The sequence below is a fragment of the Dreissena polymorpha genome, chromosome 6 (assembly GCF_020536995.1).
Source record: "Dreissena polymorpha isolate Duluth1 chromosome 6, UMN_Dpol_1.0, whole genome shotgun sequence".
Lineage (NCBI taxonomy): Eukaryota > Metazoa > Mollusca > Bivalvia > Myida > Dreissenidae > Dreissena > Dreissena polymorpha.
The window spans coordinates 22,476,542-22,548,630 of record NC_068360.1 but is presented as its reverse complement, the minus strand read 5'-3'; the positions used below and the strand labels follow the sequence as shown (position 1 = coordinate 22,548,630).

At 35.0% G+C, this 72,089-nt stretch overlaps 1 protein-coding gene and 2 long non-coding RNA genes across 3 annotated transcripts; 2 read left to right on the top strand and 1 right to left on the bottom strand.

The window, feature by feature from the left end:
- The first annotated feature begins 20,818 nt into the window (after window positions 1-20,818).
- LOC127835506 (ctenidin-1-like) lies at window positions 20,819-21,278 on the top strand. The gene is made up of 2 exons (XM_052361947.1): window positions 20,819-20,873; window positions 20,992-21,278. Exons 1-2 carry the CDS (start codon window positions 20,819-20,821, stop codon window positions 21,276-21,278), a joined length of 342 nt encoding a protein of 113 aa, XP_052217907.1.
- Window positions 21,279-21,443: 165 nt separating this feature from the next.
- Window positions 21,444-21,699, top strand: LOC127834755 (uncharacterized). Its single transcript, XR_008028111.1, has 2 exons — window positions 21,444-21,493; window positions 21,622-21,699. It is a non-coding gene; the product is annotated as an uncharacterized LOC127834755 (long non-coding RNA).
- A 25,732-nt stretch (window positions 21,700-47,431) lies between these two features.
- Window positions 47,432-49,085, bottom strand: LOC127835419 (uncharacterized). Its single transcript, XR_008028517.1, has 2 exons — window positions 47,798-49,085; window positions 47,432-47,661 (listed from the first exon to the last, which is right to left on the bottom strand). It is a non-coding gene; the product is annotated as an uncharacterized LOC127835419 (long non-coding RNA).
- Between the last annotated feature and the right edge of the window lie 23,004 nt (window positions 49,086-72,089).

Here is a 72,089-nt window from a genome sequence, read left to right as displayed (position 1 = left end):
ATACATGGTGGTTATATGGAAGATCAACGCTCGCTTTGTTCCTTTCCCCCTTCTGTCTGACTTGTCCGACCGTCCGCCCATGTGTTGTCCGTAAATTTTGCCGAAAAAAACTTTCCTTAGATTTCTTATAAATGACTTAAGAAAGATGGACAACACTTGGTACAAGTCAACGAGCAGATCGTTGAATCTACTTAATAACAAACTGTACAATTGTTCAATGGTAATAATTTAAACATCAAGCGTAAATATGATATTCTCATGAAACTTGGTTACATTACAAGCAAGATATATAGAGAATAACAGGTTACTGTCCCATCGTTTTGTAATATATCAGGCGAGGCTTAGAATAATATAACGGCGAGGCTTGCCGAGCCGTTATTTTATTCGTGCCGAGCCTGATATATTATAAAACGATGGGACAGTAACCTGTTTTTCTGTTTATCATACCACATGTTCCTAAGAATCTGCAAAACAAACCATTTGTTATATTTAAAATGTACAGTAACCGCTGATTTACTGATCCGGCTTTTACACGTTGACATACATGTAGCAACGGCGTTCGAAAAGACGACACTAATAATCGCTTATTTTAAACGTCGTATAGAGAAAACAGTTGCTTGCACTACGAATGGGAAGAGTACAACCGCTTTAATTATAAACGCCTTGAATTGGAGATAAGGAATGGACTGCAGCGACAAACTTAATCGAAGAACACACTTCACCGAATAGTTTGGAGACGCCAATTTGGAGATGTAGACAGAGGTCCAGATAAGATGCGTTTTTGCGTAAAATACGCATGAAAAAAATAAAATACGCATGGCTTAAAATTTTGTTGAGTAAAAAAACTCCTGGCTAAATTCGGATTACGTATCGTGTGCAATTTCAATGCGTATTAGCCGTTTATACATGAAAATAAGTTCATGTAATCATAACTGGTTCCCGTCATTGTGTCCACACCAGTAAAAACGTAGTGACATCACCATCTATGTACATAATGTGGTTCCCGACCTAATTTACTCCTCAGTCAGAACGGTATCATTTCATTTTGGCCCACGATAAAGGCTGATGTTGACACAACGGACTCTCCGCTGCATTGTTGAAAATCGATATACGCTAATGGTGAAAACATTTGACATCACATTCGAAAAAAAAACCAAATCGCCCAACTTCAAGCATATAAGTTTTGCTATCAGTTCATCTCTTGTGTGGCACTATGGAAACACCTTTTTCCTTCAAGCACTTTTTAAATGGCAGCCGTAATACACATATATAATTAACAAGTTTTACGGATACCACCCGCTTACCATTCAGATAATTTGACTAAGCACATGTTTAAACTGTTAGATATATTAAAATCCGGTTTGCAATCAATATATCCACTAGAGTCATTATGTAATGCGAAAACTTGCTGCTTGTTTGTTTTTCATATGACCGTCACGATCTGTGCCGCCCTGACCGGCAGTCCCTGTCCCGAAAGCGCTTTTCTTTTTGTGACATGTTCAGCAGCGTCTGCATGTTTTGTGTTTTATTTTTCATGTAAATAAAACAAAAATTAATGGCGAGCCAGTTATAAATGGTCGATCTCTATTAAGTCGACATCGTCATTAGTAACACCAGAAAAAAGTGTACGCCCTATTATTGACAGTATATTAAATAAAACAAAAGTTATTGCTTTATTGTGTACAAAACTGCTTGTAATAGCAAGTTAACACTACAAGTACAATTTATTATTAATTGCGGTCCTTTGAACATAAATACTCCTTAAAATTATCGGATTATGATTTTTACTCATCAATTAAAAAATTCATGAGTGAAATACCCCTCGGCTGAAAAAATTATCTGGAGCTCTGGATGTAGACTTATTTTGAAACTGACATTTTGATGATGGTGTCAATATTTACATAAGCGTGTTAAATCGTTGGTTTAAATAGTTGATGATTAGCATACAGTTAACATTTGTCTTGACTTTCTGTGCAACACTTGCGAGTGCAATGACTATATCGATATTTAAGATGTATTGTCTCATTGATGACGTAATTTAACTTCTGTAGTGCGGGCTGTGGTGATTTTTAAAAAATAAACGTTTTTGTGATTTATGACTTAAAAGTAGAATAAAATATGTACGTTCTTGGTATCAAATTGTTTGTTATGTTGAACCTGATTCATGTTGGTAGAAATTGTTGACTTAATTGCAAATCCCACGTAACTCAGAACATTGACTGATAAAATAACTTCCTGTTGACCATGATATAAAAAAATATATCAGGCAACGTTATATCAGGCGGATATCAATGCGGTGGTATGATAAAGTCATATATAACCTGCCGTTATTACGCATCGATGTTTTATAACTCTAAAACCGCCCTGTATTGAAGAGTGTGACAATTTTGCGGTAAATCCATGATTTATTCGGACATTTTTATTTCGGAAGGCAAACTTAATTTTAAACCGAATACTGGCTTACATGTGTAATGCATATCCCATTTGCATTAAAGAAAGATTTCGCGGGTGGAATACCATCCGATATTTAATATGCATTTAATAATGAACAAGAGGAAAACGCACGACATCTGATATGCCAAATGTTCATTTAATCCATTCATGCCTAGCGTCCTGAAAAAAGGACATTGCAAACAGCGTAGACCCAGATGAGACGCCGCATAATGCGGCGTCTCATTTGGGTCTGCGCTGTTTGCTTAAAGAAATTTCTGTAAGAAATATTCTAAATATAGAAATAAACATACCAGACACCACTACTTTTGGAAATGAATTGATCCAATTTAGAAGGGTGGGAGAGTCCACTGGGCATAAATGGGTTAAGATCAATAAATACTCAAAATCAACGGATATTTTATACAATAAAGTTAAACCATAAACAATCAGTGTTCCTTATAGCAATAGCCAAAATTTCAACTCTCGATGTGGTCTGGTAACAATGATTAAACGAGAAACAAAATACTCGTGTTTTGTTTAGACAATATAATCCATTTGATTTGCCGCGACGATATCCGGACATATACAAGCGAACTCGCGATTTGCTTCGGGCAGCGTCGGAAGTATGACGTAGTTATCATGAATAATCATTATGTTATTAATAAGAAAAGCTCAAACGAGGACGATCTGCTTTAAGCGATTCAGCAAGAAAACGAAAACAGAAAAAGAGCTTGCAAAGATGAAAGTGTATGTGTGGAAGTACATAATTGAATCCGATCCTGACCTTAGATCATGCGGAAAACGAAACAAGATGACATCGTGGAACGATTTTTAGATGCTAAAATTTGCAAAGTGTTTGTATTTTAACGTGTTTACACCAATCCTACTTGTTTTTGGGTCTTCCTTTTGTTATTAAGCTTCGTATTGCACCTTTTGTTGTTGGAAGTGCATATATAGCATGATAGTATTGGGCAGTGTTGATGGACCCATTTATGCCTAGTGGACTCTCCCATCCTTCTAAATTGGATCAATTTATTTCCAAAATTAGTGATGTCTAGTATATTTTATTTCTATATTTAGAATATTTCTTGCAGAAATACCTTTAAGCAAACAGCGTAGACCCTGATGAGACGCCGCATCATGCGGCGTCTCATCTGGGTCTACGCTGTTTGCCAAGGTCTTTTTTCTAGAAGCTAGGCATAAATGGGTTAATTTGTTATCAAACGTAACGATTACTTATTATCAAAGTGAATTCAAAGTGAATTGAGGAAATTAATCCCTTATATAGCTTTCATAAGAAAACGTGCTCGTAATAGTTGATTCATCTTCTTATCATCAGAAGACGTCTCATCTGGGTCTGCGCTGTTTGCCAATGCCTTTTTTCTAGACGCTAGGCATAAATGGGTTATGAGTTTAAGACTTTCCTGTCGCTGTTTCTATTTCTTCGTACGCTGTGTCCGTTATATCTTTCAAAACATTCATCAAAATGTGTCAATTAAATGGATTTAGAGAGTGTCAACAAATAAAACAACTCTGGATTGTGTTACCGTGTGTCTGATATAATTAGGGTTTACATATATATTCAAGTAACATTCGATAGAAAACCAGCTTATTCAAACGAAATATCGGAAAATATCTAAAAAATATTATTTATTTTTATTTATTTTCAACATATATCTTAATTACATCATGATTGTACATATTAACAGATATATATTGGTAGTTATACGATTAACTTAAAAGGAGAAAATAAGAAGACGACATGAATAAACAAAACTAAAAGAGACGTATCCTAAGAAAGAAGGCTATAGGCAAGATTCTTTAAGGAGGTTATTCCAAATAGATCCGTGTTTTATTGTGTTGATCAAGTTTGTCTTTTTCAAAAGAAATTTGCTTCTCTAATATAATGCGCATTACTATGTTTTTTTGCTCTTTTAGTTGGAGTCCGGATATTTTACTGAAATCTTGAATAGTATGCATCAGTGCTGAGAACGAATGTGGTGTTCCATCTGTCAGATACGTTGTATCATCTGCGAAAAGTGTTTGTTTGATTTCTTGTTCTTTTATTTTTATTCCATTTATAACTGCATTTTTTCAATACAGTAGGACAATATATATCCAAAGATCTTAACAGTTAAATTTAAATAACCGTATTTAATACTCGATTATAGTCTAACAACTCTATGATAGCATGTGCTATAAATCATAGAAGTTTATTGAGTTCATGACATTATATTTAGGTATCAACTTGTTCTTCTTAGCCTTGGTCTACATATCAAGTTACGTTTGATTTATGAACATGTTCACAATGAATTATATTTACGCCACGACAGTATTATTAATATACGTTCTTTATATCTCTTATTCAAACTCTATACCCGTCCGTTTATTTATGTCCAATAAATTAATATAGTTAAGTGTACCCCGCCTACATATTTGAAGTTAATTATACAAAATGGCCAGCATATATGTCAGCCAGTGGTGGATGTACATGTATATCATGTTTCCATTTGTCGAACTAACACATTCGCACATAGTGGCTGATTTCTGCCGTAACGTGCTGGCATGTTGGTAGGTTGCAAAGTCCAAATAATACACAGCATTGGAAAGACACATATACCGACAGATACGAAACGTTGAAGGTAATTGCTTGTTCTTTTATTTTTGTTTAAGCGCCATTCAATCACGCACTCAATAAAGCACAATAAAGTAATAGCGCCAATTAGAACATGTGCACCAGCCTGAACAAACGACATACACACACGTGCAAGATCCCCTGTGCCCCACGAATGCAGAATGTTTTTTGAAAGGCTTATAATTATGTCGCGTTCTGAGAAAACTGGGCATAATGCATGTGCGTAAAGCGTCGTCCCAGATTAGCCTGTGCAATCCGCACAGGCTAATCAGGGACAACAGTTTCCGCCTAACTTCGATTTTTGCTAAGAAGAGACTTCATTTAAACGAAAAATGTCATAAAAGCGGAAAATGTTTGCACAGGCTAATCTGGGACGACACTTTTCGCACATGCATTATGCCCAGTTCACTCAGAACACGACTCGATAGATCAACAGGCATGGGCACTATTACTGAATAAGTTGAGGCCGTGTTGCGCTTTACAAAACAGGCACGTTCGTGTGTAAAATTCCTTTCTTTTTACACACGAGAAATGGTATACAATGTATCAGTAATAAAAATTAGTATCAACCAAAGTAACCAACTTATCCGATCGTTTTAAACAAAAACCCATCCAACTTGTAATCTTTGTCGATATGTTTTGATTCATAAAAAAACATGTTATCTTAAATCACCAAAATATTTACCTTAACACTTTTACTAAATGATTTATTGGAAATCTATAACCATAAGCTGATAAAAAATATATATTAGGCTGACATTTGATACGATTATGTCCTATCATAATATTAAACCGACAAAGGTTCAACTATCATTATTGAATATCCTTATTGATATATCTGGGTTTGTGCAGCGTTTATATAAAGGTCGTCAAGACTCAATTATGCTTTTCGTTTATGAAATTATAGACCAAAACGCTCACATTGTTGATCACTACGTAAAGATAACACTTTATGCATCATTACAATGAAAGACACGTTCCCAAATGATGGATGGTGTCCGAATAGCGATCGGGGGGTCACGGGTTCGATCCCTACTGTGGGAGCGTTCTTTAGATCTTCCCCATAGACACCAAGTACTGGTTATCGTAATAGGAAACGGACTCGACAGCGTTTTAAATAAGCCGTTGACTTTCTATGCATTCGATCTAAAACAAGACTATTGCCATGCCAAGCAATATATGTCCCCTACCTGCTCCACCATTGTCAGAAATTTTTTTTTGTATTTGTTGCCATAGCAACCAGAATTTTTGACGTAGGAACAAAATTAAATGACGTACATAATGTCCATATTCCCATCTATCCATGTTTCAAGTTTCATGAAAAGTATGAAGAACTTTTAAAGTTATCGCAGGATAGAGAAAAGTGTGACGGACTGACAGACAGACAGACAGACATACAGACAGACAGACAGACAGACAGGCAGACACACAGACAGACACACAGACAGACACACAGACAGACACACAGAGCGCAAACCATAAGTCCCCTCCGGTGAAACCGATAGGGGCAATAAGTAGGTTTAAACTTAAGTACTCTCGTTACAAATGTACTGATTATTTATACTTAAAAATATAAAGATTCATTAACCGTCATTGTATGTGATGCTCTGTCGGTAGTGAATACCAAATTATTAGTCAGAAATATTGTCAGGATCAATTGTGCTGAAAAAACGTTTTAAACGTATGTTAATATCCTTAAAAAATAACATATTAAATGACACATAAAAAAGGTGTTGATGACAACAACATGTTTAATATATGTCATATAAATTGTAAACGAACATGCTTCCTACGCTGTCAATGAGATAAAAAAATATGTAAGGGTCTGATACGCAATGATCGCTGAAAAAAAGGAAGAACGTTTATTTTGTCCCTCACTGTTCACATAAAAACAAAATCAGACAAACCGACATAACAACATGCATAATTCCAATGATATGTGCTTAGTTTAGCAACTTGCTAAGTATATGTCAGCTTACAAAGTATGCATGCTATTTGGTTCGACTTATCCAAGGTATTTGATTATTTATGTGATTTGTGTTTTCGTGATTAATTGAGTCGCGTTATGACAAAACTGGGCATAATGCATGTGCGTAGTGTCGTCCCCGATTAGCCTGTGCAGTCCGCACAGGCTAATCGGGGACGACACTTTCCGCTTTTATGACATTTTTCGTTAAAATGAAGTCGCTTCTTAGCAAAAATCCAATTTAGGCGGAAAGTGTCGTTTGATTAGCCTGTGCGGACTGCACAGGCTAATCTGGGACGACACTTTACGCAAATGCATTATGCACAGTTTTCTCAGAACACGACTCAATTGTGTTGTTGTGCAATTTAGCAGATACTTGCCCACCTTTGCATACACTGTAAATAAGATCTACATATAATACAAGCAATCATACATCAGAACTTTACATGATTTGGAAATTATACTCTGTCATTCACTTAAGTTAAATGCCACAAAACTAATCTGATTGAATGTTTTGTACTATATTATATAGTTTCATCAATGTATCACAATTGAAAGCAAAAACTCTTCAATAACGAAGGTTTTTTGTTCTTAAACTTTCTTTTATTGTCGCAAAAGAGGTGTTTGCACTAATTTATCACACTTAATCATTCAAGTGTTAAGTAAACAAATTATGTTGCGTTAATGTACGAGCCATTGCCCTCCCACACAACACAACACGTGCTATAAATGAGCCTCGCTCTGTGAAAAGGGGTTTAATGCATGTGCGTAAAATGTCGTCCCAGATTAGCCTCTTAAGTCCGCACAGGCTAATCAGGGACGAAACTTTCCGCTTTTATGATATTTTTAGTTAAGAAAAGTGACTTCTTAGCACAACTCCAGTTTAGGCGGAAAGTGTCGTCTCTGATAAGCGTGTTCAGACTGCACAGTCTAATCTGGGGCAATACTTTACGCACATGCATTAAACCCCCTTTTCACAGAGCACGGCCCAAATCTATAACACACAACGGCACTAATACAAGAAACCGCTTTGAAACGGTCAATAAAAAACATTCATGGAGTTAAACCGCAAATATAAACATGTACATCTAAGCACGACATACATATAAACATATAACTATAATAATCCGTCTGTTTAATCTATAATTGCTTCAATCAACCAACAGGTATTGATTAATGAAACGTTGTTTATTTGTTCAGGATTCGCTGAGTATCATATTGAATATGTTAAATCGTACAACGTAATTCACCAATTATTTATCTTATGTTCTTCAATAGACAATTATTTTGTAGATTTCATGTTTGTTGACATTTGTTTTCTGCGCTTTTACATATTCTATGTAACCACATGTAATGTTGACGATGCACATTGTTGAAGTCAAATAAAACGTATGTCTGTCGTTCTGTATGCCTACGTAATACAAATATTCTCGTTTAAAGCACCACCGGTGCCTTTAATAATAGTTCATGAAATGTAAATTTTTTTTTACTGAATTACGTGTATTTAAATAGTGGATGTTCAATGCATAACATATTTAGTGGTTAAATTGTATTATAATATGTTATCCCCGGAACTATAATTCAAATATAAATATAAAAAATATATATATATTATTGATAAATCGGTGGTTAAAATAACATCAATAGGCGAAAATGTGTGTTCTACGGCAAAGAATGAACCTTCAATAAACAATACATAGTTACCATTTTAATAACAGTGTGTTAATGCCCGTTTATACATGGTGATCTGTAAAACGCAATATTGTATCATCTAAGGTTTGAAGCTGTGGTAGAAATATGGAAAGAAGTGCATATTGGTCATGTATATGATGCTATATCATGAAAATTGGAACTGACTGCCCATATGTATGTGTATCAAATTCTTCCTCTGTTTATCCTTCCATCTGTATTTAAGTCCACAAAAACAGAAATAATTTGTTCAGTACATACTATTTGATTATTATTAGGTGATATTTCTTGTACTTATAAAGGCAGTAACTCAATGTGGCTGTACACCCAGAACGCACGGAAACATAGGTCGAAGACCTAAGCACGCACTATGTTTGGATGATGTGAATCGGGTTGTTCAGTTTATCATGAACACGTCCGAAGAAATCGGTCTGCCATACCAAGCAGCACCAAGGGGAAGTGAAAACATTTCAATCGTTAACCTTCCCGCAAGCATTACAAAACTTCAATTTCATGCGCAATATATTGCTGCTTGCGAAGAGCGAAGTGTATGGCGCCTTAAAAGCTCCTTTTTCAAAAGCATCTTCCGCACATTCGAATTGCCAAACCGAAAGAGGACGTTTGTGTCACGTGCGAGCGACTTCGCAGGTATATGGTCGACGCTGTAACAGAAGAGAAGTTACACGCACTGAGCCTAATGGAGAACCACATCACTGACGCGCGCAAGGTTGTTACATTAATTACAACTTAATTGATTGTTAGCCTCCTATAAATTTAAGTAATAATTAAATTAAATATTCCAATATTTTGCATGTTAAGTTAAAATGCCAGTGAAACCCCGAAAACCAAAGCGGTAATTGGAATTGATAATTTATTCATGTTCATATTTTTACAGGAAAGAAATGTTTACCTAGACTGCGTGGAGCTTGCGTAACTGGAACTCGTTAATAGACGAACACTTCAATTCGCTACCTAGCATACAATATGCAGCAGCTATTAAATAAAAAAAGTGTACGCAAATATTTATTTACACTTATTTCATTAGGACAAACTACCACAAATAGAATGTGTACTTCCGCTACAGGAAATGTCTGTACTTCCGAATGTCGTCTGCAACCCCCGGCGTAGTCATGGTGGAGACATGTAGCGAAAATCTCCTTTTGTTTGCTGAAGAACGAATGATTTCGCTTCACAAACACCGACCGCCCAGTGCCGATACTTGCCGCTTGATTATCTGCAGCAAGGCGCGACTACTTGCGTGACAACGTGCGCTCTATATTGTCAGCTCGGATGGCGAAGGCTTTTCATGTAGACAGCTTGTGGCATTTGTATTGTTGCGAAAGTGTTTCATTTAACCAGTAATGGTAAATATATGATGTATCCTGCACGTGTGTTTGTTTCACAAAAAGATAGAATGAGTAGGCGATTATTTAAATTGAAAATCAATATAGATAACGATATTCAATTTTGTGAAGAAAATCATAAATAAATATTAACACAATATGTGGCATAACCAAACAGTAACACATTAACGTCATCGGTATCAAAATGAAAAAAAAAATAAAAATAACCAATCAATGATTACGGACATTACAAAAATAAAAGATATCCGTAGTGAATTAGAAAAAAAAATCGTACAACATGACGTCAAAATTACGTCGTAATGACGCTCGTCTCAGCTTTACGTAGATTCACGAAAATGGAAATAATTAAAGGCTATATGAAGAAAATTACTAGTATGACGTTTATGCATATTGCGAACCGGAAAAGAACGTACATACCGAAAATGCAAAAAAGTAAAAATCGATTATTTTCAATAAGGCCGGTTTTCTCATGGCGCAATTACTTTTTTTCTTTTATACATAATAATAAAATATGACATTTCTGCAATGGAAGAACAGCAGTGAAAATTTAAATTTATACTTAAAACACAATATAACATGAAAAATTTAACAAATTATGTACATGTAGATCTATTATTGAAAAATTATACGCACCTGCAGTGCTCACTATAACCAAATGCTTTTATATATTCCAAAAGACGTATTTTGTTGTTTATTTATCGCAACACAATTGGAAAGCTTAGTCTTAAGTTATGTCTTCAAGTGATCGATTACAGTAATATACTTGTCTACGTATTTGTAAGCAACTGTGATTAATTTAAAAGTTAAAAATGTTAAGCAATGTTTTTGAGACACCGGACTTCGCTTTTGGATACGTTGATAGATATTGATTGAAAGTTAAGGCTACTATGTTTTTATTTGACCTATTATTTACAGAGGGTACTTTGAAGTCAAAATTTAATAGTTTTTAGAGCCATCAGTCACCGACTTCTAAAGTGAAGACGCATATTTATCGGCCTTTATCTCCGCACAAAAGTGTGCATATGTTTAACAATAATTTTCGTACTGACGTGTGCATTCCAAAACAGGAAATTTGCTTGTTGTTGTGTCACGTCTCTCATGTCATCATCACAAACCATCGCTTTCAAACAACGGACACCTTCATTATATATGCTGTTTGGCTTTGATAATAAAAGCCATAATCAAATAAGCATTATATACATTTTTATCACATGCCATACCCTGTATCCCATGTAATATAACCATTACATATTTTTTTATTACACATGTGTCATACAACATTTTAAAGCGTTTTCATTGGCTTAGTTTTCGTTTATTGACCAATCGCATTTTGATATTTTGCTGAAATGACGTTGCAACATCAAATGACGTCACGAGATGTAAACAACATTCGGGATTTATCATTATGTTTGCGTCAATATTTATTTAATTTGCTCATTTAAAAGCATGTGATAAAAAAGATCTGACACTCGTTGTCATATCATTCCATATTTTATTAAACTCGTCTAGGAAATTCGTGAGTAAGGTCGCCAAAGGCTCGCTTACTAACAAAATTCCTGAACTCGTTTAATAAAATATGGTATGATATGACAACTCGTACCAGATCCTATATGTATGACGTTGAAGTAATGTTTTACAAGTAATAGGAAAATAATGTGATTAGACGAAATATGTATAGGTTATTATATGGAAGAAGTGTGCCTTTAGTGGTTATTGGCACACTTGGTTAGTTATTTGCACGAGGGCTTTAGCTCCATATAATGACCTGTTAATTGCATATGTTCATCACGTGTATACATATGTCGACTCGTGTATATCGAAATTAATAATAAATATCGTGCATATCGAAATTAATATCGTAATAAAAACATAATTTAATATAAACGACATGCTTACCTCAATGGCAACTTTAAATCAATATTTATAACAATGAAATTGAAACGAGTTGCACTTACATTTTTTTATTATTCCATCTCTTTATTGAAACATATTTTAAACCACACTATTTTATTGTATTTCTATCGAAGTTTACAATAATGCACGATACACACGCAATGCGTAATATGTTTTGCGTTTGTTCGATGCTTTAAACAAATATTTTACTGTTGAAAAACAACACGTCCAACATGTCCTTAAAATCCAAATAGTTTAACTCAAACTAGTGTGTTTCGTCAGAGAAATTACGTCATACAACATACGTCATAAATTGCGCTGAAAAATAAAAGTACGGAAAGCCGGTTTTGAGAAAAAAAGCGATTCCAAAACCCGTTCAGACGCCATTTTGTTTTAACGCTCTGGTTGCCTATTACGTAACGCCAACGCGTGCCAACGATCCGCCGTTACTGGATAACAGGTGCGAGATAACCGGAAGTTTGCAAATAATCGATTATGGCACAATGTGACAATAACCGGTTATTTTCACACTTGCTCAATACCGAGATTTTCACGAGTTATTCGCGAAAAAACGGCAATTTTTGTTACTAAATATACTAACATATGCAATAAGATATATTTAAGATACGATTAACGATCAGTTATGTGCAGCCAATGATGGCGTTTGTTACTAAGCGGGTATTTGTTGCGTTCAGTGTAAGGACATGTTATTACTTATAAATGTAAGCAAAATTCCATATTTGAAATACTGACGAAACATAAAAATATAATTGAAATGAGAACCTACATGCTGCCTACCAACTGCAGGAAAAACTAACAACAATAAAGTATGCTTTGGGACAATAATGATAATTATCTTTTGAAAAAAGAACGGCTTCAATGGTCAATTAAATTATTTCATCGACGAACTGGTTAAACGGTTTATAAGATGCTCCAATGATGTAGACTTTTTTTATACCTAGGAATACCTTCACTGTAATACATTCAATGAAAGTATGGACCATACACGCTTTATTAATATACTCTTCAAAAAACAATAGTGCTGTCTACAGTTAAGTATGTTATATGATACCTTTGCAAGGATAACTTTGCAGGACACATAGATATGACGTTAATAAAACATGGTGCTAAAATGGGAATTCGCTTAAAATAAATATTTTAATAGAATGTAATTGTCCATTTATTTTCCACTCATTCCTTTTTTCAGGTGAACAATACTTATGCTTAATTTATGTGTATAATATGATCTATCAAGAACGTATTTTCATAGATATGGACGGTGGTCGGCTATCGCAGAAATACATGTATAACACATCGAAAATCCGGTTTTTACCCGGCACAAATATGTCTGGTCTGGTCTATAACATGCATCAACCATATTAGTTCTTGCTTCGAACTTTGTTCAGCCAAATATGATATACTATGCTTGCCTTGAACAACTTCTACACAGCACAACCTACAAGATAATATAGCGTTAATGTGTTGCTTTATTAGGCAGTCTGAAGGGAAGTTCACAGATTCTCGTATGTTTGAACAAATCTCATTATTATATTTACTTATCAATCTATCTACGAGTATAAACAATTTTAATAGGCAAGAAAAATAGTCTAATAAAAATGCCGTCATCGGGATTCGAACCGGGCTCCTCTGAAAGCGAAAGTCACCGATGTACCACTGCTCCACGCATACTGTCAAACATAGAAGCGAAACATGACCGTTCTCAATTATACTCGATGTATTCTCCAATTCTCCAAATTATCGAGAATAGGCGTATATTATTTTACCGTTTTTGGATGGTGATTATCTGTTTATGAGCCAATAGTTAACCCATTTTTTAATAGATAATGTTATTTCGCTTGTTTAAACATAATGCATACATTTTTGGAATATTGTATTTTTTTGACAATCGTCATTTCACCAAACTATGAGCAAGTCTCTTTAACATCATCATTGGGTTCACAAATAACGTTAGTCGGACAAAATTGAATATCAACTAAATATAGTTAGACTTAATATGCAATTCCTTTTTGTTGATACAGTGACCATTTAAATAATGTGATATTAACCGGTAGAATAAATATAATGATTCCGGCTTAGAAATGGGTCAATATAACATGCTACCAATAAATATTACATCAAATTTAACCCATTTATGCCTAGCGTCTAGAAAAAAGGCCTTGGCAAACAACGTAGACCCAGATGAGATGCCACATGATGCGGCGTCTCATCAGGGTCTGCGCTGTTTGCTTAAAGGAATTTAAATAAGAAATATTCTAAATATAGAAATAAGCATACTAGACATCCCTAATTTTGGAAATAAATTGATCCAATAAAGAAGAATGGGAGAGTCCACTAGGCATAAATGGGGTACGAGTGTACTAGTCAATATGTGTTTACTATTAAACATCATAATGAATAACACATAGGTGAGTATAAGTGGCGAATACTTTTAATACTCGGTATGTTATATAATTGCATAAAACATATATTGTTTTCTGATTTAAAGATACGAGAATATAACTCATAACTTCAGTAGTTGTATACATATTTTATAACAATTTATACTTTTCATAATGCTATAAGATTAATGCAAGTACACCATATACAACGTGATAACAACGATGCATGTTAGCATAAATGTCAAATTGCAATGTACTTGAGGATGAATATCATTTTTTAGAATGTTCCTTATATGATGATATTAGGAAATTGTTTATAAATAAATATTACTGGAAAAGACTAAACATGATAGAGTTTATTGAATTATTGCAATTAGATAAAAACAAGTACCAACATACTTTTAGCTATGTTTGTATGTAAAACATTTAGTCAAAGAAACATATATATATATAATTATGATGAATTGTGTGTAATTCATTATTAAAACTTGACTTCTCGCTCTCTTATAGATTCTTCTTTGTTTGTTTTTTATGTTATCGTTATAACATAGATTCTAAATGCTGTAATTCAATTGTCCTTGACCTTTTAATGTACTTAATTTAACAATGTATGAAATTCAATACTGATCACATGTCATGCCTTCATATATGTTTCTTTGTTTTGAACATACTCATGGACTGAATGTCTTTTTATATTGAATAAACCATATACTAATAAGCTCAAACATTTTAACAGGACCACTTGTTTAGCCTATGCTATTCAGTACATGTTCATGCATGCATAGAAACGTTGTGGTTTGTTGCTTTGTATTTTATTTAAAAAAAATGTATGAAATGTTAAAAATAGTTCAGCTTATTTTTTCTCTACATAATGTTAATATACATTATATATTATATGTAATATTCTTTATAAAAAGATAATAATGTGCGTGACCATTAACGATACGTTACTTCCGATAGGCTTTACCAATACCCGACCGAAATGTCATAAGCAATACAATACTTTCAGATTTGATTAAACATGACCGCATTATGTTATAGGTAAAAAAAATACTACCAAAGCGGATTGGAAAGTATGTCATGTATGTAAAGGGTGTGATAGCTTGCTTTACTGCACAGGCTTATCTGGGACGACACTTTACGCACATTCATTTAACCCCCTTTTCACAGAACAAGGCTCATATTATCCTTGAACGCATATTTTATTTCAAGACGATGTACGATAAGTTCATATAATCAATAACTTTCGAACTACGTAATACTTAATGATTGATGATAACCCATTAGCTATAACTCACGCAAAGATGCGTTAAATTAATTTGTTTGCAAACTTGTTCATTTATTTGGTGTTAAATTGAAAATACAAAACAGGTGTTCTGATCAACGGGAAAGAAGAAAAAACACGTGTTCTGATCAACGAGAAGGAAAATCTATAAATAAAAAAAAACACTATCGATCCATGGAAGAATATTAAACAATCAAATATACTTCACATACGTGACAACTATTAAAGTATCGCTCTACACTCTACTACATACCTAAGCAAGCACAAACAAATTAAAATATTCACTCAAAGAGAGTTATACGGGTAATTCCGTGAAATATTAAAAAGAACGTCGGTGTTCTGCATTTTAGTTTACTGCGTGAATCACATCATTTCGGCAAATATCTAAAATAAACACACTTTAAGTGATATTTAAGTGATATTTTACTGCACAAACTTGAGATAAACTTTATTATTCGATGCGGTCCGTCATATTTGCCAATAGATAAATTGCCAAACGTGAGACACACCGCATGAGCAGTGTTCTGAGAAAACTGGGCTTAATGCATGTGCGTAAAGTGTCGTCCCAGATTAGCCTGTGCAATACGCACAGGCTAATCAGGCAGGGAAGAAACTTTCCGCCTTAACTGGATTTTTGTCTAGAAGAGACTTCCTTAAAACGAAAAATACCATAAAAGCGGAAAGAGTCGTCCCTGATTAGCCTGTGCGTACTGCACGGGCTAATCTGGGACGACATTTTACGTACATCCATATAACCCCCTTTTCACAGAACACGGCCCACATATGTCCTATAGAAGACGAACGCGAACTGAGGACGGTTAGTGTAAAATCCTTGGGGATTGTGTCCGCTTTCATGGATTTCCAAACCCAACACTTAACACAGAGCTAATCAATTAAATAGCACACTAACCCATTCATGCCTAGCGTCCTGAAAAAAGGACATTGCAAACAGCGTAGACCCAGATGAGACGCCGCATGATGCGGCGTCTCATCTGGGTCTGCGCTGTTTGCTTAAAGGAATTTCAGTAAGTAATATTCTAAATATAGAAAAAAATATACTAGACATCCCTAATTTTGAAAATAAATCGATCCAATTTAGAAGGATGGGAGAGTCCACTGGGCATAAATGGGTTAACACATTTGGCATCACCAAAAAAGTAACAAGAAGCATGCATCATTCTTCAGATGAAGGATTTGTGTGGTGTGTTATGTTTCGACGTTCAGTGTTATTTGGAGTAACGAACCTGTAAATTTCGTATGAAACATATACGATGAAAAGATGGTTACCGTAGCTGATTGCGTGTCCAGCACTCAGCAACCATCTTGTTACTCGACGATTTTAAGTCCAGTCAGCCCAGTTCATATTTTAACATTCAAGTTTATTACGTTTTTAAGTCCGCAATTTGTTATATTTATAAAAAGTTATCGCAATTTATCGCAACACGATGCTTACAAATAACATCTGATAATTAAAATAGATACTTTGAGATCAATGATTTGTTATTGATATACCGGAGCACCGAACGTAACATTGTCACACCGCGTCCTACTTATAACTCGATTGCTAGCTTTTTATCATTCAAATGTGGTACTTCAAATACAGCATATATTACGAAAACACTTGTAACTCGAAAAGAAACCATGTTTTGAAAGATGTTGAAACTATTATCAAACAAGTAAATACCTAAATATATTCCTTCAAATAAAATTGCAAAAGTATTGTAATGTTGAAACCATAGAAACGTTATGGCAAACATACACCTGTGAAACTTGGTGACTTTCGTAAGCCTTTGAGATCTTAAATAAACACGATCAATAATCGTGTGACGTCTTTAAAACAAAAACAAAAGAAAACACTTATTCATATAGCCGATTAAAATTAGCGTGGTATTTCTTTACCACTATTAGGCGTGGTTATGCATTGTTTCATATATTTCATGTTAAGTTTTTTAATATCGTGTCCAACTTGTAATAAACTTGTATGTAAAAAACAGGAGCGACATCATCAGTTGAAGCTATTTAGTGTTGCATACTGTTTATAAAATAACTAAACTCCGAAAGATAAAAACAAATAATAAATCAGTAGTTTTATTACAACATAAACCTTGACAGCCGCAGAAGATGGGCATCATCATTTCCCAATAGTGAATTTAAAATACATAGTATAGAAATATTCAATTTCAGAGTTTTAAATATTTTGTATAATAGCTTTCCTTATACAATAAAATAAGTCTTTATCGTAATATACATTAATGAGACACTAGAAAAGGTAATTCAACATTTTTTTCCATCAAGAAGTTCATTACTGTTCCTAGCAAACGTGTTTTTCACTTTTCTCGTTTACGTAAGTTTGCATTTCACTTACTTCTTATCATAAGCAAACACATTTGTATAATTTATTGTGTTTTTTAAGATATATGAAATTTGATTTTTAATTACGTTGAAGATAAAACATTAAAGTGCGCCATGTATACAATTTCTACGTCATCAGATTTCAAGCCGAGCCCGGGATCGTATTAAAACATAAATTAATAAATTGTACAGTTATATTCACATGGTAATTGGCTGGAATATTTTCGTTCTTCTTTGCAGCACTTATGGACAAGATATTTATTATGCACAAATGGACTTTCGCAACCAAGATATGTACCTTGGCCTTTGAGAACCATTTATTGCGACTTTTTTCGAATTAGCTCGTAAATTTATGCTCCATATCAGACAATTCCGTTATTACGTCATTAAGGTCATACCCACCTCGTAATTCACATTCTATTTCGATATTATTCTTAGAATACTTGCGGTAAATACTTAATTTGGTATTTAACCCATTTATGCCTAGCTTCTAGAAAAAACGGCCATGGCAAACAGCGTACACCCAGATGAGACGCCGCATGATGCGGCGTCTCATCAGGGTCTGCGCTGTTTGCTTAAAGGAATTTCTGTAAGAAATATTCTACGTATAGAAATAAATATACTAGACATCCCTAATTTTGGAAATAAATTGATCCAATTTAGAATGATGGGAGAGTCCACTAGGCTTAAATGGGTTAACAATTACTTCCAATCACTGAAATTTGTATGCTTCTTATCATGTGACCCTTTATTACCGTTCATATTTTCAAATACGTCTTCGTTATTGTGTTTCTTCTTTGATAATTTGTAGCACAATAAACATATTTCAAATAGGCAATATTTGACTTTTTAGAAACAATTTCGCGCATTTTTTTTGCTGTGCATATATAAGTATATACGATATAACTTCAACAAAATAACTATTGCTCATGGTCCGATCATTCGCACTGTCCAAGTAAGATGGAGCTACGTCTGTGTAAGTGGAATCAACTCGATGTATGTGGTCCTGCTATATAAGTGATTATGATAATTAAATAATCACTCAACTTCCCAGTGAAGAAACATATAAATAAGTACGGATAAAATGCACTACAAAAGAACGTCACCTTCTTGCAACTGACAGATCAATCGCAATGTCGACGTAGTATGCAGTCTTAACGGTTTTGTTTTTTTGTAAATGGAATCAGCTTGATTGATGTGGTCATTCTTTGTAAGTGATTATGATAATTAAATAATCGCTCAACTTGAAAGTGAACATTATAAATAGATCGCATTTAGCCAGTATTGTCAGTCACTGAGAATATCCCATACTGGTATGAACACTTTTGGTATTTGTTGTTATTCAATAACAATTTGAGTCGTGTTCTGAGAAAACTGGGCTTAATGCATGTGAAGTGCTAATCTGGGAAGACACTTTACGCACATTCATTATGCCCAGTTTTCTCAGAACGCGACTCATTTGATAACAATAACATTGTGAAATGATATTATATAGATCGTATATCCGATTGAAAGTATTTATAACTAACGAATTGTAGGATGTTTAAGACTGTTGAGGATTCATAGAATAGTTTGTTTAATTTGACCACGGCTTTTAGTCTTTAATTAAGTCGATCTAAGCATTTTTTTCATCTGATGAAGTCTCTATGAGTCGCGTTCTGAGAAAACAGGGCTAAATGCATGTGCGTAAAGAGTCGTCTCAGATTAGCCTGTGCAGTTCGCACAGGCTAATCAGGGACGACACTTTCCACTTTTATGACATTTTTCGTTTCAATGAAGTCTCTTCTAAGCAAAAATCCAATTAAGGCGGAAAGTGTCGTCCCTGATTAGCATGTGCTTACTGCACAGGCTAATCTGGAACGACACTTTACGCACATGCATTATGCCCAATTTTCTCAGAATACGACTCATAAAGACAGCTTAAAATCATTCAACGCATTTAAAACAATGACTTGTTGGCTCTATTTTCATTTTTTTTGTGTTCAAAATGCTCATATGATCAAAATATAGTGTAAGGAACAGTTTGGTTGTTATGTTCCTAAATTGGTTATACATAAAGAAAGAATATTAAGTCTCAAATGTAAGGACTTTGTAATATCGGTATTTTGCTAGTGTTTTGTTTGCTCGCATATCTGCAACATTAATTCTAACTCGTATATTCTTTCAAGGCGTTTGTTGCGAACGTTTTCTATGTATTGGTCACAAGTAATGGTTCATTTTAGAAATGTTTGATGTACCTCTTGTTTTCAAGATTAGGCAATAATTTACCGACGATAGCAAACCATTCCCCATAATATTTTTGTGAGATTTTTGTTGTGGTAGCGAACGAATAATTTACATATGACTAAGCATAAACGTTTGTCATCAAAATGTTTAAGTTAGATTCAATTGCTGGTATTTAAAATGACCAAAACATAACACATTTTTATTATTATGTTTTATTATTCTAATAATCGTAAGATTTTATAGCATTTTTTGTAGAAAGCAAAAGGAATCCTCCAGCATTTTTTGTGATAACTGTGCTAATTCTTATATATTCGACATTAGTAATACAAATGGTTATGTATTCACCAAATAAAACAGCTTAGATGTGTCTGTTTAAAACGATCGTAATGTTACGTCTTATAGAAGAGTCAATACATATTTTTGATATATTTCTTATTACATCGAAAGCAATTGGTTAATAGAGACACGCTAAAGTCCATTTTCTTTAGTAGAAACAGTACTTGACATAAAAAATACATTACAAACGAAGGCATTGTTTGTTTAGTTTTTTTTATTATAATACTTTTAGCAAACACAATGAAAGCTGCTATCCTCTTGGCCTTGTTCGTTGGCGTGGTCGTCGCCTATCCAGGTATGTTTCAATTATAATAAGTAAAACTAGCATGATCTTTAAAGATTTCCGTGTTGGAATGCTTACATGGAGTTAACTGTTTTAGTGTCGAATCTAATTAATCTCGGTTATGGGATAGGTAGACACGGCGGTGGATACGGTGGTGGTTCCGGTGGCGGAATATACGGACTCGGAGGCTCTTATGGCGGTGGATTCGATGGTGGTCTCGGTGGCGGACATTACGGAGGCGCTTATGGCGGTGGATTCGGTGGTGGTCTAGGTGGCGGACATTACGGTCTCGGAGGCTCTTACGGCTCTTATGGCGGTGGATACGGAATTGGTGGTCTAGGTGGCGGATATGGCAGACACTATGGTGGAGGTTATGGTGGAGGCTATGGTGGAGGCTATGGTGGAGGCTATGGTTGAGGCTATGGCCATGGGTAAGTATTCTCCTCTCGTTCGATGAAAGTGATAGACAACCGTTCATATTAAATTAGCAATGTATTTCAATAAATAAAACACCCGACATTCGTATTTCGTACGCTTTAAAAGCTGTGGCATGAATCACACGCTGCGTTGTTTTATTTTCAAGGCACGGAGGACACTACTAAACCGCATGGCTACTAAACGTCGTCAGTTTGGTAAGTAGCTTGAATGTATTATAAGTGTACAACTGTTGCTATCTAAATTCTTATTATGACGCCTCCTGTTTGTGTGAATGCTTGTACGATTTCACCACAATTTATTATATTGCAATTTCCTGTTTCAGAAAACCGAAGACACCAAATGATTCTACTTCGTTGCAGTTAACACTGTTAAAAGAATCAAATAAATATATTGAATCCCATATTGATGTGTTCTTTTTTAATTATAGCATTATAAGTCGTTACTTTATCATTATGTATCGAATTATCGGAATGATAAATCATGCATTTATATAGGGATAATACACATTTTCGAGGGCATGATCATCTGCGGGCGCTCGAAAAATCCGTTCCTGCCCGAGTGCGCAGCACGTGGGCAGGAACGGATTTTGAGAGCGCCCGCAGATGATCATGTCCAAGAAAATGTGTATTTTTTGCTTTTATTGCATAAACAACTCACACATACCAAAAATGAATTAAAATAAGATTGAAAATAATATGTCTTGTTCATTCGACATCGACAAAATAATTCGATTATTTTATATGACGTCATACATTTCAAGGTTGTGTTTTACATATACCTCACTCGGTCATCATCAGAAATGACGAGGCAGTTTTTGATTTAAAATGTGTTAAAACAGTGGATTAATGCAAATTTTAAAAGCAGCCGCGCAAAGTAAAGAACGAGGAATTATTTTGGAATTTAGTGGTCGTGACGGATAAATATATCGTCAGAATAAGTCATTGCTGTTTTCATAGATATTTCTTTCGTACAGGTCTATCTTATTTCGTTCCAACTAAATTTTCTAGAAATTTATACTGCCAACATATTGTCACTGAAGTATTTCAAGCATACAGCAGGAACGTTGAAGGTACATAAACACTTACATTTACAGCATAGTGTTTTGAAAGTGTTGAGTAAATAACCTTAACTTCATTGACGTTGACAATAAAATAAAGCTGTCGTCAAAGAGAGTGCAGATGGTATAATTTGAAAAATGGATTGAAATATTCATTGCCTTTATCCCTGCATGCATGAGGAAACTGGTGCTTATTCAGTTCCCCATTTATGCTTGGAAAGTCGTCGAAGGCTGGAGTTATTAACAAAGTTCATAATAACTTCATTGAATTCACTAAGAAGAACTAAAAAAAGGGCTAAGGAAAGTAACTGCGCGTGGACCAGTTTATGGATATGAAAAACACATAACAGGGCTTGAACGGCACGTGAATCGCCTTGTTAATGCACGATTTCTCCTGTTCAAGCCCTCCTTTTGCACCCCGCCAGAGGGCATTATATATAGAGTTTATGCAAAAATACATGGTCTGCACCAATCGTTTTAACCTATATCCGATTGGTGCGATTTATATTCAGCATTAGTATATGTATTTTTTCAATTAACGAGAGTCATTAGAAAACAAAATGTTTTATTTAACATCCATTGATTGTTGTCCTTCTTTGTTGAAATACACAATGGAGAAAATATCACATGACAACATCATCCGCAAAGACGTCGTTGTTATATGAGTCTCGTTCTGAGAAAACTGGGCTTAATGCATGTGCGTAAAATGTCATCCGAGATTAGCCTGTGTAGTCCGCACAGGCTAATCAGCGACGACACTTTCCGCCATTACTGGATTTTCGTGTAGAATAGACTTCTTGTAAACAAAAAATACCATAAAAGCGGAAAAAGTCGTCCCTGATTAGCCTGTGCAGGCTAATCTGGGATGACACTTTACGCACATGCATTATGCCCAGTTTTCTCATAACACGACTCATATTATACCCTTCCACGACGCAAAAGCATTCGTAGCGGTAGACAGGTTGATCGGGGATTACCAAGGCGTGTATGTAACAAATACTCCTACTAAGAAATCCTCTGCGTGTATTAAGGTCCGCTTTTTGGTATAATGAATAAAAAATTGAAAGGCTATACATCATTTTGTTAAAACTAAAAAATAGTTTTACCTTCGAATTCTCAATGATTGAGAGAATTTCCTCGCGTGTAAAAAATGCTTATTTTCCGCCCACCACAAAATGTGCTTTTATTGTCGGTTCATTTACTTGTCGTTGCATTGTCTCAAATGACAATTGCATGTTTACATGCTTCTCTGTGAATAACTAAATCCTTCTGAATATAACACAATAACATACAAAAACGATCACAAAAACATTGAATCTTTGTTGCCAGTTTTTATTACCTTTAACAGGAACATTTTCACAATTCTATTTGGAGTAAGTGTTACCGCTGCATACACTTATTGCATACAATCTTGGCTACAAATCCATCTTAGACAGCTACCTCGAACCCAACAACACTTTTCTGTACGTTTTTTATATTAGAGACGGTCAAGCAGCGCAAAGGGTCTACGATTGCCCGCAACTTACCCGTTTCCAGATTTGTACGCAAAAACGACTACGTAACAACTAAAGTATTGTTGTGACAATTCAATTAAATCAATGAAGAACAAATAACATTTGACTCGAATTGATATTCAGCTACTATAAGTAGTTGTAAAACACAACGACAAAATATGTATGCTATGACATGAAACAAAAACACGTATTATCTGATTTGATACCTACATAATATCTTTCATATTACTGACATTCAGTTTCAACGAGAAGCAAAACATTGTGCTTTATTATTGGCAAAACGTGTCTATATAACGTAAAACTCACATGAAAAGAACAACATAATTTACTAATTCTCACCAAAAATAATATACACGCCCCTTTTATGAGTAATAACATCGATAATTAAAATATGCCTATTCCTAAAAAACGTATAAGTAATCCAATCAAGAATGACTACTCGCTCAATCAAAGGACAATCTGGTGAAATAGCTTCTGCAGCGTGACGCACATATCAAATACTTAAGTTACGCCAAGGACCCATTGGTTATGACGTCAAATGAAAACCCGTAGACAGATATCATGACAATGGAATACACTATATATTATTCGTTTACTTCATGTGTGTTGCTTATTTGGATTTTTCGCCGAATTCAACAGTATTTTAGTTGCATCGCATCGGCCAGTAGAACTACTCTTATGTTTCCTAAGTAAGCTTGTTTACCAGGACTACGTGCACAAACCATTTACGGACAACTGTCCGACTTCAATCAGACAATAAACGGACAACTGCCCGACTTCAATCAGACCATAAACGGACAACTGCCCGACTTCAATCAGACCATAAACGGACAACTGCCCGACTTCAATCAGACCATAAACGGACAACTGCCCGACTTCAATCAGACCATAAACGGACAACTGCCGGACTTCAATCAGACCATAAACGGACAACTGCCCGACTTCAATCAGACCATAAACGGACAACTGCCCGACTTCTGTCAGACCATAAACGGACAACTGCCCGACTTCAATCAGACCATAAACGGACAACTGCCCGACTGCAATCAGACCATAAACGGACAACTGCCCGACTGCAATCAGACCATATACGGACAACTGCCCGACTGCAATCAGAGGTATGGGGATAATTGCGGTAAAACGAAGCCCATGACCAATCTCTACACAAATGGCGATCATTGGATGTGTTGCCCAGTGCTTTGCTTTTCAAAGATCATCCTTTACTTTATTGATTGGGTGATTGCGTGTAATCATATAACGAGTGTCTTCGGTTTAAGTGCTCTTTACATCGCGTTAAGATAATAAGATATATTAACATGAACATTAACGTGTGTAATGCCTGTTAGCATTAACCATGATATTAGCTGATTAACTACATTAAATGCATTGAACGTAAGTCAAGAAGTTGAATGTCAAATCTTGCCTAAATTAAGAATTTGTTTTATAAATTTTAATATCCGTAAATATATTTGCTGTAAATTGTTTATAGAATGTCAACCATTGTGATCTTACTCATATGTACTTAAGTGGTTGTTGTGAACATTTAAATTGCTTAGATAATGATTTTGCGAACCCATTCAAATATTTAATTTAGCATAGATGTACACTGTGCTGGCATTCACTGCGTTTGAATTTATTTCTGTATATTATATTGACCTACGATAGGGTTAAAACCTCCATGAAATATGATATCGGTAATTATTTAATTAGCTTAATTTAAATGTCTTTTTGATATTTATTTCCGATTTTAACGCTGTTGAATAACGTTGTTTAGTTAACAGTGACAGTTGTCAATTTATTCAATGATTTTAAAATTTAATAGTGATTATAAACAATTAAGGGTTAGTCTAATTTTCAAGGCACGTCAAGATGTATTCAAATTGTCATAATTAGCTTCAAATGCACCTCGAATATTATTTCTTACTCAAGCGGTATCGTTAAAGAGATTTTACCTATGAATTATTTTAATATACTCACTCACATATCAGGTCGTTAAATCATATACAATGGCGAAATGGTTCTGCAAATTTATATCAGTTTAAAAATATTTTTTTATTTCGTCGCATACACATGTAATCAATACAATGAAAACCAATACACTACTTGTGACAAAATATGCAGGAGAAATATATATATATATAAATATTGCTTAACGTTGAGACTGCAACGTACAATTCGGCAGAATTGTTTTAAAAGCTTGAGGCTACTGCTATTTATCTCTTCTATCAGTAAGAAGTGATGCTGATATGGTGTACACAACTAAACGTGTAACTTCAATTAAAAAAATACAAACAGTATAGCACATACGAAGGTATTAGTATATAATATAGGGATGGGAAAAAAGATATAAGTTTTAATACAAAAAGCAATAGACTAGTGTAGATTGCAAGTTCACATTTGTCAGCATTAATTTAGAGTATGCGATTCTGCAAATTAGTTGATCATAAATATAAGTCGTTTCATGAAATTACAAACGATAAAACTATCCACACAATTAAACATCTCGTCACGAAACCCCTCGAATATATCATAGTGATGTTTATCTCACCTTTTCTATCCTACACGGCATATTTTGATGCTGCTATACAAGTTTGTTCAGTAAAGATTAAAGGGGCCTTTTCACAGATTTTGTTATGTATTCAAGTTTGTCATTAAATGCTTTATATTAATAAAATTCAACTTTGGAAATAAAAATCTCCAGTAAAAAAACAAACACAAGAATACAATAAAAAAAGTAACCCTCAACTGGGCTCGAACCACTGACCCCTGGAGTCTTGTGGTAAAAACTAATCCGCCCAGATCACTCGGCCATCCGTGCTCATGCTATGAGTGGCTGTATTTTTTAGTTTATATAAGCAATCCTTGTAGTTTCACAAAATATAACGAAAACAACAGAACTTTCCAAATTATTCAATCGTTTCGCGTTGCAACGCTGTATGATTTTCAGGATTTTATATCGTCAAAAGAAAATAATAATGGATATTTTAGAGCATGGTAAATGTTCAGTATTACTATTTCCTCACAAATATCAAATTAAAACCAAAAATGTGCGAATCTGAAATAACTTTTTTTTTATTTTGTCAATTTACCAAAGCGTGAAAATGCCCTTTTAATATTGCGGAAATAGTAATGATAAGACGACCGATAAATAACGCTGTAGTACTTTAGTAGTGTATTGCATTTGTCTGAGACGAATATCGTTAAGATATTTTTTTATTTATAATTTTGACGTTCCAAATAGTTCAACTCCATTGTAATAAAGGCGAAGAGATAATATTATGAAAGTGTCTTGTGTACATATAGGATCTTTCATGAGTGGTCGTTTTGTATTGAATTTATTAAACAAGTCATCTAAATAAAGATAAAAACGAGGCTTGTCGAGTTTTTATCTTTATTCATATGACGAGTTTAATGAATTTAATACAAAATAACCACGAATTTAAGATTCTATTTATAACATGACCAACACATTTTCTTTTTATTTTATGCTCTTTTCACCGTTTATTCACATTGTAAAAGAGTTTAACTGAATAAATTCGCTGGAATAATGACGTCATTTCGTCAAAAAAGTGACGTCATTTCACAGTTATATAACCAGTGTAATAAATCCCGTGTAATAAACAAAATTGAGCATTACGTTATTTCACTCCTGGAGTGTAGGTCATGTTATAATCGAATTTATCCGACGTGTTCAAGAAAGGTTTACCAGTTAAAAGTGAGGCTGAGCATGATTCAGCATGTATACCCGAAAATAATATATATTTAAGTATATAAATTCTTCTTTTGACACATCTTTTACTTACTAGCTTTAAAAAGTCAAACCTGTGCTGGCGGTGGAGTCACCAAATTGTTTGTATGGATCAAAATCACCATGTTTATTTTAGATAAGTTATTTTTAAAAATCTGCGTCCATTTTCTTTCAAAAAGAAAAGAAAAGTCATTTACAGTCTTTTCCGTCTAATCCGTCAATTGTTGAACAAAATACTAAATAAAAAAGATCGCGTTATCCGAGTTCATCCCACATTTTTATGAAAACTAGAATGCATCCCCGCTGTTATCATTTGAGCCATATATTCCAACACTGTTCTAACATTTAATTATACAAAGCCATATTAAACACACATATACGCTATAATGGAAAATGAATGCGCTTCAAAATACCAAGACTTTGAATTAAAAGATGTAAAAAAATGATTACGTCAGCAGGCACGTGCGATAAGTATAGCAATTTGTTTTGCATTGCGAAACTAATGGAAACGCTGTACTGATAACATACGGCTATTATTTGTATACGGTACATGAATGTAAAATCTAAACATTCAATTCATGTATATATTTACATTTGAGAATACATGTATTAATATGTCGATACATTTGAAAGAGTTAAATCGTCTTCAAATCTCCAATCAAAATCGTCTTTATCGCACAGATCTCATTAATAATGAACAATACATGCATGACAACGCAATTAATGGCTTGACGCACACAAGACAAGGGATTGAATTTGACAACAGATGCAAATGGAAACATACGTGACAAGGTATATAAACCGATAAGGACACAAAAACACATATACAACATTGAGCTAACATGATAATATCCTTCATAGTCCCTCCCTTCTTGAAAATTTCTGCAAACATTTAAAGTTACAGTCGACCAAAATGAAAAATATTCGAGTCCCGGCTAAAAATTAAAATATAAATTATACGCATATACACTGTGCCACTACGTCTTATAAAAAAGTAACTTATAATGCAATTTACCTCCCACTTTCCATAAGCTTAATAAATGAAAATAAAAATAATAAATTGAATACAAGAAATGTTTATTGTTCATCGACACTTTAAAGATATGAACCAGATGCATGAACAAAACATTTGAAATGAACATGGTTACAATATAATATTAATGATGAATTACCAATTGAAATATTCATTTAATCGCACAGACAAGTGCAACACATTAGGGTGTCTGTTTTGATGCTCTTCACATATAGAAAGATTACCATGTAGAAAGTGGGAGATGGGCCAAATATGTCGTTCCAATAGGCGAATGAAAATTTAATATTTGTAAAACATCATCATCATCATTCCCTTGACCGCTTTGGTCGTTGGGGTGGAAATACAGGACGACGATACAAAAATCCTCCTCCAGTCAGGTCTGTGTTCCGTTGAGAGTAATATATCCATGGAAATTTACCTTGCATAAGTTCATTTGCTTGTGTTTTTATTGTTCACAAGATGTATTTTATAGTTGATCTGTTTGTAGTTCTTTTGTATGAAGAATGTATTGTGTACATTTTTGTGTATGTGTAGATATCTTTCCAGTAGGAATCACTGTACGTATTTTTATCATAATTTAAAGGCATGTGATACTAATTTTGTATTATAAAACTTTCTTAAACCAAATGGCTAGTGATCTGAACAATGTCTCGTAAAACTGCAGAGGATTAACTGGGAAATTTAAGAGGCTAAAGGTTTTTTTTATTACTTAAAAGAATGAAATGCGAATATAAATTGTCTGCAGGACACATATTTTACTCCTGATATGTACAGTACCATTTATTTAGAATGGGGGTCTGAATATTTTTTAAACAATTGTTCATCTTATTCTAGGGGAACACGTTTTTTCACATCTAATAGCATTGACATAAAATACACAAGTCTGTTACTGATTCGAATGGTAATTTTCTTGCCCTTGGCATTTCTGTTTATGGATAGCGCTTTGCAATGCTTACTTTATATGGGCCAAATACTTACTCACCTTCCTTTTTTAACGATATCTTAGAAGTTATTGATAGACTTGAAAATGAGGCTTTTATAATATGTGGTGATTTTAACCTAGTTATAGATCGTGTATTAGATTACTTTAATTATAAAAAATAAATAAACCTAAGGCTCGAAATACAATTTTACAATTTATAAAATGCTACAATCTTGTAGACACCTTTCGACAACAAAACCAGTCAAAAAATATTTACTTGGCGTAGAACAAATCCCATACAACAGGCTATGCTGGATCTATTTTTAATCACCACAGATTTCTTGCAACACTTTAAATGAACTGAAATTGAAACAAGTCTTCAATATAATCACTCTATTATTATTTGACACTTAACTTTTGGCAATTTTTCACATAAACCAGGTCTTCGAAACATAATAACTCTCTGCTCTCAGACATTGTTAATGTATAGGAAATCTGAAAAGAAGATGATATTTAGCTTCAATATGCTCTACCCATTTACAACTATCAAAATAAAAAGTAAAATCCTGAGAGTGAATTACAGTCTACAATTAGTGATCAGCATTTTTTTTAGAAACTCTGCTAATGGAATTAAGATGCAAATCTACTTCATATATGTTTTATATAACAAATATATCAAATAATAACAGCCCAAGCAGTTCTGGTTTCAATGCAGATTTTTATAGAATGTTCTGAAAAAGAATTGGTTTCTTTGTCGTCAGATCCTTAAATGAAGCTTTTAATCGTGGAAATCTATCTATTACACAAACTCAAGGTATCATAACCTGTATTCCGAAGGGTGATAAATCTAAACTGTTTATACAAAATTGGCGCCCAATTACGCTCGACTGGTCATTGTCGGCTCGGGTACTACTTGCATGTACCCCGGGTACTCTTAAGTATACTTACATGTACCCCGGGTATGGTAAATATGCTAATACGTACCCGGGAATTTTAACACTAAATCGGTCGTTGTCGGCTTTTTTTTAAATCAATTATGTTCACGTTTATGTCAATTTTCTGTTAAATGACCTCTATGTTATTGAAACTCATACTCAAAAAGCATGTTGATGCAGTTTTGTGTAAATAAAAGTTTGTTTAAGATAAACAATATCGTTTTACGGTAATCGGTAGCGCGTTTTACGACATCGGATTTTGGGCGGGAATACAGCTCGGGTGCAGTCTAATATCGACCGGGTACGTTTAAGTATATTTACCGTACCCTGGGTACATGTAAGTATACTTAAGAGTACCCGGGGTACATGTAAGTAGTACCCGAGCCGACAATGACCAATCGAGCCCCAATTACTCTATTATAAACTATTTATAAAATTGCGTCTGGAGAAATAGCTTACAGTTTTTAAGTATTCGCGGAAAAGTTAATATTTGTGTTTAAATAATAAAATATAAATTTGTTTTGCTAAATAAATCACAGGTCTTATTAAACAGAGAAAATATAATAGTAAGAAAACAATAAGTTCTGATCGCGCTATTTGGTGTAATTACTTCAGGAACACTTCAGGAACAAGTGTATTGATTATACAAGTTGGTTATTCATTCATAAGTGTCAATTCACAATTCAATGATCTGCAGCTGACTATGTGATCCTGTTAAAGTGTTCAAAAGTGTCACAGTTGTTACTGTGCCAAACATTAATGTTTTAGAGACAATCGAATATAAATTTCCACTTTTTGTTTCGGTGTAAATTAAAAAATTTACTACAAGTTGTCAACTTCATGCATCCAATCATCGTACTATGTTGTCAGTATACCCTTGAAATTTCTTTCGGTAAAGTCACTTCAAACACAATGGCTTTTTTAAATTCATTGCATAAATTTCCTGTGAAATAATACTAAACGCCGTGATTTATGCATGCACATGCTACTATGCATAGTTTTTGTTGTGCACAGGGATATAGGAATCTCCAATTTATTTGGTATATTTGAAATATTTCTTAGTTTCTTAATATTTGGACACAATAAGGTTTAGTGCACCAATTCATAAGTTGTCATTTTGCTTTTGATTGTGTTGTGTATGGTCCACAAACTTTTGCTTTAATATAAGCAAATATTGTACTTTCAAACAAGCTACCTTTCTTGTTTTAAATCCTAATAGGCATACACGACAATCTTGCGTACTTGGAAACGTAACATCAAGTGATGCACCAGAACAACAATGAAACATTTATATTGACAGCACATTATTGATGTAACATTAATATCTTACATCTGAATGACTTAAGATTAAGCCGATGAAGTTACCTACGTTCATAATAGCTGAATTTTCTTAATAAAAAGATTTTGTGAAATTTCCACAATACTCTGCCAATTGTTTACAATATGTTTCACTTGTTACAAACGTATTTGACCTTAATTGCGTACGTGCATGGATGTTATTCTGGGCGAACTTGATATACTTCCAGCGCAAGTTAGGATTTACACAAACAAGCTATTATAATCCAATAGAAATATATCTTGGAAAAACAGCGTATATAATCTAGGCGTAGATGATGTTTTAATAACAACTCAATGTTTTACACAACGTTATGAACTTATGAAACGGTGCATGCGTTTATGACTTCAATGCTGCTTTCTATCTATTCCTTTTGTGTTGTCTTAAAAAAAATAATGAGATCATTAATATTATAGAATGGTTTAAATCTAATGTTATATTTGGCCAAAAATATATTCTATAGTTATATTTAAAGTGGCCAAACACGTGCTTCTCTAAACAAACAACGATCTTCAAGGTAAAACAGTTGCAAACAATAGCGATTCGATACGTTTTGCAGATGTGCGAAGTATATTCGGAAATGAATATTATATAAGAAGACACGATGATCCGATTTAATGCAATGTTTATTTAGATATCGTTAAAACCCGTTTTGTTTGCACAAGTATTGTCAAATGCTTCCACAACTCTTGTCTCTATCTGAGGAAAAACTATACGCATTGTTGCCATGAATACAAAGACTACCAAACAAAGGGCGTTCATTACAGATTAACTGCGTATTTTTACTTTAAGTCAGAAAGTATCATTGCATTTAAATATTATCCATGTTAAGACCTAGTAATCGTCAAGTTATTAGATGCTTCAATGCGGGGAATCAAACAATCTACTAGTAAGAAATGTTTTTGATGAGCCACTATGCTCATGCCCGTTTTTAAGCATAGTTTAATGTAAAATACAAATAAATACATAGAAAATAAGTGTACATCTTCTTTTTTTAAGGGTTGTTCATGTATCATCAGGATAATGTTGAAATTTGTGGGGATGGGAGGTGACCCTCAATTAACAAATGCTATTTGGATTTTACGGTTATCTCTCTTCCATCATCTGTTCTGCCCTACCAATATAGTATAGTATTATAGTTTTCGTCTAATGTCCTAAGAATGTTAATGAATATTGAGTCTCTCATATTTCTTTGAAAAGGATTTTCATGCTTGTTTTATTGAATGTTAATGTAAATATTATGTAGATTCTACCATGAAGAGTGAGACTGAAATAAACTATTAAACCTCTGTATGTTTAGAAACTCCGGTTTGTAAACTGAAAACGACATGTATCCTACGCTGTACCAGTGAGTAATGCAATAGAATTCCTACTTGCGTGAAATACACATTCTGGATAGTTACAGAGTTTGGATAGTCTTTGTATCTAATGTGTTCAATAAAAAAGCTTACCCTAACCGATTGTTGCCGTTTTCTGCCCCACTAAGTACAGAAATTGCAATCAGCGCTCTTGCTTTGTTTATTAAAATATATAATAATTCACGTATAGAAAATAACAGAGGAACTAACATAAGGATTTTTAAATAATGCATATGTTAATGGTGGGCAGCTTAACAATTTATATTTTATACATGTGTTCGCTTTTCACCTTGCTGGTGAATTTAAACATAAATGTATGTGAAATGTTTTTTGCGAGGTCAATCACAACCAGATCAACAAAGCTCGTGCTATAACTAACAAACGCATTCATGCAAAACCAGTAGTCACGTCATTGAACGGTCAATTGACGTTCATGAAGTTGATACACAATAATATATACGAGAGCTTACACATCATTTTTTGTCAAGTGAATTCGTTTACAAAAATGACTATTACGTAAAACAAGTAATCTTAAACAAATCTATGATTTATTTGCGATTACAACGAAGTTTATTTGTAAGAGTGTTACTATTGCTGAATTACCCGCAAACCGATAATATACTTAATGAGATTTTTTAATATTTTCGCCTAAGCAAGTTTGATCTCCACCTTCCCCTTTACATGATGCAGGATCACGTGACTTTGTGATGTTTCGAATTAAACGTAAATGGATGTTATCACACCGATAAGTGGTGCTGTTGTTTTTTTCGAATAACTTTTAAAAACATATTGAATTAAAGACCGACTTTATGCTGCTTATGGTAATGTGAAATACATCAGAATTACTTTATTTAATAAGGCCGCGTTCTAGTTCAACAATTCCTTGTGTACTGCACGGTTATGCTTCACGCAACGTGAAATGTTGTCACCGATTCTAGACGTTTTAAAGGATTTATTATTATTACTCAAGACATCGACACAAACTGCTAGAAAAACTGTCTTTTATGCGCTAAAGAGTTTTGCAAATGCATTTCAATAACTTGAGATAACTGAAAACAAAAGTTATAAACAAAGGGTAAACATTCTGTCGAGCCCGTGTGTAGACCCCTGTAAACCCCGTTGATTCTGCACCCTGATTACTAATAATTCACGCTTATGGCAAATAATAGGTTGGGAGAGCTGCATGATTCAACATTTGCTGGAATCTCCAAACTCCTAAATGGGAGAAATATCCACAAAAGGTACGGGTATTACAAATAGTGACAGAGGAATTGTTACGCAAGGTCATCACTAAGAATAATTTTCAGACATTTGATGATCTAGCAATGTATTTTAACAGCATAGCTTGTGCCAGTCGTACGTCTAAATTGTTGGTTGATTGTTTGTTTTGGCATGATTTGTTATAATGATATATGTTCGAGCAGAACAAGGAGGTGTTTGGCCGCTGCACTTGGCATCAGTTAAGTTCATGTTACCATACCTCTTACTGCTGCACACCCAAACTATTGGGAGATACGGCATCTATTATCCAAGGTCCATGTGAAACATGCATGAAAGCGCAAAAGACAAGTTCTTAAAGGAGCCCATACACCAAGCACGTTCTTAGACGGTTCGATCACGTTCTGAAGAAAATGCAGAACGGGATGTAAACTTGCTTGAACGTGTTGTTTTGGTCAGAAAAAAATCTACAATATGATTGAATGACGTTCATACACAGTTCGCGCTACGTGCAGCTCGCTCCTATCCCGTTGCCAGTCTGTCTTTATCAAGTTCAAATCGGGTCTATTTTCCCATTGTCCCCGTTGGTATACCGTTTCCAGTCAGACCGAGCCCGTCCTCAGCCAGTTCGATCACGTTCGTACGCAGTTCTTCTTTATTCGTTGTGCAGTAGTAACTCGTTCAAAGGCAGTTCTCACTCCGTCCTACTACGTTCTTAGTACGTATAGGATGTAGTTGCAGCCCCGTTCTGCACGGCGATTATAAAACCGACTACGTTCCTGCCAGTTCTCATTTATGTTTCACGCTTTGAGTAGATCAGACGTACAGTTGTAATGCCTCCAACAAATCATTCCGCCAAATTGGCAGTGCGACTTAAGGCTGCCGCAATTAAAAAAATACACAAATCAATATATATCAACTGAAAAACCTCAAGAAAATGCAGAAGGTATTGAAAATCCTGAATCTGCCAAAACTAAAAATAAAAAGGAGCGCGCTGTGTCTCCGGTAGCTTCAGATGAAGGATCTACGGCTATTCTTCTCTCTGGTTTTAACCAAGTTCTCACCCAACAAGTTCTGTGTCGTCTCCGCCTTCTTTCTCGGCCCAACAAAACATTATATTGCTGCTCTGCTTCTAACATAAATTGCACGAATGCAACATTTAAAATTTGAGACAGCTATATCTCTATTTATATGCACATTGTCTGAACGTATTGTATTTACGGTTTGAACGTTGTAGCAACTGCATTGAACGAGTACAACGTACTTTGAACCTACTGCTAACTCCTTAAAACGAGTAAAACGTACTAAGCACTTACTGAGAACTAATAGAACGTGTTGCAAACCTTGTAAGAACTTATCTTTTAGTTTATATTTATTTACACGAAACAAGATCGTACTTGAGACGTAGTGCGGACGGGATCGGTCTGTCTGAGAACGGATTAGATGGACTAAAACGGACTCGATCGGTGTGGCATCGTACATGTAATTTCGGTCCGATCGCACTACGTTCTGGCAGGTTCATAACCCGATGATCTCCGTTCCCATCTTAACAATGGACAATAACCGGGGGGTAACTTCCTATATACGGGTATAAAGAAGTGAGCCAAAAATATGGGGTGTGTTTTTCGACTAAAATTATAGATATGGTTATGATTTTGCGCATTTAGGTATAGATATGGGTATTGAAATCAGAAATTTGTTTGTATATAAATGCATATAGATTTGAAAGTATCAGTATCAAAATGGGTATGATAAATTTCATTATTGTATATAAATGGGTATCAAAAAGTAAATTTCGCCGAGCTGTATCCGCAATCACATAACCTGTAAATATACAGGTGTAACTTGGAACATTACAGGGGTGACAATAGAACCTATTGCGTCCAGTGATGATACACGAAAGTCTGTCCGCAAGAGGAAGGGCAATATTTTACGAATCGGTGTAGCAATAATAGCCACATTATAAAAGTACAAAGCTACATGATATATTTAATGTGTTTTGAAAATCACAATATGCTAATGAGGACAGAGTTGACCTTTGAAAATTAAACAATTATTGTGTTTTATGACTACAATATACAGACATATTTTCGGCAAAGTTGTATGATACATATATAAAATTTACAAATAAACATATAATATCAAATTCAATAAGTATACAGTATTGATATGATAGAGATTAAAATTCTAGTATGAATGTGTCCACTTTATCAAATTCTAGTTTTGAAAAGTGTCAAGTTTATGAAAATTGTTGTATTGAAATTGGTCCACTTTCTAAATGGTATCGTATACAAATGGGTCTGCTTTTTCAAAAATATTGTATCAAAATGGGTCTACTTCATCAGAGTTCCGGTATAAAAATGGGTCACATTTCGGAAGTCTTAGTGGGACACCCTTACCCTTAAATTTGGGAAGTTACCCCCCCCCCCCCCCCTCCCTCCCGGGGGGACAAACATGGCCGCTGTTTATAAGTATTATTGTCAGGAAAGTAACTGGTTATTTATTATAACATATACGAAGCAACTCCGTAAGATTGGCAGTTGCTCCGGAAAAGGTCGGGGTTTATGTACCCTAAGAATCACTCCGAATGACGTCATCAAAGTTATGACGTGTACGGAGCTCTATAGAATAGGAGTTTACGGTCTTAACTAAGCGACGTTTCGGCGATGTTCGTAGCGCACGGAACATGTCGAAGCGTATAGTTTGAAGTCAACATGCATATTTAAAGATAATCTATTTATAACAATTATTTATATAACAATAATAAACCAACATAAACTCCGACATCTAGCTCGTTAGAGTGAAAACAGCAGAATATAATTTAGCATCCATTATACTCCAAAAGAGTGATGGAACGCGCATGACGACAATTCGATTCGTCTCGGAGTTAGTTACTATTTTTAGAACGATGTAACCCGGACATGTAGGTTGTTTAGCAATTATAATGACAATTAATTATGCGTAGTAGCATTTCATGACGAAAATTTTCTAACAATAATATGATTATACTTTATAGGTGCTACCTAATTCACGGGCAAAAGCTTTTTAAGTTTTTTTGATAACCATGTATTTTTAATAAATATATGGACATGATTGTGTTGAAATTTTATAATTGTTGAAATAATTAAGTAATGCATCCAAAAAAATCAATCGAAAAACGATTTACATGTTCCAAGCTTAAAGATCTAGCATCTCAAATTTAATTATTTTTCTAGCCACAGGAATTTATAGCTGGTTCGGTGTCTGTGGTATAGTGGATGGGGTGTCTGCTAACTGGCTTAGTCACTGGGAGGTCTCTGTATTGATCCCTTAAGTGGGAGCATTCTTTAGATAACCCTAAATACATACTATGGCGTACCATTTGGGTTGAAAGTCAAGAAGACCTACAAGTTAAAAAGAGAAATGTACGTCGAAGTACAATAATTGTACGTCGACATAAATATAAAATACACTTTGAAGTATATATTTGTACGTCAAAGTACAATTTGTACTTCGACATACATGTTTGTACTTCTACGTACACATTTTCTGAACAGCCAATCAAAACACTAGTCTCTTGAGCTGCTTTGCCTTCAGATTTATTCATAATAAATGTTTGCAATCTCTTTTTTAATTGAGGACAATAAGAATAAAAATATCAGAATGGCAAAAAAACAACACATAGAAGTTTCAAGTTCAAGTATTTAATGCATTGAAATAGATTTTACAAATTTGAAGAAGATTCAATTGTTACCTTTTTAAAATTAAAATATTCAGCATATTGTGAGTATTTACTGATCATGCGGGCGGAGTATCACGACCGTCCAGAAGAATAATTTCTACTGTTGGGAAACGTTAAAGGGATCTTTTCACGTTTTGGTAAATTGACAAAATTGAAAAAAGTTGTTTCAGATTCGCAAATTTACGTTTTAGTTAAGATATTTGTGAGGAAACAGTATTACTGAACATTTACCATGGTCTAATATAGCCATTATATGCATCTTTTAACGATTTTAAAACCTAAAATTACTAGAGTTGCGACACCTTAAGGGTTTCGCGGGATGGAATGAGTGGGAACTAAAAAAATGTGGGTTCGAAAATTTTGGGTCTAAACAAATGTGGGTACGAACATTTTGGTTACGAAAAAAAATGTGGGTACGAAAATTGTGGGTACAATGGGTCAATGTTAAGGTTTTAGCATGGCGGACGCCGGACAGCGAAAAGACACGACACGACACGATGAGCTGGCTATGACAATACCTCAGGTATTCTCCTAAAACAGCCGAGCGCATATGCATAAGTCAGTGAGTAATACTCAACAAGACTCATAATTGTCAAGCAAATTTGTCCCCTACCGGCTCCACCATTGTCAGAATTTATTTTATGTTTTTATTTATTGCCATAGAAACCAGAATTTTTGACGTAGGAACAAAATGAAATCACGTGCATAATGTCCTTATTGCCATCTATCCATGTTTCAAGTTTCATGAAAAAATATTAAGAACTTTTAAAGTTATCGCAGGATTCAGAAAAGTGTGACAGACTGACTGACTGACTAACTGACGGACACACAGAGTGCAAACCATAAGTCCCCTCCGGTGAAACCGGTAGTGGACTAATAAAAGCTAGGCACGGCGTATAAAATCAGAACCACTGGGCCGAATCTGCTGAAACGTGGCCACATTATAGAATATAGTCCAAACAAGCTACAGAATGAGCGTTTTTGGACCTGAAGCGTAAAACATTAACCAATGATGGACAGCACAAAATGGGTCTTTTGTACAAAACATGTAAACTTTAAGTGGCATTTAATGACCTTTAGACATCAGAAAGTTGCAAATTTTTAATATTCTGCACACTTCGACTTGTTTTTTTTACAAATTTAGAAGCATTTATGCTTGGGATGTATATAAACCGTGTTATTCAGTGTCAAATTTGGCCAAAAATCACAATAACATCCCAAAAATGGCTAAGCAGCAATGCCCCTTTAACATTATTCCTTATATTTAATTGTATTGTTTAAAACTGTGCAGCTCCATGAGATACATATGCATTCCAAATATCAAGTTGCTATCTTCAATATCGCAAAAGTATTCATAAAATAAGCGATTTGGGCCACATATATTTGACCTCTGACCTTGAAGAATGACCTTGACCTTTCACCACTCAAAATGTGCAGCTCCATGAGATACAAATGCATGCCAAATATGAAGTTGCTATCTTCAATATCGCAAAAGTACATGTATTCATAAAATAAGCGATTTGGGCCACATATATTTGACCTCTGACCTTGAAGGATGACCTTGACCTTTCACCACTCAAAATGTGCAGCTCCATGAGATACACATGCATGCCAAATATCAAGTTGCTATATTCAATATTGCAAAAGTATTTATAAAATGAGCGATTTTGGCCACATATATTTGACCTCTGACCTTGAAGGATGACCTTGACCTTTCACCACTCAAAATGTGCAGCTTCATGAGATACACATGCATGCCAAATATGAAGTTGCTATCTTCAATATAGCAAAAGTTATTGCAAAATGTTTAAGTTGGCGCAAACAGACAGACAGACAGACAGACAGACCAACCAACAGACAGGGCAAAAACAATATGTCCCCCACTACTATAGTGGGGGACATAAAAAGATAACTGTGTATATTTAATCATAATGGCTCTGTATATCACACATGATAGGCCACTGCTGGGGCTTGAACCCAGAACTCATCTTACATTGTAAGATGCGTTTTTCAATTAAACTACAATGACTGTATCTTGTGAAGTGGAGCCAACATACACCCACATACCGGTAAGTGAAAAAATTATTCTGTCCATATATGTGTACTGGGCGTTTCTGACACATGTCGCATAACTGTTTACAACAAAAGATGTATACATAGATATATATACATAAATGGGGAAAAATAAACTGTCTATTTTTTTTTTTTTTCATATATACACTGCAATAAACTATAAGATGGATAGATATAATGTTTCATTCCATATAGTACAATGAACAAATGTTCTTCCGATGCCATTTTCACTAAGGTATAGGAATTGAATCCTGATATACAACTAAAAATGTATGTTGGTTAGCATGAAATATTCAACAAATCCTCATATTCAAGCTTGGTCATCAATTAGTGAAATAATTTGTGGACATATCATAATAGAAAAATGCATTTCATGCCTCTAGATTGCATTATTACAGGGTTCCCAGCTTTTTGTATGAACAAAATTCCCTGACTTTTCCCTGATGGAAAATAAAACGTCCAGGATCATAATTTCGACCTATTTCTTGTTTTCTTTGTGTGTCGCCAGGTACCAAGTAAGAGAAAAATCAGCATTTTTATGTAGGGTCTTCACACGGTAAAATTATTTGTGCCCAAATAATAATAGATGAATGCATATTAGGCTTCAATGTTGCTTATACTATGACTACTGGTTCATACGATGCCAATTTTATAAATATCTATGCCAAATTTAATGAAATAGACTTGAAAATGTGTGTCGCCAGGTACCAAGTAAGAAAAAAAACAGCATTTTTATGTAGGGTCTTCACACGGTAAAATTATTTGTGCCCAAATAATAATAGATGAATGCATATTAGGCTTCAATGTTGCTTATACTATGACTACTGGTTCATACGATGCCAATTTAATAAATATCTATGCCAAATTTAATGAAATAGACTTGAAAATGTGTGTCGCCAGGTACCAAGTAAGAAAAAAAACAGCATTTTTATGTAGGGTCTTCACACAGTAAAATTATTTGTGCCCAAATAATAATAGATGAATGCATATTAGGCTTCAATATTGCTTATACTATGACTAATGGTTCATACGATACCATTTTTATAAATATCTATGCCAAATTTAATAAAATAGACTTGAAAATGTGTGTCGCCAGGTACCAAGTAAGAACAAAATTAGCATTTTTATGTAGGGTCTTCACACGGTAAAATTATTTGTTCCCAAATAATAATAGATGAATGCATATTAGGCTTTAATGTTGCTTTTACTATGACGACATGTTCATACGATGCCATTTTTATTAATATATATGCCAAATTTAATGAAATAGAATTGAAAATGTGTGTTGCCAGTTACCAAGTAAGAAAAAAATCAGCATTTTTATGTAGGGTCTTCACATGGTAAAATTATTTGTGCCCAAAATAATAATAGATGAATGCATATTAGGCTTCAATGTTGCTTATACCATGACTACTGGTTCATACGATGCTATTTTTAAAAATATCTATGCCAAATTTAATGAAATAGACTTGAAAATGTGTGTCGCCAGGTACCAAGTAAGAGAAAAATCAGCATTTTTATGTAGGGTCTTCACACGGTAAAATTATTTGTGCCCAAATAATAATAGATAAATGCATATTAGGCTTCAATGTTGCTTATACTATGACTACTGGTTCATACGATGCCAATTTTATAAATATCTATGCCAAATTTAATGAAATAGACTTGAAAATGTGTGTCGCCAGGTACCAAGTAAGAAAAAAAGCAGCATTTTTATGTAGGGTCTTCACACGGTAAAATTATTTGTTCCCAAATAATAATAGATGAATGCATATTAGGCTATAATGTTGCTTTTACTATGACGACATGTTCATACGATGCCATTTTTATTAATATATATGCCAAATTTAATGAAATAGAATTGAAAATGTGTGTTGCCAGTTACCAAGTAAGAAAAAAATCAGCATTTTTATGTAGGGTCTTCACATGGTAAAATTATTTGTGCCCAAAATAATAATAGATGAATGCATATTAGGCTTCAATGTTGCTTATACCATGACTACTGGTTCATACGATGCTATTTTTAAAAATATCTATGCCAAATTTAATGAAATAGACTTGAAAATGTGTGTCGCCAGGTACCAAGTAAGAGAAAAATCAGCATTTTTATGTAGGGTCTTCACACGGTAAAATTATTTGTGCCCAAATTATAATAGATGAATGCATATTAGGCTTCAATGTTGCTTATACTATGACTACTGGTTCATACGATGCCAATTTTATAAATATCTATGCCAAATTTAATGAAATAGACTTGAAAATGTGTGTCGCCAGGTACCAAGTAAGAAAAAAACAGCATTTTTATGTAGGGTCTTCACACAGTAAAATTATTTGTGCCCAAATAATAATAGATTAATGCATATTAGGCTTCAATATTGCTTATACTACGACTAATGGTTCATACGATACCATTTCTATAAATATCTATGCCAAATTTAATAAAATAGACTTGAAAATGTGTGTCGCCAGGTACCAAGTAAGAACAAAATTAGCATTTTTATGTAGGGTCTTGACACGTTAAAATTATTTGTTCCCAAATAATAATAGATGAATGCATATTAGGCTTCAATGGTCCTTTTTTCTATGACGACATGTTCATACGATGCCATTTTTATTAATATATATGCCAAATTTAATGAAATAGAATTGAAAATGTGTGTCGCCAGTTACCAAGTAAGAAAAAAATCATCATTTTTATGTAATAATAGATGAATGCATATTAGGCTTCAATGTTGCTTATACTATGACTACTGGCGCGACTTAATAGTTATGGACCAACCCCATTAGGAGAGTCAACCAGAAAATCCCGAAAAGTTGACAGTTAACAAAGACCGGTCCAAAACAGGTTTTAAATGCAGTTATTGGCCCAAATCAATCACGTCTTGATTGGAAAGATTGACATTTTTCACATTTAACCGATACATTCTTTCACAAAATACTATCTTAAACATTTAAAATTTATCTATTCTGCTCTTTCATATCGAGAAAAACAGCGATGTGTCAGACTTTCTTGAAATGCAAATCTCCCGAGATTTCACGGTATTTCTACTTTTAGTAACATACCATATGTCAGTCAATAGCGATACATCGCTAATGTTATACTTGTTATGTACAAACTGACTTAAAATAAAATTTGTATTTGTATACCATGTGCTCAAGTGTTTTCAAATTCAGAATGACATTTCCCGGTATTTTAGAATATTCTGGCTTGTTTTGTTAACAAATTGTAGTGTAAATACAAACTCAAAGTAAATATTTAAAACTACCCAATTCACACTGAAATCAGTTTTATAATCCACCAGACGTTTGTTGTTAATCACAAATAATAGATTTCAGAAAACAAAGGTAATGTTTTATTGTTTACAATATCAGCAAAAGATGTCAAGGATGATCCGACAGTATCCAAATGAAAACTAGTCTTGGACAAAGCGACAATGGCTTCAAAATTGTGAATTTCAGACTGATGAGAGTTATTTTCATCTATTGTTAGATGCATTTGAAACATTTAAACCTTAAAATATTCCTCGATGCAGTAATTTATATTCATTCACCAATATATGTAGTAATGTATCCAAGAAAATGAGTATTCTTTGATTTATTGCGTGACATAAATATGTTACGACTCTGGTTGACTTTAGATACAGAGTTGGCCTCAGAGAACAGGTATGTCAATACCATATAAATTGTACGCTGAAGTTTCTTTAGCTAATAATTTTCTAATGTTGACAGACCATTGACATTGCTGAGGTTTGTTGATTTAAAGACTTATTATCATCACGGGCAGAAAAACATTATAGACATTAAACAGCGCGTCATTAAGTAGACAACAGCTGCACAATTGTATGGTAAAAGGTAAATATGTATCTTAATAATTATGTTGACAACTAGCTTACGCAGCAACGTCCGAAAATATGAAATATCCGACATGTATTTCAATATTTAAAATTCAAGATATAATGACGACTGAACTGTTTTACTTTAAGTAAAAAACGGTAAAACTATGTTGAAAATGAAACACAACAAACTAAATACTTATCTGTTACGGCTAAACGACTAATTATCCCAATATAACACTGTCATTGAATCGCACATTTCAATTATAATTATTCCCCTTGAAAGTTCATGCATATTGATATAACGAATTCATCAAACGTTATCAAACATTAGTAATTTGAATTGCATCGGATTCGCACAATATTATGTGGATGTAAATCCGATCCGGTTGTTGTTTATGTGTCAAGCTCATTTTGTCAGTGACTGAGTGAGATATAATAAATTTCTTCCGTAGTAAAATCTACTGTAAAGTACACAATGATACTTACGTAATTCTGTCGTATCCGTCTGAATAAACATCCGCTGCACAAAATATAGACATTTGTATTAATGATAATTAAACACAATCATATTTTCTGTGCTTATTGAACTAATAACACTGAGTTTCTTTGTCGCGTTACAAGATGGCGGATGTCTAACGCTGTTTGTGAAGTGACGTCACAATGTTTATCTGCGCACGTGCCGTTTCCCATAAAAAATATTTAAACACAAAATACTCGAAAAGTTGTTTTTTCCCAGATATGACGACAACGCCAACAGGTAGATCGCATTCTGGTTCATATACATGTCAAATTTTAGCAAACGTGTTCGGCCAGTTTTCAAGAAACTCAAATCGCAGTGATTTGCCTCAGCTTAACGAAACTTAGCCCCCTTTATCATTCGTTCGATTGAACGTCATCAATGATGACGTCCAATACATCACTCATTCCATACCAGTATTGCGACACCTTAAGGGTTTCGCGTGATGGAATGAGTGTGGAGTTCAAATAAATTTGAGATTTTTTTCTGTGCAAATGATGATTGCAACTATACAGTACTTCTTGCAGAGATTGTTTATATTTAAGCCTAGGCCACTTAATTACAGATGTTGTTATTTCGGCCGAACCACTAGCTTTTTAAAGCCATAAACAATCAAGTGTCATAAAAATTATATCAAAAATTAGCGACAGTGTAACAATGTTTAGTTTCGTAATATTCATTTATTTAGGCATAACTTTTCCCTTTGACATGAACTTAATTCAGAATGGGCTCTCAAAATAGGGCATTGTTACAAATTGGGCAAAAGTCAAGGGCAATACCGTCAAAATGCACTTTAACAACCCGGGTGACATTGAGCTTAAGTCGATTTTTTCTGTAAAATATTTTTACAGCGAACACACATAATGTCATTCTTTTTTAAGAAATACATGTCTTATGACTTAATATGATTATTAGACTGTATATATCTTTTTTTTAAACAACCTACACAATATATTATTATTATAACCATAAGTTATGATAAGTGTTCAATTTCATCAGTGTATACTTAGGGAAAATAAAACCATTAGTGCTAACATTGGCTCTATTATCTTATTGACAGAAAAGTACTCTCCAAGACACCCCAGACACTTACCAAATTCATGATTAAACATTTATAATTGCTAAATTTTGGAAAACCTTAAGTAAATTTGCGTATTAACTATTTCATATTTGAGGATTTTGAAAATTATGGACCCGAACGTCTGGTGTGTTTCGTCCCAATATCAGTCTGCAAAACTAAGTTTTTTGTCTTCATAGCCAATGTGGCTATGAATCTTTGAAAATGTCATAGCCAGAAGAGTTTCATGTCCAGAAAAAATAATTTACAGTGACATTATTATGAAAGTAATATCAACAGTCGTTATATATCAATTGCAATTGGGGGGGGGGGGGGGGGGGGGGGGGTAAGATTGCATACTAATCAGTATCCCAGGTTTTAAACTTTTATTCCATCACATCTGACACTGAGAGATTTTTACAATATAATATTTTGAAATATTATTTTCATTATTTATGATATGAATGATAAACACTGTTACGGTTATTTCGTTATTTCAAAGCTATTGTAATAAAGACATTTAAACGTTTTACTTAATGTATAAAACCCCTCGCACTATTATTTTATTTATCGGCGTAGAATACAAGTTCAGTTTACCAAAAGTATTACTTTTAAATAGGCGAGCCAGACTTTACACTCTCTATAATATCTAATGGATATGACTAATGATAGAAAACTAAGGGAAGTAATTAAGCGTTGTCACTGTAAGAATTTACACCTGGAATGCGTAATTGATTATAACATGTAATTGGTTTATTTGCTCTGAATTTTTTTCATTGCAATTCAGGCAATATATATTCAATTTTTCTATCGCTAGTGCCGAGATTTCATCGCATTGGCAATCAGGCTTTGGGTTAATTTTGCAGACTGCCCAATATTACAGAAAGTAAACTTGTGAACTTCTGGATGAAGCACAATAATTACATTAATTAATAATTGCTTATAAGTAGGGTATAAGAAAAGATGTGTTAGTCAGAAACACAATGCCCCCTTCTGCACCACTTTGAAGCCATATATTTGACCTTTGACCTTGAAGAATGACCTTGACATTTCACCTGTCAAAATTTGCAGGTCCATGAGATAGACATGCATGCCATATATCAAGTTGCTATCTTCAAATTTGCAAAAATATTGACCAATGTTAAAGTTTTCGGACGGACAGATAGACTGACAGAGAGACAGACAGTTCAAAAACTATATGCCACCCTTTGAGGGCATAAAAAGGTTCCCATACGTCTTTCTCTTACAGTAGGTCATATTGAAATAATGCTTATGACCAGAAGTTACAAATTTTACTTACTGTTAATGTTTTGTCGACTCGTACCGTGTTTCCGGGACTCATCAGTTGGAGAAACACCATCAACTTGAGTCAACAGAACAACTTTAAAACTGCTAAATAACTTCTAAACTAACAACAAGAATTTTAAAGCGAGATTATACGATTTTGTTAAATATCTATGAATTTATATAAAATGTGTAAAAAACATATTATATATAATACATATATTTCAATATCAAATAAAATTAAAGTTAAGAAGAACAGGAAAAGAAACTACGCTGAGGCTGATATTTGGGCCATTTACCAGGCCTTTTACCTGGTGCGCTGACTGCGATGTAGTTTTTCTTGGGTGAAAAGTCGCCTGTAAATCGCAAAATAACGCATAACAAATGCTAAATGTAAACATCGATTGGAAATGTTTCATTAGTATGTTTATATTCCTACTCACATAAATTGTGTTCTCCCCCATCTGTGTTTACACGGGCTTTGGACCGTTCCCTGAGAACAAAGCGTTCACAGGAAGCCACATTAAGGAGTGACACATCGGCACCTCCCCACCCTCGAACCGAAACTCTGAGTTCGGGGGTGTCTTACCCGTCGTTGTTGATTTGACCTAGTTTTTAACCCTATTTGAACTAAATAAACCACCAATCCAGATATCATCAAGATAAACATTCCGGTTAAATTTCATAAAGATTGGATGAAAACTGTGACCTGTATTGTCTACACAAGGTTTTTCTATCATTTGACCTAGTGACCTAGTTTTTGACCCCAGATGACCCAAATACAATCCCAACCCAGATATCATCAAAATAAACATTCTCATCGAATTATATATGAAAACTGTGACCTCTATTGCCTACACAATGTTTTTCTATTATTTGACCTAGTGACCTAGTTTTTGACCCCAAATGACCCAAATACAATCCAACCCAGATTTCATCAAGATAACATTCTGACTTAATTTCATACATATTTGATGAAAACATGTTGACATATAAGTTGTAAATATATGTGTTTAGACGATGTACAATGTGCAAGTCTTGAATAAAAAAGTCTGTCTGTCTGTCTGTTTGTCTGTCTGTGACCTCTATTGTTTACACAAGGTTGTTCTATTATTTGACCTAGTTACCTAGTTTTTGACCTAGTGACCTAGTTTTTTACCAGACAACCCTAAAACAATCCCAATCCAGATTTCATCAAAATAAACATTTTGACCAAATAAGACTGGATTGAAACTGTGACCTCTACTGTTTACACAAACTGTTGAGAGACGCACGCACGGACGCCAGACAACACACAATCACATACAGTACAGGCAACGTGTACTTTGACAAACGCCACTCGTTGCAGTGTTCATTTTACGGTGTTCGCTTAAACAGATAAGTGTGATAGAAACGCAAAAATCACAACATTCGCCATATCTCTAAACTATCAAATGAATTTCTGCATGTTTCTATTTAAAGATTTGATGTAATAAGCGCCCAATCAGAACAGGTGTATTGCAACATTCGTAAATCACCTGACGCCTAGTGTGCGCTTTGTGTAGAGTTCATGTTCTGTTACAAATTGTAGCCACAAATAAATACATGTATATATGCCCATGATATTTTCATTTTCTTTGTTCTGAACCATAAAAAGCGCGCAAAAATTGGCATGGGTGTATTTATTTTTGACACAAAATCTTTGTAGCGCAGACAACATTGGGATCTTTTAATTTCGATTTAAAGTTTCGTAGTGAATTTCTTCCTAAGTACCGGGGTAGCTTGCGAATTATTTGGAATTGACATTTCATCTGAATAAAATAAAAATCAAACACGCTGTAACACGCTATATTTAGATTTCATGCAACATGTACAAGTCATTTTCTGGAAATCGGGAAAAATGAAACCCAATTTTGTGAAAACAAAAAGGGCAATTGCATTGATTAACACCATAAAAGTTAATAGTATTGATCATCTAAATGCTTAGTTTCAGTTTCCGACTTAACGTACTGCCCGAGTTTAAGTACACATAAAAAATGTGCACATAATATCAACATGTACATAAAGTATATGATTTTATTTTGTACATGTACATTTAAAACGTGTGAATGACTCTCACAGACAGGTGTTTACGGTGGCTGCGCAGCATCGCGGTGATCACGGGTGTTCCCGTTTACGATAGCGTGCAATCGCGGCAATTTCAGGTGTTCGCCAAACACCGCGGTCAGTAGTGTGTCCGCCCCCCCCCCCCCCCCAAAAATGTCACCCATTGGGACAATTGAACACCGCGGACACGCGTTTCTGTCAAAGTACATATTGCCTGTACTGTGAGCTCACCATGTAACTTTGTGACAGGTAAGCTAAAAATAGAGTAAATCAGGTCCGTGAAGCAAAGTTTACATGTAATTTTATAGGAAGGGCTACCATCACGAAACCCAAAATACTGCCACACTTTTTATTTTAGCTTCATAGGCGCATCTGATTATTACAATTTTTCGGCCACAACTTTTTCAGCCATTTTTACTCTTTGTCGGAAAGTAGACTGTTACCCGCTTATTGATTGGATGACCAAAGTAATAATTAACCAAATCGCGCGTCGTTATTTCAGGTAAAGATAAAACATTGACCTTTCTGTATCAAATAGTCAGAGAGCAGGGCACTCTACTATCTATGGCTATATATTAAAGAATTAAATCGAATTTAGTAGGATTGGCATCGTAATCAAATCGATGCATTTAATTATAGTTATAACTCGTATTAGCTGCTCAGTGGCAGGGGTATCAACGGGCGCCATCCGATTCAATGTTCCTAGGCTCGGCTTATATCACCTTATCGGGCTTCTTCTCCCATTTGTAGTTTAAAAATCCGAGTGTCACTTGTGTTCGGAGGCACAGCACTTAAAAAAAATTCAGAGTGTCACATGTGTTCGGACGCACAGCACTTTAAAAAAAATCCGAGTGTCACATGTGTTCGGAGGCACAGCACTTTAAAAAAATCCGAGTGTCACGTGTGTTTGGAGGCACAGCACTACAAAAAATCCGAGTGTCACTTGTGTTCGGAGGCACAGCACTACTATTTACGTAAAACATTAAATAACATTGACAAAAAAGATGATTTCTCCATTGCAACACAGACGCTCTATGCATTTAATACATAAAGTGCCTCGCCGATGATGCTAACGGTGCGTGCATAAAAATCGCACTCCGTTAAAAACGTTGACGTGGCTAAAAAACGTTCCTCCAGTACAGTTTTAATTTTATCGCGATTTTTTTATTTTGGCTTTTAATTTTGAATATAATGATGTAGGGTCGCTGCAAAATAATAGGCCCCGTTGGGGAACCGTAACCACAACATTATTTTGAACCCCGTTGATGCTGCACCCTGTAAATGTTATTAGCAATTTAACAATTGATCAGTTATACAATTTTATTTCACGGTCAAAGAATTATTCCATTTCTGATATTGCTTGCAAATGCTATTTTACTTAAAATTAAGAAAATCAACTGACAAAAGCCTTAAAAACAAGAATATCAGTGAAACTGATGGATGCTCCCCGATGACGGGCTTTGTCAATCTATGTGTTAAAAACCACCTAAAAAAACTATTATAAGCCTTGGTGACCTTGACCCCAGTGACCTCATCAAAAGGTAGAGGTCCATGCAAGGTACCTACATGCCAAATATGAAAGAGATCAGTAAAGAATTGAAGGTGCTATGAGAAACTGTTACAAAAGTGTGACAGAAGAATCTATTATTAGCCTCAATGACCTTAACCCCAATGACCTCAAACCTCATCATAAGGTAGAGGTCCATGCAATGTACCTTCATGCCAAATATGAAAGAGATCTGTTAAGAAACTGTAACAAAAGAGTGACAGAAAAATCTATTATTAGCCTCAGTGACCTTGACCCCAGTACCTTCAAACCTAATCAAAAGGTAGAGGTCCATGCAAGGTACATACGTGCCAAATATGAAGGAGATCGGTTTGTTATTGAAGGTGCTATGACAAACTGTAAAAAAAGTGAGACATTAGAATCTATTATTAGCCTCAGTGACATTGACCCCATTGACCTCAAACCTCATCATAAGGTAGAGGTCCATGCAAGGTACCTACATGCCAAATAAGACAGACACACAGATTGTTTTATTGACGTAAACTTTACAGTTTTTTGTCATTTACAAAATAGTTATACAAAGCATTAAGTCAATGTGAGAACAAATAAGAATATTTAAATATCATATTGATCGCGTAAAGATCATATAACACTGTATTATGTGAATTGGGAATAAGACATCAATTTGGGAATAAATTGTGTTTTATCAAAAGTGCATAATATGCAGTTTTATATGATGCATTTTTTTAGTTTTACAAATTATACTTAAAACATATACTTGCATATATAATAGCATCATTAAAATTGTATATACTTCAAAACTGGATTTCTTATTAATAAAAAAAAAAACTCATTAAATGATACTGTGTCCATGCCGCGCATGCACACGGTTTCAAAATACACTTTAAATGATACAAATTCAATCACTGTTAATGAAAAAGTCATGGAAAATTTCTTATTAAGCTTAAATTATAGATAATGTATTACAAAATATATGTAGATCATGAAATGAATAGTTTTGTTTGAGAAAATCACCAAAATGATGTCCATTCGCAGTTTGATGTCTTATTCCAAATTCACATAATACAGTGTTATATTCATACATACATGAATTTAATAAAGAAGTTGAACATAATAAAGATTTGTTTTACAATTATTAATAATAAAAAATAAATAAATGTATTCATGTTTCGCCAGATTAACATATACTGATGATGAAAACAATTATTTGTTATTAACTTTCATAGAAATATTGGAAATATAAGAAAGAGATTGGTTAAGTTTTAAAGGTGCTATGAGAAAATGTAACAAAAGTGTGACAGAAGGAAGGACAAACTGGCAACTATATGCTCCGCCGAAATTTTATTTCGGAAAGCATAAAAACTAATTACTAGAGAACATTATATTTACAAAACACAACAACATTAATCTAACAGTATTTACAATTTTACATGCAATAATATATTAATAATTAATATCCAATGCTAACACAAACCTAATCAAACATCATGTATATTTACATAACACACAACATAAACTTTCATGTAACTCAGCACCCTTCAATCCCATGAAGATGCTTTTCCGTTATCCAGCATTTTCCAGCATATATCGAGGGTAAAGTAAGATTGAAATCATGGGTCGGAGTGGGCCGACAAGATACAGGTTATAAGTAGTTTATTTATGTTTTGATACAAATTTCCTATGTTTATTTCGACAACCTATTTATTGGGATTGTTATTGCTTGACATGTTTGTAGATATTTTGTTTTTTGTTTATTTGTTAAATAGATTTGACAATGGTAATATCAGATTTATGTAAAAATTGTTGATTTTATGTGCCTTTCAACAGATGCAGCCAGAGCAGGGCGAATAGACAAGAAGCCGATGACGCATGTCGAGGGACCTGTCATCTATGCCCTGCTCGGCGACACCTCTCGTGGCTATTGTTGATGGGTCAGAGTGGGCTGACAAGATACAGGTTATAAGTAGTCTATTTATGTTTTGATACAAATTTCCTATGTTTATTCCGACAACCTATTTATTGGGATTATATTTGTTTGACATGTTTGTAGATATTTTGTTTTTTGTTTATTTGTTAAATAGATTTGACGAAGATGATTCATCCATTGCGTTGCAGGCTCTCTTTGCATTTAATACGTAAATCTCTGATATGATGGTGAACATGATTTTGTCTGTAATATCAGATTTATGTAAACAAAATTGATTATATGTGCCTAGCAGTTGTATGTTAGGTGCCTACATACATGCATGTACTCATGTTTTCTGAATATAATTTGTTCCATAAGAGACATAGCTTTTATTTCCCAGATGTAATTTTAAGTTATAAATGCAATTGTCGTTCATAGATTAAAACAATGGCACATTCTTCAAGTGGTGTTCTCACTGTATTTATGGAAAAATTTTGTTGTTCTGTTTCCTCTAAATTTCCGTGGCACAATTGAACACGCTCATCACTGTAAAAAATATAGTGATTATTATCAACACACCCAACAGTAGTGTAGTGTTGGTGGTGATGATTGACAGACGCTTTGAACTCATAGGTCTCGTTGTTAATAAAAATGTTATTATCAAGAGAGATTCTCTTTTGTGCACTACGATGAATATTTATTATCAGGAGACTGGGCGGTCTGACCAATTCACGTTTGACATCATGTAACTTTTCACCACAATGTTCACAATTAAGCAATTTCTGTTCTATTAGCCATTTGTTAATGCCCTCTTGTATACGTATTTGTGTTTCTTCTAGATCTACAAGATTGATTAAGATTCTTTGGGATCGGAATTGTTCTTTGATTTTTGAGGAACTGCAACTTTGACATGTTTTTGTAGTTTTGACAGTTCCCTTGTGAATTTGGCAATCGTATGTTTGATCAAGACGGTCAAAAAGTTTAACAAGGAACTCATCCGCATCGTGTTCTATTCCTAGGCGCCAACCAGGGAGCAGGGACTCTGTTAGTTTTATAATTGGCATTTTAGGGAGATCCCTTAGGGGTAAATTGTGATGCCGATAGGCACGATTTACAATCTCATTCAGTGCACAAAGAGGACAAATCTCATTTTGAAGGTGGTAACCAGAGCATTGCTGGTGCAAGTATTGACACTCCCTTAAGAAGGCATCAAAACTTCTGGTATGGCAAAGAGCTATAATTGGGGCATTCAAAAAGCACACATTATTTCCACTGTTTTGCAAACCTTTAAATGTTTGTCTGGAAATATCAGGTCGAGTTTTTAGGGACAGCAAATTTTCATTAGGTATGGGATAAAGAGGTGACAATTTTTGTTTTGGGGTTGGTAATTTCCTTTTCTTAATGTCACATGATGGGCCTCCAAGAGATAACTTATCGTCAAATTGTCTTTTTAAAACCTTTGGTTTAACAGATTTGTTCTTTTGGTAATTAGTCAAGGTTTCATAATCCTCTTGACTTATGTGTGGTGCTGCTTCAGCTACCAGATATTCCTGGGTTTCGATCAACTTTTCAAGCACTCTCATAATAACATTTGTATCGGTGTCTATAAACATAAGTTGCACGATGCGAATCAGTTCCTCTTTGTCCTTTTTGATACTTAACCTTTTTGCAAAAGCTTGATCTATGATACTGTCTGCCAAATCATTATAATGAGTAGTCCAAAATGGGTCGCCACAGTTTTTATGTCGGTACATGCGTTCAGACTTAACTTTTACGGCTTCTTCAAATGCTTGTGCATCAAGAACATTTTCCTTAAGCCTTTGTACTTTAAGGTCCATGTAATTTGGAAAAGTACGTATATGAAGATGGGCGGGACTTCTAACCCTAGAAATGGCAACCAGGAATATGCCAGGCACATGAAACCAGCCATCCAGATCAACTTCAGCCAATGGGAAATTAGCTCCTTGTCCTTTAAAACTTGTTGCTGCATCTCCTCCTTCGAGTGGCAAGGCGATTCTAATCAAGGGTATGTTTGACTTTGTCTTCCCAGCTTTTTGTTTGTAACTTTCAACAGGAGGAATTGGGACATAATTTTCGCATCCTGGTAATCTTAAAATATTTGGGCCCGAGTAATTGGAAGCTTCTATTACCATAAAATCAGGCATTTCTGGTGGGTTACTAGGACCCTGAAACTTACAGGTCATGTGTACGCCTGAAGGAAACTCATCAACAGTATCCTTACAATAAGGAACATCATCAACAGAAAGCAATACACTCTTTGGGGGAATCTGCTGTACTTTTCCACATGTATCAATTGGTTTTGTAGTAATGCAGTCCTGTAATTCTCCTGTTTTCAAATCTGCACTAGTTAAAGAAGCAACAATGCTGTCCCTGTTATATATTGGTCCCACCAAAGTATGTAATGATCCATTGTAGAGACCTATACTTGGAGCAATGTTACGTAAGAGCATGACTCTCATTCCCCTGCATGCGTGCCAGCTGGGTGGGGCACCTTCAAATTCTTTTGCAGACATTGCTCTCAGCTTGTTTTCTTTTGCTGCTGGACGATGTATTGAGTCGATTCGCATTATCGGATTTCCTGTTATTTTGTGATGTCTGAGAAGAGCTTTTGCGTTTTCAGACTCAACAGTTGACCTATTTTCATGGTTTTTTGAATGAAAATGATACCCATGGATGATATGTGCACTGTTCCACTTCCCGTCCATCTTCATATCACGTTCTGTTGCACAGTTTTTCCTAAGGAATAGCATTTCTTTTTCCCTGCATTTTTTACCATACCTCATATTGACAAGCACTTTTCCAGTGAAACATTGACTAATGGGATCAACATCTGTTCTTTTGACTTCAGTCAAAAACACAGCATCAAATTGGCCCAGCATCAGATCTTTCCGACAAGCAGTAATATCATCTGATAAAAGACGATCTTTAGGCGATGTTAAGGATTGCCATTTGTCATAGTTTGGTATTGTTTGTAACGGTGGAAATTTGAAGACCTGTCTAAACCTTATCAAACCATTAATAGAAAGGGAACTGCATTTTTTGTTTTCATGCGTGTACGAACGAGCGCTCCAGAGAGGTTCAGCTGCAATCGGAAGAATCTGTGCTGGGTCCCCAATAAGAACAATGCCAATATTGTCGAGATCAATGTTGCACTGAATCAGTCGTTCAGTTACAAAGGCAAACATCTCTCGTGACAACATGGAAAACTCATCAACAATGAGGAGAAAGAATTTTTTGGGGTCAAAATTGAGCATAAGTCTGGAATATGTGGCAGATGTTTCTTCCAGATGCAAATCTTTTTCATTTAGATGGACAGGTATACAAAAAAGTCGATGCAAAGTCTCTGACTTGAAGTACATTTGACTTGATGCAGCTCCTGTGGGAGCTGCAAGTTTGATTCTGTCTGTCCAAGTGCTTACCTGTGCATCTGAATCAGGGTTAGATTGTAAGAGGCTTATTACACTGCTTATAATGCATTTTAGTGTCCAGCTTTTTCCAGTACCTGGATTGCCCATTAGAATGAGACGCAAGGGGTTTGGGGGAGGTGCTTGTTTATTTTTTTCCCAATTTAATCTAATTTTAACATAATCAACAACAATGTCATGAGCCATCTTTTGTTTATCATTTAATGAAGATGCTTCAAATGAATTACTTGACAAAACTCCTTGTGTGTTTGTGAGATTTGAAATATGAGCATGTATTTCAGCCATAGAAGGTATAACATTCTCTCCTAGCCAGCTCTTCATAAAATCAACACCTTCAGGATTGGCTAAAACGTCAGAATCACTGAAACATGGCTTGGAATCTATGCCCTGCTGCGGGGCAGACCGCAAGCGATCAACGGGGTTTTGATAAAACTGTTCATTTCCGGGGCGTGCTATCGGTTTTGAAGCGGAATCGTAATTACTGCTTTTAATTTTGCTAAGATTAGTGTCATCAGTTGCATCTACTGCACAAGCTTGCTGGTTTTCTTCGACATCTTCGTCTGAGGATGAATCTGAATCAGAGTTGTTGTTTCGAGGAAGATGGTGATGTTTCCAAAATTTGTATGCCCATGGTGGAAGTCCATTACCACCAAGAAATGTTTGATTGAATAGATCAATCCAAGCTTTCTTTAAAGATTCTGCATCTTCAGCAATTGGTGAGAAGTCAGTAGTTTTGTGGCAAGGAATCTTCCAAAGGCAGAGTGTTCTACAATAGTGCCAATATTGTTTTCCACGGGGATTTGCCATTCTTATACCATGGCAAGGTATGAGCTTTAATGCATTCAATCTGCCATTTCTTGCAGTACTTCTTCTTTTAAATTGTAAGAATCTTTCCCCCCCATCATTGGATTTAATTTCTTTAACATCAAACAAGTCACAAAACTGATGTAGACACATGTTGCATTGTATCTCTGCCTTCAGTTTTGGCGACTCTTTGCCACATTCGATGAAAACAGCTGTTGTGCCATGTCGCCCATCAAATTGTTTAATGAGAGGTGGGAGAATGTAATCTTCGCCATCTTTTTTATCATAGTCAGTTCTCAGCAGAGACAAACCAGATACACTGCAACTTTTGATGTTAACATTTGAAAGAACATGTGGGATATTTTGATTGAGGTGAGTTGCCTGAAAGATAGATGTTGTGCCAGCAATTGCATGGCTATTGTACATTTTTTGAACAGCACCTTGATTTATTGGTTCACCATCTTGCAACTTCTCCATTGCAGTTATGAGCACTTCGTTAGATGTTTTAGTGGGAATTGCATCTTTAAAGGCATATTTAGTTACATACTCTGTAGCAGAGTCACCAGTATCTGAAAAGAACTCAAGATTTAAGTCCTGCACCCTATTGTCTTTATTTTGGCAACAACTGACCTCTATTACTGGAGGTTTTCTGAGAAACTCTGGCACAACAGCTTTGTCATCAGCATTGCTAAGAACATGCAGAATCTCAAAAGGATCATGACCATTAAACCATTTGTCGTTACATTCAAACTGAAGTTGAAAAATTTTCTTATTGTGTTTGTCAGGCTCAATGGTGGGTACTTTATTCATTGGTTGCGGTTTTCGCCTTTTACAGGTAATAACCTCTGTGGACTGTTTATTCCCAGTTTCCTTGCATGTCGATTGCTTTTTCTTAACCACTGCACATTTATCTGTCTTGGAAGGCTGATCGTTTATTCCTGTATGACCTAAGTGGCGACATGTTCCATTGACAACAGTCACATATATTGTGTCCAATGTTGAAAAATCACCGGTTGTGAGGGCATTGTCTATCACACTTGCCATGTTCAGTCTGCAGATGGCGGAGGTCCTTTCATAGATGAAATCAAATGTCTTGTTTTTACCATCTGCTAGTAAACCTGCATTCCAGTTGGTGTAGAATGGTCGCATATATTCAATGTAATCCTTCCTAGCATGATCCCAACAGTCGAGTACCCTAGTACGGATAGTGTCCTGAACAAGAGGATTGTCGAGATCTTGGCCAGTATTTAAACATTCGTCTTTGGCACTCTGAAGGCAGTTTTGTATATTTAGTTTCAAGCTGTCCATGTGCTGACTGAATTCACGACTAAAATACAGCCTATGAGCATGTGGATTGGCATTTGCACCCCATTCAAACCGTGTAAAATAGGCATCACCATCATATCTAATTCTAGATAAAAACGTTGTGTCCAGCTCTGCCATCAATGCGCACATAAACGATACGATGCTTGGATACTGTAGTACGTTTCTTCGCCGACCTTCCAAAAATTCTTGGTCACTCTGGATGGAGAGGGTCTCTGTACCTGGACAGACTTTGTGAATTGCCGGGTGATGGTTATACGGTGGAGCACGAGTCTGGAACAGCATAATTGACATTGGCATTTTGTCTTTTCGCCAAGGAACACTTTCTTCCCAATCCCGTTGAACAGCTATTGCATCATCCCTTGACCTTTTCCAGAATGGAGCTGTATCCGGTATTGAGGACTTGAACATCATTAGGTTTGATACAGTCCAGTCACGAAGCTCTGCATTTTGCATTAAATCCTCTTTTACAGGTATTCCAGTTGTTTCAAAGGCATCACTTTTCAGAGCGAGCTTGGCCTTTCCCTTGCTATGTTCTCGTTTAATCATGCTATGAACTAGAAATTGAAGCTCAGTATTGACCATGGCTCGTTTTTGTGCGCATACCCAATACAGGTAAGCAAATTTGTAGCTGCCCGATTTATTTTTAATGCTACGAGGACGTTCTTGGTGTGGACATGCATCACCAGTGAGGAAGACATCCGGGAAAGCCATTTGTAGGTATCCTTGTGTATCCTCAGCAACAGGGTTCTGACGGTCCACATCTGGTGCTGAGATCCTTTGTAACACTGTGTTTTGCATTCCATTCTTGAGAATTTGCTCTGGGTTTTCAGACAAGTTAGAAACTCCACCCTGTGCAACACTACCTGAATCTCCTTCATCATTGCTGCTCTCCCTTAGGAGAAGTTCTACTTCTTCACAACATAGGTAGGTTAGGTTTTTTAATTCATCTTCAGGTAATAATACCTGTTCAATGTTTTTTTGTGATGCATTTGAAACATCTGTGCTAGGATTGAGCCATTTCCTCTGAACACCGTACAAGACAACATCAGTGATTGTTATTTTTATGGTTTCATTTGGATCTTCATCATGGTTAAGTTTGTCATTAGTTTGACTCTCTAGTATGAACTTTGCTAGATCGTTCCATATTAGATTTGCAATTTGTTCCATGTTAAGGCAGCTGGATGTGGCTTTTTGATTTTCAATTAGAATCGCATCTTTTATGCCACTTCCGATAATAAAACCAGAGTTTATCCATTCAGAGAACAGCTGAATAGTTAATCTTTTAGAAGCACGCTCATGGATCAGCTCAACATTGATTTTTCTTAAACCATTTGGGTAAACAGCTGTGCTTGTATCTGATAGCTGACTTGCTAGATTCTCCATGGCAGCTACTGTAAAAGGTGTATGAACCTTATCACAGTACCTGTAAAATGGTCTTTTGGTACCATATACAGGACAAGTCACTTCACGCTCCATAAGCTCTTTTGCATGAACAATCTTTGCCATATTAATTTTAGCTTCATTAATGCTGCCATCTTCCTGCTTAGAGACCATGATAACAAATGGTAACTTTTGGAAAGTGTGCCATGGAAGAGCTTTAGTTTTGACTGGTTCTTTTATCGCAAAAGATATTGATCCATATCTGGAGAATGGAATATTATTTGTGCGAGAACGCAATATAACTATTACAGCATGGATCGGTGACAGAACAAGTTTTTCAGCCTGAGATAAAGTGTCCATGAACATTTCATGCTGATATGAGGCCTCATCTTGAAAAACATCAAGAGCCATCAGATTTTCAGGACCGTAAGGGTTTATATTTGAAATATTGTCATCAATAGATTGCTGACTATCAACAGTGGTTCCCTGAGAACTCTCTTCACCAGCAGACTTTTTGTGCAGCAATGTTACAATTCCATCATTAATTTTACAAAATTTTGAACAATTTGTACATACCCCTGTTACTGTTTCATCATTATAAACTCTAGCACTTGAAAATGCTGAGTCGAGAGTGACACTAGACCCTGCTAAGACCTGAGACTGCTTTAAAGCTTGCAGAAGAAAAGAGTTTGACAGTGGAATCTGTTGGCCAGCTTCAGGGACGTTTATACAATTAGCTGCATCTGCTTCAAAGCCAGGTGAACACATTCCACATTGAGAGCAATGGATCATCTTCATGGCACCATATGTTGCATGGAGATCACGAATTCCACTTAGATTTAGGACAGTGTGCTGAGCAGATGGGTCTTCAGATGACAGCTCGCTATGATCTAACCATGATTGACAAACAAGAGCTTCGCGTGGTTTTGTTATATTAAGCTTTCCTTTTTTAAAATGGGGGATTTCTTTATAAGACTTAAATCGACCAGTTGTCAATGATTGAACAAACTTCACACATGCCGAAGGCAGAGACTGAGTGTATACTGCCATGCCTTTTATTATGTTAAATTCTTGACTCGTGCATGCATATTTTGCCATTATCTGAACATGTTCAACACCTGCACTAACTTCGCTTATTGTTTTCAACACAAAAGCAACTGGCGTAAGTTTTGACTCATGCAGACTGTTGTATGCTACCCATAGTTGTGGACTTAGTTCAGAACATGGAAGAGGAATAATGTCATTTTCCTCATCACATGAAGTGCCATGAAGCAGATTGCAGGAGAATTGTACTTGTTTATGAAGGTTACCATATACATATGAGCCCAAGACAAACTTTTCAGCTGCTCTCTTTCCTAACCATCGGACTTTGCTGCAAAGATTGCATTTTCTAAGGTAAAATTCGCTCGTGTCTGCTTCTGTTGGTTCTAATACTTTTTGTAAAGGCAAGTCCGAGTCTGTCTTAAGTTCCTGTTTTGCCTTAGAAGAGGCAGATGTAAATTTGACATCAAAGTTGACCCTTTCATTATTAAGACGATCCTCATTACATTGAGGCCCAGCAAAGTTCTCTAACAACTTCTCGTGTCTTGAATAATTGTGGATAATTTCTGAATGAACGTCCTTTAATATTTCCTCATAGTCTGTGCAACTTATGAGTCGTGTAGTTGGGTCTACCAAATATTCAGCCTTTACATTTTCTCCATATCTTTTTGCAACTAGCTGCAAGAAAGTTGTTTTTCTGTAGTACTTTATTGTGCCCTTTCCATAATAATGAAGGCGCTCTAAATTGCAAGCATCTTCATGGGATTGTGGTCCACGATTGGGCTCTAAGCCTTCATCTCTACAAACTTTTGAAGATTTAGTGTAATAAAGATTTACTTCGTGTAGAAGTGAAAGAAATTGACCCTCATTTGTCAGGACTGAGTTTATTGTTAAATTTTTTTGAGTTGCAATGGCCTTCAAACGAATCCATGAATACCAACGGAAAGCTAGGGATGATCTTTTAGTAGTTGGTATTCCTCTTGTTAACATGTGATCAAGGCGAATTGAATGACTGATGTCTGAGCCTTGAATGGTATACTTTACGATGCAGTTATGATCATTTTTATACTCCCAGGGTCCAAGAACAGAATCCTGTAGACCAAACTCAGTTGTGACGGACAAAACATTAATTGGGCCAAGAGTAAGCAAATTTTGTAAAGTTAAAATTTGTGTTGTTTTATTTACATTTGTATTAGCATTGGATATTTCTATACTTTCCTGTGTGGTAGACTGAGCAACCATATACTTATCCTTTTTAACAACATCATCTGGTCTTCCTTCCTGCAATATTAATTTTCACTGATAATTTTCATTGTTTGAAACAGTGAAATTATCAGTTTTAATTCACTGATATTTCTCTATAAACCATCGGAAAGCATAAAATAAACATGAATAATTCCAATTGCACTCTGTGAGATAAGATTTTAGCAGCATTTAATACTAAGTCTCTTTCATTTTGATAATCTACAAAGCAACCATGCACATCAACACAGTAATTTTCATTCAAAATGTAAACTCAAGACTTGGAAAGCTTTCATGTGCATCATTGTCTACTCTCATCTCAACTGTATTATTGACTGCGAATTTCATGGTAGACGAAGCTCCTTCATGGACATTTTTGTCGACAAAATTGAAACACCCATGTCAGTGTTTTCTTTCCTTCAAAATTTGGGCCATTTTTGCGAATCCCAATGGTCATTACATAAAAAATAGGGATGGCATCGAATACCAATATCGGTATTCGAATGTTCGCAAATTCATTCAATCGAATATTTGAATATTCGCATAAAACGGCTGGATTGATTTTACCTTGTTATGTGTTAATTTTCATTGGTTTGTAAGTTATATCTGTTTGCTAAATACGAGGCTGTTTATTAACGTTGCTATCGAAAAATGGTATCGCTGTCGACTAATACTATGACCGATACTGTGATCGGGCACAAATAGAATGAAAAACATCGTGTCATAGAATTTTATTTTTTAATGATTCCACAGATTTGTAGCAGACCGCGCATATGTAAAACTAAGTTTACACACATTACACGTTGCGGTCTTCTTATCCACAGACCGTGTAAAGTATTCCATACTGCAGAAGGGGCTGGTTGCATTTTCAGATTTGAATTATGATTCCTTGATGATTGTTTAGTTTATATCATCTGATACTTTGGATAATTCACATATTTAAATGCCTGTTCAAACTGTGATCACAAAAACTAAATTATTATTCGCAAGTTAATTGAAGCCCTTAATTGGTACCTAATTGACAAATAACAGTTCGGGCCCTTTCTTATAGTAAGTATATTGCATTGCGCGATGCGAGTAATTCACACATACTAATGGCTGTAAATACTGTGATCACAAAACTTAATTATTATTCGCCAGTCAATTGAATCCGTTAATTGGCACCCCATTGGCAAACAACAGTCGGGGCCTTTCTTAGAGCGTGTATATTGCATTGCGCAATCAACACTGATACAGGCCGCGTTATCAGTTTGACACGAAGAACGTCACGTCAAACATGTTACTCCCAGGTGATTTCGGTTGCTTTTTAGTAAGCGGTTCGCAGGTCATTAAATATTGGCGAAATTACGTTTGGATAAAAATAAGAATATGTGAATATCATTTTTATTATTCGAATGCTGACCATTCAATCGAATATTCGAATAATTTTGCCATCCCTAATAAAAAATCAAAAGAGGCGACTTAAGGTGTGTATTTAAGCTTCGGAAGCAAAAAAAGCCTTTATGTGTAAAAAATTCACACCACATGAATTCTTTCAACCAGATTCTCAAGCACCAAATAACCAAAGTATGGTTTTGTCAATAATTCATGAACCTATAAGCTCATGCGTAAATGACTGCAGTGTCCGACAAATCCATTGCCCGGAGCCCGGGGGCTACCTAATTTTTTCATCGGGCTACTGAAATTTTCCAGCTGACGCCCGCCGGGCTACTGTAAATCTATAAGAGCGGTAGCCCGGTTTATTGACAGACATACGTAGAATAAACACGCTGATCATGTTGCTTGTACACTGTGTATTGCTTATAATCCGATAACAAAGTGCAATCAATTATCTTATCAGTCACCGATCACTTGCGGTAATGTCGGAAACAGTAACAGTGTATTTTAATCATCCAATCAGAATCAACATTTGTCGTCTGCTAATAATATAATGAGAGCCAGTTGGATAGTTGGCGCGATTATTCCAGGTCGGACCTCAAAGACCTCGTGAAAAGGCCGGTAGGATCTGTAAATAAACTCTGATTAAAAAAAATAAATAGTTGGCGCACATGATGCAACATCATTTCGCAGTTTGGAATTCTTTGTTAACCGCAACAATGAGTAATAGCGACAACGTTTTTGATGTCGTTAAATATCCAAGGACGCCGAACATTAAATAAATCAAAACAATAGCGGATTCTTCAAAACGGTAACGAAACCGAAAATGAATATTAATAACAACGGTGTGAACGCGGTTAACACCTGCTAATTAGTTTGCATAGTCAATAAATAATTGGATTAATCGACAGTTATTCAATAATTCCATATATGCCCAATTTATATTTTGAAAACCAAATTATGGGTGGGTAATATACATGTAGACGATAACAGTCATAAACACAAAAGTTTGAAACATTCTAAAGTGTCAAATGAATTTCGGCATATGGTTCTATTTAAAGATATGATGAAATAAGCTCCCAATCAGGGACCGTTGTATTGCAACATGCGTAAATCACCTGCCACGGTTTGCACGCGTTGTGTATAGCTATTTAAGGTTACAAAATTCTACATTTAATAAATTAATTTCTTTGTCCAGATAAAAAGCGCGCGAAAATTGGCGTGGGTGTATTTATTTGTAAATAAACCTTTCCTAACGGGTACAACATTGAGATCATTAATTTCCATTAAAGTGTCGTTGTGAATTTCAACTAAAGTACCGGGGTTTCTCGCGAATTATTTGGCATTGACATTTCCTCTTAATAAAATATAATGTAAACACGCTGTATCGTTACCGTTACGCTGTATCAGTGTCTTCATTATTGAAACAATTATTGTATTGTATACTGACTGCACACAAGTGTCGTAACATACGGATGCAATACGTCAATTCGGACAGTACTTAAAGTCGGACACAAGTAAATACATGATTAAATACTCTTGATTTCTTGAAACTCGGTATTTGTTGTTAAAAAGGGCAATTGCATTGATTAACACCATACGAGTCAATCGTATTGTTTGATTAAACGCTTTATTTACGTTTCCGACTTAACGTGCTGTCCGAATTTAAGTACACATACATGTGCACATACATGTAATATCTACATGTAGTATATGATTTTCTTTGGTACATTTACATTTAAGTACATGGTGCCTGTACTCAGTGAACTGTAACATTAATTTACGATATTGACTGTGTACATCAGACTACTTGCTGTATTATGTATATGTATATATACATATTATGTATATGTAAATGAAGAAATAAAATATGTATATATAAAAGACGAAAACCTGCCTCTTATCATTTTGAAGGAAAATTTTATGGGCTACCAAATATTTTTATTGGTAGCCCAGTGGGCTACCTGAAAAATAAGAAATTTGTCGGACACTGGACTGTGACTCTGAATCGGTTAAAAACCTTCAGATTCATTGTCCGGGAGAACAGCTGAGCCATGGAAATAGCAATAGCCCTGGCTTGAAATAATCAATTTAACAAATAAGGAGTTATGTAAGATTAAATTTTAGAAATAGGGGATAAAATAATAATTAATTTTTAAAATAGGGGGCAAAATAAGAATTTGACCAAAATGTTATCTGGAGCTCTGGGTACAAGTGCGTAGCATGTCAGACTCAGGACTCCAATAATTTAAAATTTTAACTCGCATTTTTTTCTTTCCAGCTGGCAATACAAGTTGGTTACAATCAAAGCGCAAGCCACGAGACTGATACAAGCACTTGTAACAATTGACTTGCGTTATATTCCTTTTATTATATACAAAATTGAATCATTTAATTTAAAAACAAGAGCCGTCTCCATCGGAAAACATATCATCTACTGAATGTCATAACTAGGGTAACTGACATTTTGTGAATTGTTCAAGAATATATATTTTCCGATATTTTCTGACATACAGTAAGAGCACTTACGTTATTTGTTGAAATCAAAGTATTTCAGTGTTGAAATTATGATATAATTACTGCTCCTTGTTTAATTTTTTAATTAAAAATAAAGACATATCAATTTGGAGTTTTTTTCGTTTTTCAAGTGTTATAATAATACTTATCACAAAATTTGAATACGAAAAAGTTTATTATTTTAATTGAACAGTTTTTTGCTTCTCTTGAAAATATAACAAAATGTCAGTAACGCTACTTTTTACATTCAGAAAATGACACGTGTTCATAATGTCAATTTCGAAAATTTGGTAAAAAACATTATTTGTACCAAAAAGGTTGACATAATATTTAAACAGTTGTTGAATGTCATCTTATAAACACAAAAATAAAAACAAGAGGGCCAATATGGCCCTAGTTCGTGCACCTTAAATAGTCGGTTCATTCAATCTTTACCTAACGTCAAACTTGACCTAGATATTGTCCAGACAAACATCCTGGTGAAGTTTCATCATTAATGAACCAAAACTCTGGCGTATGGAGTGTTATTGTTTTTGTAACATTTGACCTGGTGACCTATATTTTGAGTTAAGAACCCTTACCAAACATCAAACTTTGCTTACAAAAATAAATATTTTGACCAACATTTATAAAATCTGAAAAAAAACTGTGACCTCTAGAGTGTTTTCAAGGATTTTGTATAATATAATGAAAATTTGGACAATCTAAAGGCAATAATTATAACATTAATTATGTGATTTTGCTCATAAAACTTGACTGAGATCTTTCAGCAACTTTCACAAAGAATGCTCAAAAAGTGTGAATGCTCGAGTGTTTACAAACCAAATGTTGACTGACGGACGGACGGCGGACAAAGACCAATCCTAAAAACTCACCTGAGCAATCAGGTGTGCTAAAAAGTGTGTTTCACCAATCTGAGATATTTTCCAACTTGTCCGACAAATCAATAAAACCAATGAATTGACTAAATTCCACGATGATTAGGCAAAATATGTGACTTCTATAGTGTTCGATCACAAGGTTTCTCTGTAGTCACATAGGGAAAACTGCCCCAACCCCCTGGCGGCCATGTTTTTTTACCGATCGGGACCATTTGCGAATTCATATGAGATATAAATAAATCCAATCTTTTCACCAAGTTTCATGATGATTGGGCAAAAAATGTGACTTCTAGAGTATTCATAAGTTTTTTTCACTACCGGGGTATATAAATAAAATAAAACTGCCCCCTCCCCGGCAGCCATGTTATTCAACTGACCAGAATAGTTTTTAACTCAACTCTGGTATCAAGGAAACAAATGTTCTGACCAAATTTCATGAAAATTGGGCCAAAAATGTTACTTCTAAAGTGTTCACGTGTTTTCACTATAAACATAAAGATAAAAATACCACGCCCACTGGGCAGTCCTTTTCAAAATTATAATTTATTGCCGGCAATGAAGTCCTATAATCATGCAGCCATTTCCGGCCCGGACTGATTATTTTAGGCCCAAAAAGTACAAAATGACGACGAAAGACAAAGATGACATTTTTAACAATATTGTAATATTAACAGATTAATATACAAAGCATGCATTTAATCATTCAGAATTGCCAAGATTTCTTTAGCATTTGTCTCTTCATCCTGGATATCTGAATCCTCTACTGAAGACACATCCTTTGACAAATCTTTCGTTGAATACCCATCAGCCTTGGGTGAGCGCTAATAATTAAGTTGATGAAGATCATCATGAGCATACAAGGTGTGAGTTTGTTACGTAAAAACCTTATTAAATATTTAATTTTACATAAAACCATCGAATGTGAACAGCCATTTGTCTATAGCTGCTGAATGGTCATAAGCAGGGATCATATTTTTTTCGGTTTTGTCGGTCCTAGACGGATTGGGGTCATGAAAGACCGATTGAAAATCCCAAACGGTCGGTTCGATTCTGTTTGCTATTAAAATTCCCATGTCATGAAAGCGATTACACAGTGTACATGCTAACACACCCTAATGACATTCTTATCTCGATTAGGTGTAATAAACCATTCGCTGCAGTCTCTAAACCAGTCAGGACCGGTTTATTGCACGTCAGACCAAGAATCAAAAACTTGTGAACAGTGGATTAAAGACGCATCCGAAGGACGCGTCTTAATGCACGCCCTGTAACTAAACAAAACATGCCGATACATTTTCCACCAGCGTAATAATCCGGTAATATAATTATGAATGAAAGTCGCGGACCTGATCGACAGAACAGCCGAAAGTTATTTTTATGGGCGGAACTTCACATAACATAGCAGTCGTCGAAATTCGCACTAGTCCGACAGCAAAAAACTAGTATTTTTTCTTTCGTGCTTGTAGGAAATCCACTATTACAAGCCCGACGTGCTCGTACAATTCATTAAACAGAAAACGAGTTCCACTGTGACTTTCATTTTCAATATTTGTAAACAAAGTTTTGAGCAGCTTAAATCAACAGCCGCTTATGTTTTAACACACTGCACACATGTGCTGGGCAATCAGCCGATAATTGGATTACTGCAAATAAAGCGCATGTTTTGTGGTTCCCGGCTAATTATAATAATGTAAAATAAATGTTTTGCGTTGCGTTCGGGACAGAGAGTAATGGTCGAACAGTTGTCATTCAAGTACGTCGTTGAGGAATGCGAATCTGAGGTAACTGTGATTGACGCATTTGTCAACTGGCTTTTTGTAGAATAACATGGCACTTAATTGTTTATATATTTTCTGGTGGTTCAGGTTTGCTCTCTCTTTTACATGGATATATGGGATATATTTCTGCTAATTTTTTACCTAAACTTTATGTATATATTTACAATTGTGATTTGATTGAAATCTGTGTGTGAAATTAATTTCTTCTTATTTCAGGATCCGAAAGAGGCTGGCTCGGATGACGAGGAAGCTAACTTGGATGAAGATGAAATTAATAAGAGATTTGTATTGTATTCTAAAGATTGAATAAATGAATGCTTCTTTGGATGTTTTATGTTATGTTTATCTGCATTTTTAACAAAAATGTTTGGGCTAGTAAAATCTGACTCGGGCTTGTTCAAATTCCCATAGTACTAGCCCGACTTGCTTGAAAATTTAAATCTGAATTTCAATGACTGAAATAGTACACAAGAAAAATAATATACATTGAATAAATCTTTAGTAAAACTGTGTTAGAATCGAAATTATTTGTATACTTTATACAGGGGTATCAATTGTCCCAAATTTGAAATCCGGAAAATTAAGCAGAGAGTCTGAGGCCGTAGGAGGGCCCAACCCCCCGAGCCCTAGCTTATTGTTCTTTTTTTTATAGTCTTTCTAGGTGCATTTTCTGGTGAGTACAATGCGAAATATTATAAACCAAACCATCCGTAACAACGCATGTGTATTTGTCATTCTAAACAAATGATATTAAGAACTTCAAAATTAAATTAAAATGGACAAACCATACCGTATCCGAAAACGACTGTCCGAAAACACAGCTTTTCCTCCTTCTTTATAAAGTACCGGTAAACGGTACTTTCCCAATCTAGCGAAAATTCCCAAATTCCCAATCGGCATGTGAAAAAATCCCAATCGGCGTCCGAATTTTTTCTCAAAACGATCGAAAGTTTCGTAACAAAACCCAACTTTCGGCGAGCGAACAAAGAAAATCGTATAGTTGTGTGTAACCACGCGCTCGATTAATATCGGGTTTTATTATTCAGCGCGTTCAATCAATAGAGTCGTTACTGTTTGCGGTTCTTTTGTCAGGCAGCCAGCGTACTGTTTGACGTCGGTTTGAAACCTTATCGTAGTTTGAAATGCCCTCCAGCACTGCCTCTGTGGAAAGGTTGTTCAGTCTAATGAACAATCTTTGCACAACCAATCGGAACCGTCTATCACAGGACACATTGACAGCTCTAATGATGCTGTGCAGAGAGGGATGCCAGCAACTGAGTGATGATCAAACATCAAAGATTGTTGTAATTTAAAAAAAAAAGGAAACAGAGAGACATTGCTTTATAAGAGATTAAAACAACTAGTAATTGATTTTGTGTCTTCTATATAATATTTTGTTATTTATATCAACTTTATTACTTTTAGTAATGGACATTAAGGCATGCCTGCAAATGATTATTTTAATGGGTATGTTCAATTAAGTTTGAACTGTATGATGTATTTAATAAGACCCAAACTTCACGACGCAATTTTCCCAATTTAAGGATTTCACGACTCGATTTTTCCCAATTTTGAGGTTTTCACGACTCAATTTTTCCCAATTGGACCGGTACGGGTACTTTTCCCAATTGGACAAGGAAAATCGCTGAAACATGTCCCGATACATATTGTTTTAAAATATGATATTGCAGTGCTTTACTTTGTCAGTTACTGCTCATGTCAGTGCCAGCCGCTTACCAATCAGAAATCAATAAATAAAATCGGTACCAAGCGCAAATGTCAGGAATGCCGACGATGCTATAACAATATTCGTTCTGAAATGATCCCGCACTAAAAGAATTTTGTCCCTACCCCCACCCCCCTTAAACAAACTCATTGGATTTACATTCACCACAAAATCAACCCTGGACGGCTCAAATCCGTATTTCCGGAATAATCCGGAAAATTGACACCCCTGTTTATACTTTGTTGTTGAATATCTCACGACCGGAAAATTAGATGCGTGGTTTCAAATGCTTTGCTCTCGTGATTTAATCCCTACGCATCTAAACTTTCAGACGTGGTCGTGGGTATTTGACAACAAATTAATTCTTAATTATTTGGTTTGTTGTTGTCAGTAGCCAACCTACGTCATTCAAGAAATGCAACAAATAAAAAAATGTTTAACATGATTGGAGTATTCATAAATAACTTGGTATATTGCCTCTTTTGCCTTAAAACTTTTCTGGAAATAGCTTGTGGAATTCCAAATTTCGCCATAATTTTACTACCGGACACGAGGTCTGGCAATATTAGAGTCATTTCCGGATTTTCCAAATTATTATCAGAAAAATCCGAGGACCGACAATATTTCGGAAAGACTGCACTGGGGGCCATGTTTTTTCACTGATCTGGACCATTTTCGAACTCGTCCAAGATATCAATAAAACCAATGTTTTCGCCAACTTTCATGATGATTGGGCAAAAATTGTGACTTTGTGTTTACAAGGTTTTTCTTTTTTTTTACCTACCTTTTCACCCAGCATGACCCAGTTTCAATCTCAATCAGGACATCATTGGGACAAATGTTGCGACCAAGTTTCATGAAGATCGGACAAAAAATGTGGCCTCTAGACTGTTTACAATCAAATGTGGATGGATGACGGATGGAAAGACGATGGATCAAGACCAATCACAAAAGCTCACCTGAGCAATCAGGTGAGCTTAAAAGTGAAAATGTATAAAAATGTCGGTTACATTACTTATAACATTCAACACTTTTTCGTAACCTAAACCAAGATTTTGAAAGCTAAACACGGACCCTAAGTTCAAGGTCAAGGTCAAAGGGGTCAAAATTTGTGTGTGTATGGAAAGGTGTCCATATACACATGCATACCAACTGTGAAGGTTAAATGTGAAGTTACATACAAATTATAAGAAATTTTAAATCTAAACGCAAAAGTGTGACAGAAGGGCAGATGGACAGACAGTGCACTATAATTATGCACTCCTTCGGGGGAATAAAAAATGAGTTTAAGCATTCATAATTAACGAAGAATGAATGCTCTTATAATTTTTTTGTTCAAAGTGACTTCATTAAAAGTAGTCCGGCTAGTATGGTTATATGGAATTGGAAAACTTGTGAGTAGTGTAATACGGGAATTATTTCTGCGCAGATAAATTTTACTGATTGATACAACTTGTATTTTTTGGGAACATAAAGCAGGTATATTACTAGTGACCTGAATATTAACAGGGGTCATCTGCCAGTCAATGTACCTATGAGGTTTCATGATCCTAGGCGTAAGCATTGATGAGTTATCATCCTAAAACCATTTTACTATTTAGAGTCACTGTGACCTTGACTTTTGACCTCATGACCTGAAAATGATTAGGGGTCATCTGCTAGTCATGATCAATGTTCCTGTTCCCAAGTTTCATGATCCTGGGCATAAGAATTGTTGACTTATCATCTGGATACCATTTTACTGTGTCCAGTCACTGTGACCTTGACCTAGTGACCTGGAATTCAATGGTGGTCATCTGCCAGTCATGATCAATGTACCTATGAAGTTTGATGATCCTAGGCGTAAGCATTCTTGAGTTATCAACCAGAAACGATTTAAATATTTAGAGTCACTCACTCACTGTGGCCTTGACCTTTGACCAAGTGACCTGAAAATCAATAGGGGTCATCTGCCAGTAATGATCAATGTACCTATGAAGTTTCATGATCCAAGGTCTAAGCATTGTAGAGTTATCGTCCGGAAACCATCTGGTGGACGAACCGACGGACGGACCCACCGACATGTGCAAAACAATATACCCCTCTTCTTCGACGGGGTGCATAATAAATGTAAATAGTTTAATTTTCTATTATCATAAAAAAAA

Coding starts and splice junctions, on each gene's coding strand:
- LOC127835506 (XM_052361947.1), top strand. CDS start 20,819: ATGAAAGCTGCTATCCTCTTGGCCTTGTTCGTTGGCGTGGTCGTCGCC. Junction 20,874..20,991: donor CGTGGTCGTCGCCTATCCAG/GTATGTTTCAAT, acceptor GTTATGGGATAG/GTAGACACGGCGGTGGATAC.